The sequence below is a fragment of the Nuphar pumila genome, chromosome 4 (assembly GCF_984573655.1).
Source record: "Nuphar pumila chromosome 4, dmNupPumi1.hap1.1, whole genome shotgun sequence".
Taxonomy (NCBI): domain Eukaryota; kingdom Viridiplantae; phylum Streptophyta; class Magnoliopsida; order Nymphaeales; family Nymphaeaceae; genus Nuphar; species Nuphar pumila.
The window spans coordinates 23,428,257-23,500,345 of NC_143252.1; the positions used below are offsets into that span (position 1 = coordinate 23,428,257).

At 36.7% G+C, this 72,089-nt stretch overlaps 2 protein-coding genes and 1 pseudogene across 2 annotated transcripts; all 3 read right to left on the reverse strand.

The window, feature by feature from the left end:
* Positions 1-16,552: 16,552 nt before the first annotated feature.
* Positions 16,553-25,240, reverse strand: CARB (carbamoyl phosphate synthetase B). Its single transcript, XM_090002707.1, has 3 exons — positions 23,528-25,240; positions 18,982-19,674; positions 16,553-18,332 (listed from the first exon to the last, which is right to left on the reverse strand). Exons 1-3 carry the CDS (start codon positions 24,863-24,865, stop codon positions 16,779-16,781), a joined length of 3,585 nt encoding a protein of 1,194 aa, XP_089858833.1. The 5' UTR covers positions 24,866-25,240; the 3' UTR covers positions 16,553-16,778.
* A 20,296-nt stretch (positions 25,241-45,536) lies between these two features.
* LOC149839648 (shikimate O-hydroxycinnamoyltransferase-like) lies at positions 45,537-47,627 on the reverse strand. Its single transcript, XM_090004190.1, has 2 exons — positions 47,187-47,627; positions 45,537-46,656 (listed from the first exon to the last, which is right to left on the reverse strand). The coding sequence occupies exons 1-2, from the start codon at positions 47,601-47,603 to the stop codon at positions 45,781-45,783; spliced, it is 1,293 nt and encodes a 430-aa protein (XP_089860316.1). The 5' UTR covers positions 47,604-47,627; the 3' UTR covers positions 45,537-45,780.
* Positions 47,628-59,522: 11,895 nt separating this feature from the next.
* On the reverse strand, positions 59,523-62,757 carry LOC149839649 (thioredoxin-like protein YLS8 pseudogene; annotated as a pseudogene).
* Between the last annotated feature and the right edge of the window lie 9,332 nt (positions 62,758-72,089).

Sequence of the window (72,089 nt, forward strand, 5' to 3'; positions counted from 1 at the left end):
CATCTTAGTCGATACCAATCCCCTCAGACTACGATCTTTTACAAAAATCATGTAATGAAATTTCGCGGATGAAATTCTTTTAACGGAGGTAGGATGTGAAACCCCTTAAAAAAATATGGTAGGCACGTGTCAAACATGTGTCACGGTTGGACTGTCGTGTCGGGCCCGAATCTGAGCCCAACCCGAATTTGAGCCAGACCTCGGACCTGGTCTCTCGAATGTTCGAGAGACTGCATCTTTAAAAAGATGCAGGCTCAGTTGAGCGAGGGGTAAAACCCCTCGCCACTCTCTCTCCTCTCTGCCTCTCTCGTGGTGGCAGGACGCCAACAACCAGAGTCGTTGGCGACCTCCGAGCTCACTAACATCGAACATCTGTGATTCATCTAACATCTGAGATTCGATTTCACTTCTTAGATTCTAATTCTGATCCAATATCCAATTCTATTCTCTGAGTTGGATCCAAGATCCAAATCCAAATCTCAATCCCAATTTTCATTATGAAATTGGGGATTTTCATTATCAATTCTTCAAAAAACCATATTCAGGGTACGATTCTCATTTTGAACCAATTTCTTTCAAATCGAGATCCAAATCCAATCTTTTTCAAAACCTTGAAATCCAGATCCTTTTTAAAATTCAATTTTTACCCTAAATTTTAAAATCAATCTTTGGATTTCAAATTCAAATTCATTATTTTGTAAAAATCTTTTGAAAAATACCCTGGATCCAAATCATAATTCTATCTGGATTTTAAAATATCAAAATGGATCCATATCCAATTTCAAAATCCAATTTTTATTCAAAATCAATTCTTGGGTTTCAAATTCAAAATCAAGAACCAATTTTTATCCCCAAATTCAAAAATAATCTTTGAATTTTAAATCCAAATTCAATATTTTTGCAAAAAAAAATCTCAAAATTCAATCTGGATCCATTTTTTACCCAATTTAGATTTTGTAAATCAAAATTGGATTCTTGAATCCAATTATTTCTAAATTTTCCTTTTAATTTCTCATATTTTATTTCACTTTTATATTGATTTTTAAAATAAAAAATTAAAAACGCATTTTCAAAGAAGGGGCGCCACTTGGTACTTTCAAAAATCAAAATCAAAATTGTTTTGAATATACCTTTAAAAACCCTTTTTCTTTTTAAAACACATATGAGCATCACTTGCAAGGTGATGTCATGTGTCAAAATTTCAATAAAATATCCTATTTGCCCATCTACAAAACTAAAAAATGACACACATGGGCACCCTCTTGCAAAAAGGTGCCATGTGTCAAGATTTTTGACAAAGGGCATTTTTGCCCATTTAATAAACCAAGAACTTCCACATGGGGTTGGCGCCAACCCCCCCCCCCCCCCCAATGTGAGCCTTGCCACCTCAGCCCTAAGGCCTACAAAAATATCTAAAATATTATACCCATAATGCCCCTACTTGGTATTATAAATACCCCCTTAAGGGGCAAGTTTTTTAAGAAGAAAAAGGGCTCTATCTCTCAAGCATTCCTCCTCCTCTTTGGCTCTTTTGGTGGCTGAAGTAAGCAAGAAGAAAGAAGCCTCTTCGGCCCTCACGGTAGGCCACTCTCTCTCCTTTCTTCTAATTTTTCTTTTATTTTCTTGCAAATTTTCTAAAAATCCCCCCTCCCCCCTTCTTCTCTTTTTTCTTGCAATTTCCTTTCAATGTCATGAAGCAACAATGTAGATTTATAATATTTCTATATTGATCTTGCTTTTATGCATTTTGATCAATTTAAATTGCTATTTACTTTATGCATTTTCATTCTAGCCATTTAGAATTGAGATTTGATCTTCAATAGATCAAATCTCACATTCAATGAGCAAAATCAATTTCAATTTATGCCAAAATGCTTTTAATTTTATTCTTAGATTATTTAATTTTGTTTTTTTTATCATTTTCATCATCTTTCATGATTTGAAATGATAGATCTCATGTTTGATCCTTGGATCAATTCATTAATGAGGTTTTAATCTACTCAATCATGTTTAGATGTTATTTTATATTCTGGTCTATTTTTTATTTCATCAATTCGCATATAATTAGGTCTTATTTTAATCTAATTTTTTACTTTATCTGTCTTTATATTTCTCCAGGATCTCCACCAAAAATCAGATCATTCTGAGTTGGTTTGGTCCCTCAAAAATTCGGGATTCGGACCCTGCCATTTAGCCTCGTCTGAATTTTACCCAAAATTGGACCAACTTATTGGAGTGATTTCTCCCTAACCAAAGATGATCTTTCAAATTTGTAAAAAATGAAGTCTTCAGCATTGAGTCTAGTTTGTTCACGCTGATTTGCATCAATTTTTATGGTGTTTTCATGCCTGATTTTGGTTAAAAACCAAAACCCTATTATACTGTGTCACTTTTATGGTCTAGTTGTTAGCCCATTTGATCAGAGTCATATCTCCCTAATGAGATATCGCTTTTGAGATCTATAAAAGTTTTTTTTTCATCTAAATGCCTAGTTCATATTTATAAATTTTCATCAAATTTTATAGAGGATTTTTATTTCTTTTACATTTTAAATCAAAACCTTATCTGTTTGCAATCCCAAGCATTGCTCAGACCCAAGATGAACTTGTTGCATTCATATCTCCTCAATGAGAGATTATTTTTTAAGTCTGTAAAAATAAGTTTTTTTTTTAGAATATCTAGTTTATGCATACAATTTTTATAAACTTTCATTTCCTTTTCATCTGTCATTCGAATTAAAAACCAGAACCCTATCGATTTTCTTTCACAGGCTTTTCTCAGGTATTAACCCAACTTGTTTGGATTGGATCTTTCCAATGGGAGATCATTTTCTAGATCTGTAAATTAAAAATTTCTTATATGAATGTCTAGTTTATCTCTGTAAATTTTCAGAAATTTCTATAAAATTGTCATATTTGATTCTGATAAAAAATCAGAACCCTATTATTTTGCCTTATTAAGCCTTACTTAAATTTTATCTCAGTTTGTTTGGATGTGTCCTCTCTAATGGAAAATTATTTTCAAAATCTGTAAAAAAGGTTTTTCTCCATTTTGTGTCTAATCTATCCATGTAAAATTTTATAAACTTTTATACTATTTTGATATTCCAAATCTATCAAAAACTAAGACTAGTTACAAAATTTCGATTTTTTTAACAACTTCAATTTCTGAGATAGAACAGTGACTTCCCGAAGTTATCCTTTTTAAACCGAGATTGATTTTGTAATTATGTAAATTTAAGATGTTTCATGGTTGAATTAAGCAACTTATTCCATAAATTTGGAAGCAATTGAGTCGGTTTAGCATCTGAAACATCAAAAATACAGAAACTTGTGTGTTAAAATCCAATTTCCTGATTTCAAAATTTATTCTTTAATGTTTCAATCATATCTCAAGTTTTAAAAATGATTTTCAAGATCTGTAAAAGAAAAATGTTTTCCTAATAAGTTAGGAATCCACGGATTCATTTTCAACTCAATTTGAGTTGTTTTAGGCTTTCATTCATTCGAAATACTCTGACAGGGTCTGTTTGCATATCCTGATTTTGAAAAATCTTGTTTTGATTAGATAAAAAACCCAAATTCAGGTTTTTCTCCAATTTTTTTCCATATTTTTCGATTCTAGAACATTTCTAAGGTTATTGGGAACCTTCGCATCAAATTTTATAAATTTCTAACATATTTTTGGATTTTTCTTATTTTTGGGGACATAAAAAAGCTAAATTTTAGATTTTCTTCATTTTTTTAATAATTAAATAAAATCCATAGATGCCTACATTCTAACGTGTTTTCTCATTTTGCAGAATTTTCTTTTCTCTTTCTTTCTTTTTAATTATTATAATTTATTCAAGGGTTATAATAATTACATTAATGAGAATTTTTATTTTATGCTTAGTTTAGAATGAATAAGCATATAGATTAATTCCATAATTGATTTATTGCATTTTATTTTTCTTTATTTTTAAATACACTATGAAAAACATGAATAACACGTACACCATTTAAAAAAAGATAAATAAAATTAAGAAAAGTTTATATTTACGGCCTTAGTCAGAATACAAGTAATACTTGGAGTTGCTAATCTTTATTAAATAAAAATTTGACCTACACTTTTATGTCATTTTCGAAAATCATCATTTATTTTAAAATTAATTCTCTTTCTTTTCTTTATTTGAATTAAAATGAAAATTAATTAAAAATGTATTTGTGGTCTTAGTCATGAATATATTAAAAATTAATCTTGTTTTAATTCTATAAAGGCACAAAATCTTTTCTTTCTTTTTCATTATTAGAATTTTAAATAAAGATTAATCTAAAGTATAATTGTGGCCCTAGTCATAAATATATAGAAATTAATTTTGTTTCAATTCTATAAAGTATAAAATTTTCCTTAAAATTTAAATATTTTTTTAAAAAAATAGCATATTCATCATTTAAGATAGAATTACAACATTTTTTTTTACTATTCAAGTTATTTTCAAATTCCCAAGTGATTTTTTAAATGATTTTTAAAAACAATTTTCATTTCAAAATTCAAAGTCATTTTCAATTTCTATTCTCAAATTCAAAGTTATTTTTCAAATTCATTTTCGAAATTCAAAACCATTTACAAATTCAAAGTATTTTCAAAAATCATCCTCAAGTTCTAAGTATTTTCAAATATTTTCCAATTTCGTTTCAAAACATTTTCTTGAAATTCTATTTTAATTCCAAATATTAATTTCAATTTCCTATTCAAATTTCAAATTTTGATTTTTCTTTCAAATTTTAAAATATCAATTTTAACTTTCCATTTTTGAATTTCAAATTTAAAATTTCAACTTTGAATTTCATTTCAATTTCAATTTCAATTTCAATTTCAATTTCAATTTTAATTTCAAATATCAATTTCAATTTTTCTATTTCTTCCAAATTGTCAATTTCGAATTTATTTTCATTTTAAATTCAAAATATCAATTCTTAATTTTGAATTTCATTTCAATTCTCGATTTTTTATTCCAAATTAAAATTCAAATTTCATTTCAATTTTCCAATTATAATTTCCAATTTCAATTTTGATTTTTAGTTTTCGAATTTTCAAATTCAATTATATGTTTAATTTCATATTTCAATTCTCGAATTTTTGTTCAAAAGTTCAATTTCAATTCCCAAATTTTGATTTTTCAATTCCAAAATTGATTTCTAAATCCAATTCAAAAGTCAATTCCAATTTTGATTTTCAATTTCAATTAGTTCAGATTTCAAATTTCGAAACTTAATTTTAAATTCAATTTCAAACCTTCAATTTCATTTTTGTCATTTTCTAATTCAAAATTCAATTTCAAAGTCCATTTCAAAATTGAATTCAATTTCTAAACTCAAATTTCACTTTCAACTTCAAGTTTTCAATTCAAACTCAAACTCAATTCAACTTCAAGTTTTCAATTCAAAATCAAATCCAACTTCAAGTTTTCAATTCGAATTCAATTTTAATTTTTTAATTCAAGTTCAAATTCTTTCATTTCCTAAAGGATATTTTCAAATCCATTTCAAAATCACTTGGAAAAAGTAGATTTCTGAAATCTTTCCAAAAGCATACATATTTTTTAAGTTCAAAATCATAGCACAAGTATGATTCTCTGTGCATTTAAGACTTAGACTAATTTCTTAGACAAATTTAGGCAAAGTAAATGCATAACATTCGATCCTTGATTCAATTACCTCTGATAAAGGCACCAGGAATGATTAAACCTCGTACCGACGAACGAGCCTTGTCTCCCCATTTTCTCGCATTTTCTAAAAACGAAGCCGAGTAATATTTCAAAATCTTTTCAAAAGGTCAAGTGGACCTTGCGAGAGTTTTCTCTTTCCCTAATAAAAAAAAATTGCAACGACCACAGATGCTCATGATTGAGCCATTTTTTTCTAAAATTTGTATGTTGAAGGGTTTCAGTAAATATGAATTGCAAAGTATTCATTTACATGCTAAAATGATCCATTTCGTATGAGTATGCATTCTTGCAAATGTTATTTTTGTATGTTATGCATGTTGGATCAAGGCATGAATATTTTGTAAGTATGTTATGAGAGATTTTTGGGCTTTGTGTTTACCAAAAATCGGGTTTTAACATGTTGTTGAGGGTTCTAGAATGCATAGGAGTCTATACTTGCTCAGCAGTAGTCGACCCCACATATATTGATCATTCGGTTTGGGGTTTTGTGAACACAGGAGTTGACCACTGCTCTGCAGGAGTCAAGCCCTGCATGTTCAAGTGTTATAAGGAAGTCCAAGGGTCAACCCTTGGTTTGAAGAGTTGACTCTCAGGGTGTGTGAGAAGAACCTAAGTCAGTAACAGTCGACCCTTGCTGTTTTGTTGAGTTTCTGAGATCATAGAGTCAACCCTTGCTTTGAAGAGTCGACTGTTGTAGTGTATTATATGCAATATTTGTTGTGCAGACCCGCGAGGGTCGACCTTATGCTTCAGGAGTCGACTCTTGCTGAGTTGTGGTGTTGGCTCATACCCACCGAGGGTCGACCCCTGATTGCAGAAGTTGACTATTGTTGAGTCTTGGGTTGATCCTAAAGTGTCTAGGTCGATTTTTGTTGAACAAGAATCAATGTTTGCACTGTGTGAGTAGATTTCAAGCATTTTAAATAGTGTTTCTTCAAATCTTTGACCTAGTTTGGATAAAATTATATTTGGGTTTTTGTTTGTCAATCTATGAGTATGTGATTTTAGGAAGAGAAACCCATACTTCCTTTAAAGTTTTGCCAAAGTTTGTGTTGTGGAAATGATTTCGGTATTTTTGAAAGATTGGATTTCTCAATACTTTGGAAGTAATTTTGTATTCTTGAAGACTCCAGATTTATGTATACTTTTAGAAATTCTTTCTGAAATCCTATAGCCTTATGTATGTATGTGTGTTCTTGAAAATTTTTTCATGATTCAGAATAGCTGCCAAATTAGTGTGTTTTTCAAAGGCTTTTTCTGAATCTGAAAAACTTGCAGATTTATGTATATATTTTGAAATAATTTTTATAATTTTTAATGAATGAAGATGTGTATATGTCTGTTAGAAATTTAGTATTTTTGTACTTTCTGTTTTGGGAAAGTACCCAACACTATGAATCAAAGGAGTCTATTTTTGTTGTCCAGAGTCAACCCCTCTTGGTTCACTAGTGTGGGGCAGACCTGTGGGTCGACTCCTATTCTTAGGAATCGACACTCTAGGTCCAGATGTTAACTCCTAGAGTCGAGCCTTGCTTTTTGAGGGTTGAACCCAATTGTTAACATAGTCGACCCCCGAAAGGTGTGAGTCGCCCCTTTTTAAAAGAGACTATTTTTTGTTTCAGAAAGAGTCAACCCTTGCAAGTTGAGAGTCTACTCTTCTAAACAAAATAGTTTTCTATTAAGAAGAAAGTCGACCCTGGTGCTATGTGAGTCAACTCTTGATGAACATAATAGGTTTATGTTCAGGAAGAGTCGACCTCTGAGTTGACAAAGTCAACTCCTTTGCACCAAATTTCATGTTTTTGGTGTTTTGAATCCGGGTAAAGATTGTTTAGCGTCGGTAATGTATGAATCAACCCTAAAACAAATTAAGGAACTTATGTGTGATGTGATGAAGGGTTTACAGTAGTCCAAGGAGAGACTCGAATCATCTTCGTATGCTAAATGAGATGCTCATGAATAGACGATTCTTAAATTTGTTTAGCATGTCATATGTTCTTTGCATGTTTGAGCTAATATGCAGATGTATTGTGAGCATGTTTCCTATGAAGAAAGTATATATATGTATGTATACATATATGAATAACCATATATGTGATTAAGCTAGGTCATGATGCATACATGCAGTTATTAGGATTAATGATAATATATATAGTATAATGATCTTGTGTTGAATAATGTAATATAGCATTAGATTAGGTAATTAAGTTTATTTTCTAAAATGACTTAAAGATGCATAGGTTTATGGAGACTAAGTATTAATTGTGGGGTTTCATAAAAGGTTATTTTTTGAGTTTACCCTTTATAAATAGATTAGACCTTGGGAGATGAGATTTGCCCAAGTGTGAACTTACTGTGTATCATAGTAAGGTTCAAAATGACATGATGTTATTGGGACACGATGATGACCCCAGGTGTGCAACTAAGTGTTGGCACAAGAATTTAAAAATCTCATAAGTAAAGAACTTAAGGTAACTTGTTGGGCAAGACCCTGTGTACTAAGGGGTATTATGAGAATTAAATTAATAATACATGTTAATTAAAGATAAAACAAGTTACATAGAAATTAAAAGCCATGCTCTAAAAGATGGGGTGACAAAAATGGGCTCAGCTCGTTGAGCAAGTTAGTATCAATCTCGTGGATGTTGAGTTGAAGGCAGTGACGATTTCTGGTAGGGCCCGTCTTGGTCAGTGAGGGTAGACCAGTCTCCAACCATGGTGGCTTAAAGGATGAAGACTACTTTTTGTTGGAGGTTTCAGCTATGTACGCTAGCGGTAGTGTATTATAATTTTTTTAAGGAAAGAAACGCTTTGACGAAGAGTTTTGGATTCTTGGTGCTGATGAATCCAGATACTCTTGAAGGATAATAATAAAATATGTTGAAAACACAAGTGTGTAAAAATACACACCCAAGTAGACCGGTGAGCCTAGAGCAGCCCGGACAGTGGTGCTCCCATGGAGAATAAGATAAGAAAGTGGAACAATAAATTTAATGTATCATGTAGAGATCAAAAGAATAAGATAAATGAAAGATTTATAAAATACTTGCATGCATCTAGGATATGCATGTGTGTAATCAATCTCTTAGTAAGAGGTTGAGTCGAGTTATTCCTGCTGAGAGTCGAAAGAGTGGACTTGTGTTGAGCCACAGACTTAGAGTCTGGTTCGGCTAGTGACCTATTTGTGTTTGTTATTACGGGATGGGTGGTCTTGTTCTTGCTTAGACGTGTGGTTACTCTCACCCTATTTCTTTTCTTTTCTGGTAGTCATGTGAAGGTGTGCATCGAGGATGATGGATGCTAAGGACTCAAACACCCTTAGAGATGATTATGGACTCTTCTATTTTTTGGACCATAGTTGCATTTTATATTATTTTGTGTATTGGGTCGATTGTGTATTGGGACCCTTGTATTCTTTTTATACTATTACCCCATGTTGGGTATATTTTTGTAAACAGTATTGGTTGCTCACCAAGTTTTTGCTTAAGGGAACATTGCATTTAGAAATGATGGATTTTGTAAACAACCTATACTTCATTTAACTTTTGTATGAAACCTTGAATATTCAATGAATGAAATAGTTTTGTATTTTCCGTTGTGCAATACTTCTCTTGTTATGGATGATTTATTTATCATTTAGTTGGTTTCAAAATAAAACTCTTTTGAATAGTATTCCTTTCACTCTATCATAAAATAGACAAATCTTTTTTATATATATAAAAAAGGGCCAAATTTTTTAGAGGTGTTACAAAAATATCGGACACCTAGACTCTTGGCATTGGATATGGCTCATTTTCTATTCACATGTTAAGCAAGCTCTTTTTTGGCTTTTTCTGTTGTGCACTAACAGTAGAAGATGATCCGGGTATGGACCCCTCCGACATAGTGTTCCTAGTTTGCATATTGTATTAAACAAATTAAGAATTTCTTACAATACTAAGACAAAGAATATATGTAAACAGGTGGGCAAAAGAGGCATGATAAAAACCCAAAATGTTAAGGAAACAAAAAAAAAAGTCAAACCTTGTGCCCAACATACTATGTTTATTATATAATATTTACAACATATAAACAACAAAACTAGAGGATGGAGTAGAAGCATATAAATCATCGAAACAAATGAAAAAAATTATGTTTAAAAAAAAAAATAACTGGTTCAGTCATTGAATATATGCTTACCAGAAAAAATCGCTATCGATGATTCCAGAATACTCGAGGATGAAGTCCTGCTGAAATAGTTGCCAAAAGTACTGCCAAAAAAATCACTGTTGAGAAGCAGGTTAAGGATCATTGGTTGGGAACCACAAAGAATCCTAAAAAATTGTGTGAAAAGAGCCCTGGGGAGCAGTATTTCAATTTTTATACTCACGAAGTTCGCACATAATTTTATGCAAACTTCATGACATATGTGTGAACTTCATCAGGTATATACGATGTTCCAAAGTTTGAGAGTAACACGAGGTTCACATAAAACTATGTGTGAACTTTGTGACATACGTGTGACATTTTGAAGTTTGAGATTAACACGAAATTAGCACATAATTTTATGTGACATTCATGATGTCCGCAAGAAAAAACATATGAAAATCTTTTTAAGTGAGTTTGCATTACCCAAGAAGTGGAGTGATATATCGCGTGAACTTTATCAATTTCGCGCACATGCGAAGGTTAAAACGGTCATAACAAAGTTGGGTATCTACGATTTTGGACATGGGGAGAATAGCAAAAAATTTGAAGCATTTCGAAAAATGCATCTTGTTTGTCGTACAGTACGATCATTTTCTGTTTTGGAAACATTGTATTTCCCATTTCAGAAACGGTTTCCCGAGAAACACTATTCCCACCCTCTTATCGCATTTCTGGTAACCCTGCTTCAAAGCATCACGTGATGACTCTGTTTAGCCTACAACCGAAGAATGATTCTCATTGCATGCTGAAAGCCAATAACATCAATCCTAGTCATTCGATCATGCCAAGCTTAAAGTGACGGCACGGTGGCCATGAAAATACTCATGCATTACTGCCTTAAATTTTGTTTGAGAGGAACCAGAAATGCAAAAAAGAGATTATCTTTCTACACGCTCAACAAATTGTTAAGAACAAATTACTTTGATCAAGTATTGGAAGCTGCCAAGAACTGAAAAGTTTCATATGCATTGTCACGGTTTGCAATATGAAAGTGTAAAACCCACGAATTTTAAGGAATTTTTAATGAATAAAAATGAGCATTTATGTGAAATAATATAATTTTTTTTGTAATATTCAATGTGATTTTGATGCTTGAGGGTTAGTAGAGTGAACCCAATAACGAATACTAGAAATGGGACTTTGATCCAGACTTTAGTGAGATCCGACGATCCGACTCGGTTCGCGAGGTCAAGTGGAGGAATTTGATTATTTCAGGATGATAGCATGAGATCCGAAGCGCATTAAATAGAAGTAGCGCGGAGATCAGAATACGAGAGAATAACCCACGTGGAAATGCAAAAATCCACCAACTAGGAAAACATCTCAAGAAGACATATAGAAAATTGCCATGCAAAAAAAAACAAGTGGAGAAGTGAAGTTGTGGTAGGTTGCACGGTTGTGTAGAGCATCAACCCCAGTTCAAAACCCATTGTGTGCCCACGTGTGGTAGAAAGGAAAAATGTTTTCTTTTTACATGGAATCTGAAATGAAACCAAAAAGGGTTAAATACAATAAAATCCACACTTTTCAACAAAAACAAAAATAGCACAAGTGGCGGGGTTTGTTGCCCCTTTGCTGGAATATCACGGTTTGAAACCCCTTGTGCGCGAAACAACTTTTTGCACAAAAAGGCAATGCTTTTTACCTTGGTAAAAGGGTAAAATCATGGAGCTTGTAAATCCCTATTTTATAGCCCATCTCCCACGAAATAAAAGTATACCCACCAAGGATCCTGGGTTATGGAGGAGGTGAGTTTTGAAAATTGAAAATTTCCCTAAGTTGGGGAGTTAAAATAGGGACTCAAAGTGGAAACCGTGCAGACACTATTAACGTCCTCTCTCTCTCTCTCTCTCTCTCTCTCTCTCTCTCTCTCTCTCTCTCTCTCTCTCTTGTTGGACCATGAAAGTCTTCTTCCTCGTGGTGAAGTGTTGCTCCAACGTGAAGAAGAAACCGCCATTGCCGCTGGTTAAAGCTTCGAACAAGGGGTATTTTATTTTATATGTACGTATTAGATGCCCTGCAACACAAATATGTTGCAGTGCCGACGATTTAAGTATGGACAACACCGTCGACACGGGTGGTTGTCAGTGTCAAGAAACATGATTGGGTGTGGGCCGAACCTTCAGTTCATATAAATGACAAACTATGGGAGCACAACCAACAACCATCGTCTTGATGGCCGCAGGGATCATGTGATGTTGTTACAAGTAAGTCGTGATATAGTGCGTCGCTAAAAAAAAAAAACAGAAACCCAATATTAAACTGGGGTACTGAGAAAGTAGACGTTAGGAAATACCAACGTATCTGGGTAGGTATGATTGAGTCCTTGTAAGTGGATTCGGTCATTACATGGGCTGTAATGTCATCTATACATTCACTTTTAGATGCAGACCACATAGGATGTGTAGTAAATAAAAAAAAAATACAGATATCTATCGGATCCAGAGCAACATGATGTTGTTTCATTTTAGCGTCACAAGGGTTGCATTAACAATGTAATGGTCCTTAATTGATCGGGTTAGATGCTGACCCCAAACGGGTTCACGTCATTACTTAAACCTGTTTGATCAGGCTTCAGGATTGCACCGCGAGCCTTAAATGTTACTCTATTGTTGTTGAGGCTTACTTTTTTTTATTCTCTTTCTTATGGATTTAACATCAGCCAATACCTACCAGATGACTTCTAAATAACATGTTAATACATCGATTCATCTCACAGGATTTTTGAAGCCTGTAGCTTTTAGTTTCACCTCACATTTCTTGAAAAAGAAAAAAAAAACTGACCTGTTTTAAAACATCCCACACGGTAAAGAAAAAAATGCTGGGATGTTTTCACTGAAACGTCAAACCTGTTCTGGACGTTATCAGATTGTTAGAAATTTTCTGAAAATGCTAGTAGTAGACAAGTTTGTAAGGAATCTATTTCTGAAAAAAAAAAATGCATGACCAACCTCCAATTTTTTTTTTTTTAGCATATACCTTATGCAATGTATTCAGAAGTCGGTTGTCGATCTGGAAAATACAATGGTATTCTATGTATGACTATGACGTAGTTGAAGTAACGATTGAAAAGATGGGTCTGGATTTCCTGCCCATCATTTCTTTCATTTTTGTTTATTGGGTGCCAATATTCTTATTATTGATCTGGTAATTTTTTTTTAGTAAAAACACCTAGTTGTATACAGAAAAAAAAACATGAGACCCATGTGTTATGTATTGATGTTGTTGTGTGGTTACCGAGATTCATTTTTGTCTCACTTGTTTGTTTTGCTTAAAATTTTACAACACACACCACTCATACACTCACATGATCTGTCAAAAGGAGGAAAACGAAACTGTGTGATTCAGCGTAGTTACCTGACGTGTCTGGGTAATGTATCAATGTTCTATGAGAACGAAAGTGTTGATGGTATAAAAAAAACACGTGACCGTGATGTTGCGATCTACTAACATCAGATTTTTTTTAGAGCAAGTGCATTATTGCTATGTATTTAAAAGTTCGGGTAGCTGATCTGAAAATATATATATATATAGCATGCATAACTACATTACAGTTTGAGATAACGTTTTGAAATCTTAATCTGGACTTGATACACATTTATTTAATTTCAGTTATTTTGATATGACTGTTTCATTATACATGAAAGTTGTGGTGAATGACTCTTTTACATTGTGTATGCACGGATGGGTTACATACATTAAGAAGATCGCAAGTTTTAAATTATTTTTAATTCGTGTAGCCTTGTTAGCCTGCTAACTGCACATAGACAGTTTCACCTATCTTTTTAATCTATGTGGAAGATCTAGGAGGATTGAACTTAAATCGGGATTGACTGGTTTAGTTTGGAATGAACCTCAAACCGATAGAGGTTCTTAGTATTAGGTGTATATCCTGGGTATTAAGGAAATTAGATTTTTATCTACCTTTACATGTGCTGTTAAACATGGATTTGCACATACGTATGTTGTTGAACATGAACCTGCAGATCAAACTGATACGATGCTTGCCTTGTATAGACACATGCTATTAAACGTGAACCTGCATATTAGGGAAGATTTAAAATTTCACTTGCATATAGCTATGCTCTTAGATTTTGTGTCCAAACTTTATATGAATATAAGATCTCTAATCTACCCTCTGTCATGTTGCACTTTGTCATGGCTTGGAACAACATCTGTAGGCTTAAGTATAAAAAAAAATTAATGGGTGATTAGTTTACTCTGATAAGTACCCTCTAGGTTATTAGGCATCACCTGGTTGGATGTTGCAGGTAGGGGTCTATCCAAAAATGGGCGTTGGAGATGGATGTGTGTGCGCTTATGCCATCATCCATGACAGCCGTGAGATATAAAAGAAGAGAAAGGGGTTCATGTATGCATCCGTATTTAAAACCGCTGCATAAAATATTTGAAATATTAAATATGTAAAATGCAACCCAGTCATAATTCTCTATACATTACAGCCATTGGCTTTCAAAAGAGTTGGTGCTTAGGGTGCGCTGTGTCATTTCAAATGTATGTGGTGGCCTGGGTTCGGTCATTCAACAACAACAGCCTATTCCAGGCTAGTAGGGGCTACCTTCATGCAACCTAGTTGGTTGGATCGAGGGGTTTCCTCCCTCTCTAGCCTTGGGATTCAGGGATGTGGTGGCAGTGGCGTTGGTCGCTGCTCATATTGGTCGGCCGGCCATAAAGGCCTACAGTGACCTGCTAGATTTGACTATAGCGATGTACCACTAGCGTGGGTGCAACAGAGAACGGATAACCCCATTCGGGTGCTAGTTGAGCCTTGCACACATAAGTGGCAGGTGGACTCCTCAACAAATGCTAGCATCGGTTAGCATGTCTCGTTGATGGCGTCACTTGGTGGTTGCCACACGGTCATGGCGTGGACGAGCTTAGGACAGCCCGACGCAGTGTGTGAAGTCCATGTGACTTCAATCCGAGTATATATAAAGAAAGAAACGTGTATATACAAGATAAACAAAGCTTGCCACGAATATGGCATTGTTCGTGGGTACGAATGCATACGCCATAGCTCAGAAAATGAATGTTCAAATGTGAGCTCTGAGTCGAGCTGAGTTCTGAGAAATATACATTGTTGGGCAGTGCCTTTGAGATGCCCCAAATGGTAAGATGCATACTATGTGCTTGAACAAAACACGGGTTCGGGATTTTGGAAATCCCTTGTGGTGTGATGGCTCACACAAGAAAATAAATGAACAATAAAAATGTGGTGTGATGACTCGCACAAAAATATAAATGAAAAATATAAATGTATGCATAAATATAAAATTTTTGAGATTTTGAGTATACCTGAAAGACGGTATATGTTACTGGATTCTCTGGGCTCTGGGTACACTTGAAAGACAGCGTATGTTACCAGACTCGTGGTCTACCTTGGAAAGGGTAGGTAATACAAGCTCTGTGGGACAGTTGAATTTTTCATGAAAACTATGCGCCTCACTCGGTCCCCAGTCCACGAAGTTAGGGGGCAGGACTATCAATGCGTCATAGGTGGTAGATTCAAGTCTTCTGCAGAAGTGTTTAGGGTGCATCCTAATTTTTTTTCTAGCCACTAGAGAGCTCTCTCTCGGTCACGGGCCGTCTCTTTTCGATATCTGTATGGCTAGTCATACGGGTTATTAAATAATAGAGCCCTGTATGATCTCGGTATGATACGATGTTGAATGCCTGTGCGTACCCACAGGGTAATTGAAAGATAAACATAAAAAGTTTACATTGTTTTCGTAGTTGTTTGTGAGAAAATGTTATAATCCTTGTATTGAATTTTAGAAAGGATAGAAAACCATAAAGTCTGTAAGAATGAGCACGTATCTGGTACTTTTCTTATTTCATAGTAAAGTAGAAAGCATGTATGTTTCAGTAAAAAATTTCTTAGCAAGTTATATTGCCCAGAACTTTACGATTGTAATATCCGCAAATGTTGCATATATTTGTACACAGGACACTGAGCACAACATATAAATATAATGCTTCTTACGCAGACAAAGAAGTTTGACCCTTTCTGCATTAAAATTTTTCAAGTAGCGAGTAAGTGAAGCAATCGCAGGTGTCACTGCAAAAGTAGCCATGGGATCTTAGCCATGGGATCTTATTCTTCAGTGATCGTGTTTAGAACTCTGATTAGTCTAATTATTGTTGCATTTATGAGTTGTAATAAATAAACAAATTACTTTCTTTAAAGAATGAAAAACTCTTTAGTACTCTTTGTTTTACCCTGTAATTCGCCCGACTATTGAACTGGTCACTTCCGCTATTTCAAAAAAAAAAATTTACCAAAATTTTTTATCCGAATTGTTGGGGCGTTACAGAAAGTCATAGAGGCACGCGTTCTGATCGTCTTCCAAGGATGCCACCAGACTCACATGTAAACTGGTATGTTCCAGATGCAAAAGTGGCAACCAGAACATATTTGGAAGCTCAATCACCAGGGGTTGATGGCCGCATCATTTAGGATCACAATATACCTTTTAACAGCGAAGTCTAGGCTGACAGCCCTATGAACCTCAAAATTTGCTCATACTCAGGTTCGGAACGAGTCTACTCAACCAAATTCAAAGACCCATATATGCAAAATATCTAGACAAGTACATATCCTGGATATTTAATATTTGAGTTGAACCAAATTACGCAAAATGTATCCCCCTTGTCTTATAGCACATTGAGAATAATTTACACCAATAACTTGATACTCGAGGAGATTAAGTAGAAAATAAAGCCCCCGGCTCTAATTAAGGAAAAAGATTTAAAACATATATGCGTTCACAAAACTCTTAATGTAAAAAGGAAAAACCAAATTACTTATTGATATAACATTAAAGAAAAAGTTTAAAAATTTTGCCTTTGCTTTTGTAGATTAATCAAGAGATGATGCAGGCTGCAATTCGTCACCAGAAATCTCAGTTGTCCCCTTGATGTTGAAGAAATCCTGCAAAGCCAGCATACTGACAGGACCCTGCTTCATGCTTCGAATTGCCTCCACAGTCGCCAACGCACCAGCCACAGTTGTAATGATAAGAACTTTATAGGACAATGCCATCCTCCTCAGCTGCCGCCCATCAATCTGATCAAGTGGATCATCAGAGCTAGTGATCACCATCGCTTGAATTTGACCATTTGCCACCATGTCTCCGGCATGTGGCCGCCCCTCGTGCAACTTCAGCACCCGTTCAACAGGGATCCCTTCCAACTCAAGCCTGGTTGCTGTACCAGAAGTAGCAACTATCCTGAATCCCAAGCTGGAAAAACCACGAGCAATTGCTGGCAGATGGGGTTTCGTTAACTCATTCAAGCTAATGAACACAGTGCCAGACAACGGCAACCTCTGACCAGCAGCTATTTGAGCCTTTGCAAAAGCCATCGGGAATTGGAAATCAATCCCCATGACTTCCCCAGTACTACGCATCTCTGGCCCAAGCAATACATCACAACCTTGAAATTTTTCAAATGGCAGTACTGCCTCCTTGACAGAAACATGGCGAGGAATAACCTCTTTCGTGAAACCAAGTTCATGCAGAGATTGGCCAGACATTACAAGAGAAGCATACTTTGCAAGTGGGTGACCAATAGCCTTTGACACAAACGGGACAGTACGGGAAGCACGAGGATTGGCCTCCAAGATGAAAACATCACCCGATGCCGTGATGGCATACTGGCAATTCATCAATCCGCACACATTAAGCCGCTTTGCTAACTTCACTGTCCATGTCCGAATCGTCTCCAAGCAGGCGGCTGGGACGGTTTTAGTTGGTAATGAACATGCTGAATCACCAGAGTGCACTCCAGCTTGCTCTATGTGCTCCATTATACCACCAATAACTACATTCCCCTGAGAGTCAGCAAGGGCATCTACATCTATCTCACATGCATCTGAAAGATACTTATCAATCAAAACAGGCCGTGAAGGATCAACTTCTACTGCATTTTCCATATACTTAACAAGCTTGTCATCACTGTATACAATTTCCATTGCTCGACCACCTAAAACATATGATGGTCGAACAACGACTGGGTAGCCTATCTGCTTGGCAATTGCCAATGCATGTTCTTCACTCTTTGCTATACCCCCTTGAGGTTGCTCAATACCAAGCTCTTTCAGAATTGCATTGAACCTTTCTCTATCTTCAGCAGCATCAATGGAATCAGGAGAAGTACCCCATATGCGCACAGGCCCACTACCACTTGCTGAAATGGGCCTAAATTCATCCAGGTAATGCTGGATGGGAAGGGCTAGCTTTAGTGGTGTTTGCCCACCAAACTGAACAATAATGCCATCTGGCCTCTCCAGGTCAATGACGTTCAAAACATCTTCCTCTGTCAGTGGTTCAAAGTAAAGGCGGTCACTTGTGTCATAGTCTGTAGACACAGTTTCTGGATTTGAGTTCATCATAATAGTTTCGTATCCAGCAGTCTGAAGCAATGGAGAAGCAATGTTTAATACTTTGTTAGCTGAAGTTTATTTGAATATTGGATGAAAACATGTAAAAAATAAAAATAGCATCAATACATAGAAAACAAAAAGTATAGGTAAACATATCTTGGCATGGATAAATCAAAAAGACAAAGCTAGTAGTTTCATACCCAGAAGCCTGAAGCAAGGGATAAACAATGTTTTAATACTTTAGTAGCTAAAAAATTCAGTTTAAATAGGATGACTATATAGAAAACAGAAAGTAAACATATCTTGTCATGGATAAATCAAAAAAGACAAAGCTAGAAGCCCTCCCATCCCATCACCTTTGCTGCCATGACAGTTGAAATTTTCTCTTCTAATGCAATCAAAACAGTGGTAAAGAAAACAAAACCAGATACATAATAAGATACTGTCTGAATTTAGGAACCAACCATTTAGCAGCACAGTTCTGAAGTAGGTAAAGTGGCAAAAAACATGTGCCATGGTAGAAAAACACCTTAACATGCTGAAAAATAGCTCCTAGTACAATAGGGCATCACAATCACCCTTATAGGCATGCCTAAAGACTAGAAACTCCTTGAAGGAAAAGAGTAGCCGTGAAAGAAACAGAACAGATGAAAAATAGTGATAAAACTTGATAACTAACCTGAAGAGCAAATGATGTGTGGCAGCAGCAATAGTCAAACTCGATACCCTGACCAATGCGATTTGGTCCACCACCCAGTATCAACACCTTTTTCCTTTTACTTGGATCTGATTCACATTCGCACTCATATGAAGAGTACATGTATGGAGTGTCAGCCTCAAACTCTGCAGCACAAGTGTCAACCCTTTTGTATGAAGGAGAGACACCCACTGACAGACGTCTGGCACGTACGTCTCTCTCTGTAGATGATGTTGCAAATGCAATCTGCTTGTCACTGAAACCTCTTCTCTTCACTTCATAGAAGTCATGCTTCATGAGTTTTTCTAAGCTTGTAGCCAACAAAAACTGCTCCACATCCACCAGCTCTTTTAGCTGTGCAAGAAACCATTTATCTATGAAACTAATGTCATGAATCTCTTCAATATGCATTCCCTTCTTCATTGCAGCATATAATGCATGGATGCGATCTGGACTAGGAACACGAAGGCTGTATTTCAACTGCTCATAGTCCCAATCCAGTTCCTTGACATGTGAACAGCCCCAACCAGCATGACCAGATTCCAAGGAACGAACTGCTTTCTGGAATGACTCTTGGAAAGTTCGACCCAATGCCATAGTTTCACCAACAGACTTCATTTGTGTTGTCAACACGGGTTGAGAACCAGGAAATTTCTCAAATGCAAATCGTGGTATCTGCAAAATGCAAGTTAAGCATTGCATTGAAGCAATCAGATTAGTATTGGATCATTGGCATCAAATACCAATATACCGTCAAAGTAAAAACAACAGCACCCTAAGAAGGACAAAATAACTAACATAACTATGCACATGCATGCATCAATGCACAGAATATACGCAAGGATGACTCAATACATTTAACCTGTTGATGAAAAGTACCTTATTCTTTTGTCTATGTAGAAGCACACATTTTTCAATTCCCAATTAGGAAAATGCAATCAGACAATACATAACCAAATAAGACTCAAACAATCAAACGGATGCTTGTTATGAGTTCAACAATTAAATGGATCATCAATAAATAAATTGTATTAAGCCTAGTTAAGAAATGGAACGTTGAGCTTTCGTAATTCATAGTGAGGTTATCATTGCAAATATTATGCATCAACTTTTATGCTGTTTGAATGACAATTACTCAGAAGGGTTTGAATAGCCAAACAAAAAGAATAAACAAATGTAGCCAACTTGAAGTTTACCATGATCACCAGGGCTGTGGATTAAGAATCGCAACGTCTAGGTAGCTCAATATTCTGAGATAAACTTAGCATGACTACTAAATAATTTACCATATTTCATCCTTTATAAATGTTTTTTACTGCATCATGCCTCAAACACATGTAAGAACTCCGGAAATCCAAAAACTCTAAAAGATTGTTCAACCAGTTTTTAAGAAAAACATACAGTATGATGATAGAAAGCCTTTTTCACAAAGTATATCCATCTAAGTAGAAAATCAAACCAAAAGTTGCAATACCCTATAATCTAGAGAAACTCAATAAAGGCTATTGACCAACAAAAAAGAGGAAAAAGGTAACAAATGATGAAACTCAATTATAAAGGTTTCCTTTATGTTCTCCTGTTGATTAAATATAACAATAATGGAACTGAGTATTGATAGGGGTTAAAGTCAACTGCTGTAGTTCTATTTAGGATGTTCCTCAAGGACACATCAAATAACTCAATTCTCCGTGAAACCTTGCTATGAGAGCAAGTATGATACATCCACCTTGCACACTAAAAAAATGTAAAAAAAGAAATATGCAATGGTGATTTCTCCATCAAGCTCAGGGATCCGTATAATTAACTTACGAAAATAGATCATAGATCAACTAGAGGAAGATAAATATAAGATACTCTTGTAATTTTGGTGCAACATGATAACATCCATCTGCCAACCAATTTTGATAAACCACATCCATTATTAAGAGTTATGGCCTCCATTTTCTACGATGAGGAAGTCAACTCTGTTCCTCTAAGCTATGAAAATGGGAAAGTATAAGAGAATCCCATTCTCAACAATAATTAACAAGCTTCATGCTATCATAAATTTGGAAAATAATCAGGCACTAGCAACGTGATGTAAAGATTGGTTTTTATAAGGGTTGATAGATAAGTCAACATCATTCTAGATGACTGTTCATGAGATTTTCGAATTTAAATCGATTTTTATTTTTTATAGATTTGATTAATCAAATTAAAATGAAATCAAGAAGGGCAGTTGGCCCAAATGGTATACCTATCGAGGCTTGGAAATGCTTGGGTGAGAAAGGTTTAGAATGGTTGACAAATCTTTTTAACAAGATTTGGCAGACAAATAAGATGCCTAATGAGTGGAGGAAGAGTACTTTGGTGTCTCTATATAAGAATAAGGGTGATATACAAGATTGCACAAACTATCGTGGTATAAAACTCATGAGTCATACTATGAAACTTTGGGAGAGGGTGATTGAGTATAGGTTGAGGAAGGTTGTCATGATATCGGAGAATCAATTTGGTTTTAAGCATGAAAGATCAACTACGGAAGCTATACATCTTCTTAGACAACTTATTGAGAGATATAGAGAGAGGAACAAAGATTTGCATATGGTTTTTATTGATTTGGAGAAGGCATACGATATATTACCCAGGGATGTTCTCTGGTGGACAATGATGAAGAAAGGTGTTTCTCTCAAGTACATTAGTATAATTAAAGATATGTACGAAGGAGTAGTAACCAATGTCCGCGCTTGTGGAGGGGTGACAATCAATTTTCCTATAACGGTTGGGTTACATCAAGGATTTGCATTAAGCCCTTTCCTATTTGCTATAGTGATGGATGAGCTTACGAGATCAATTCAAAAAAATGTGTCGTGGTGTATGTTGTTTACTGATGATATTGTTTTGATCGATGAGTCTAGAGCTGGGGTTAATGCCAAGTTAGAATTATGGAGACAAACATTGGAAGCAAGAGGTTTTAAGTTGAGTAAGAGTAAGACAAAATATATGGAATGTCGGTTTAGTAAGCAACGAAGTAGTGACGGGAGTGTAGTGAAGCTTGGTGAGCAAGAAATATCAGTGGATGATTGTTTCAAATATTTGGGATTTATCATTCAAAAGTATGGAGAAATTGATAGAGATGTAAATCATAGGATAAAGGTTGGGTGGATGAAATGGAAAAGTGCAACTGGAGTGTGGTGCGATCGTAGAATGCCATTGCGGTTGAAGGAAAAGTTTTATAGGACGACAATTAGGTCTGCTTTACTATATGGTACGGAATGTTGGGCTGCCAAGAGACATCATATTCAAAAAATGAGTGTAGCTGAGATGCGTATGCTTAGATGGATGTGTGAAAATACAATAAAAGATAAGATTCGAAACGAGGAGATACGTAAGAAGGTAGGCATTGCATCAATTGAAAATAAGATGAGAGAGAATCGTTTACGGTGGTTTGGACATATTCGGCGAAGGCCTAATGATGCTCCAGTTAGAAGGATGGAGAAATGGGAAAATATATTAGTTAAAAGAGGTCGAGGTAGGCCTAAGAAGACTTGGATGGAGATGATAGGAAAGGATATGAATGCTTTGAACCTCACCGAGGAGATGACATTGGATAGAAATGATTGGAGGAGAAGGATTCATATGGAAGACCCAGAATGATTTTCTTTTTTGGTTCATATCGCCAACCCCAATTGTTTTGGGATGAAGGCGTAGTGGTTGTTGTTGTAAACTGGACTTTCAGAAAGCAAACAAAACACAAAATTATATTTAAAGAAGAAAAAACATATATGTATGAAAATAAAGAAAATTTTAACAAGGATAAAAAAGCACCATCATTTTGTGGAAGAATTGTCTATGAAGCACATCCTACAACAATCATCAATCCAATAATTACATATTTTATATTAATGTCACTATTGAATTAAAGCTATCATCAAGTTATCACATATAAATTACAAACTGCAAACATTGAACTATTAATAAACAAGTGAATAGATAGAAACTCACATTCACGAGCACTTCTTAAAAATCTGTATGCAAAATAATCATGAAAAATGATGTCAAATCGAAGAAGAATGAAGCACAAAGAAAAGGAAGAGGTTTCAGTTTAGAATCATACCAAAACTAATGCAAAATGAAACTGTACCAACAAATGGATCAGCTAGTTGCTTTATCATCTCAATTGCATGATGCTTTGCAAATATAGACTTTAGCAATATAGCATGTTTTAACGTATATGAAGCATATTGTACATGTTGCAAATAACAAAGGAACCTGATACATCTTGCAAAGCGCAGCATGTACTGCCAGATATTATTAAAATGGACATTTTGATGCCTCAAACATAACCAAAAACAGAGGGGGAAAAGGATGAAGAGATACAAGAAACAAATTATGCACCACATCGTATTCAAGATAACTCAGAATCAGGTTAAAGTATAAGATGAAGAATTGACACTAAGACAAACAAAGATATCAGATAAAATGTAAGGAAGAACTCAACCAAGAAGAGATGAACACATTATGAAGGGAAAACATGAACAAAACTTGCCTTCGTCACAACATAATCAATGGATGGCTCAAAACTAGCAGGAGTTTTCTTGGTAATGTCGTTCGCAATCTGGTCCAGAGTGTAACCGATGGACAACTTTGCGGCCATCTTGGCTATGGGAAAGCCAGTGGCCTTGGAAGCCAATGCCGAGGACCTAGACACTCTGGGGTTCATCTCAATCACCATGACTTCGCCATCTTTGGGATTAACAGCAAACTGAACGTTCGACCCGCCACACTCAACACCAATTTCCCGAATTATTGCAACTGAATAATCTCTCAACCGTTGGTACTCCTTGTCAGTAAGCGTCTGAGCCGGGGCAACCGTGATCGAATCCCCGGTATGAACACCCATGGGATCAATATTCTCAATTGAGCATATGATCACCACATTATCAGCCAAGTCTCTCATTACCTCGAGCTCATATTCCTTCCATCCCAACAATGATTTTTCCACAAGTACCTGAGATGTCAAGCTCGCTGCAAGACCTGCCTTACATATCGATTCGAACTCTTCTCTGTTATATGCAATCCCGCCTCCGGTACCTCCCAGAGTAAACGCAGGTCGAATTATAACCGGAAACTCTCCAATCCAATTAACTATCTCCAGACACTCTTCTAGAGTTGTTCCAACCCCTGAAGGCGGCGTTTTGATCCCAATATTCTCCATGGCTTGTTTGAACAAGTCCCTGTCTTCTGCCTTCTTGATCGCATCGAGCTTTGCCCCAATCAACTTAACGCCATATTTCTCCAAAACCCCACTCTCTGCTAAAGCCACCGCTAAATTCAAAGCAGTCTGCCCGCCCATCGTGGGCAGGATTGCGTCTGGCCGCTCCTTCTCGAGGACCTGCTCAACCAACTCCGGCGTCATCGGAGTAATGTATGTCCTGTCGGCCACCTCCGGATCAGTCATGATCGTCGCTGGGTTTGAATTGATCAGGACAACCTCATACCCTTCTTCTTTCAGAGCCTTGCAAGCCTGGGTTCCCGAATAATCAAACTCGCAAGCTTGCCCGATAACAATCGGCCCTGCGCCCAGAATCAAAATCTTCTTGATGTCGCTCCTCCTCCCCCTCGGAGCTCCATCGCCTGCGAATCCGAAACTCCTGAACGACGGAGTGTCACTCGTGGGCAGATTGAATCCCGCCTCATTTTCCCCCGAGTTTGCCTTCTTCGCGCCACTCACCGAGCAAACTGGCGAGGCAAGGTGAAGCGATTTCTTTGAAGAAAGGAAAGAGGAGCCCTTCTTGGAGTAGAATAAGGTGCAGACCCTGTCGGATTTGAGGAAATTGGTCGTGGGCACTGCCACAATGGACGACGGAGTACATATGCTACCCATGGTGGCTTCTCCTCTCCTCTCCTTGAACAAAAACCGGATGAAAAGAGAGAAACCCAGAAACTTTTCTAGGGTTTTGGGATTAGGGTTTGAGATGAGATGATGAAAGGATACAGAAGTGGAACTTGGGAGTTTTCTGCCTGAAAATGGGATACCAGAAAAGGATTTTTAAAGGTTATACTGAATACCCAGATGACTGGAGACAGTGAGAAAGAGGAGTGGCTGAACGTTGGATTGGCTTTTTGAATTTTAGGGTTTGTGTGGGAGAGGGAGGAAGGGGAACAGGACTGTGGAGGAAGTTGAGGACATCACCTGTGAGTAGCTGCCGCAGCCGCTGCAAGGGAAGAGAGAGAGAGAGAGATTCAACATATTCGACCCATGAAAAAGTAGGGATCTATCCGAAAATGACTAAAAACCCCATCGATGTTGAGCGTTTGACTGCGTTGAGTTTATTCAGATGAAGAGCTATTAATAATATTATAATTAAAAATAAAATGAACTTTGTTGAGGGCCTTCCCTCTTCTAAGCTGAAAGAGGTGATTTTGTCACGAGTAGACCGATTTTCGAAGCATGCTCACTTCACCGCACCGCTCTGAGAATACTCTACAGAACTGGTGGCTAAAGCAATTTGTAAGCCACATCGTCAAGCTTCAGGGTATGTCTTAAAGTATCATGAGTTACTGAAGCTCTATCTTTCTGAGTTAGTTTTGGATCACGTATTTTGTATTGAGTTGTATCAAACTGAACTATAACATGGTTAATCATTCACAGACAGATGGTTAAATGGAGATCATTAATAAGTGTTACAGTTTGAAATCAGCCTTTATTTATTTTGATGTTCTTTGATTTTAGTAGGATTTGATGTGTTGATTTTTTGTTTCAATGGAGCTGAGTGTAACGTGACATTGGGTTTTGATATTAGTTTTTTTATCCATTTATCTACAGAGCAAAGGGTTGGGTCTATAAAGAATTGTTCTTTATTCAGCTTATATTATAAAAGATGTCCTAGGATCTGTGTTCCAAATCCAAGATGCCACCTCATACTCTTGAGAAAAAAAATTTAAGTTTTGTGAGGTCTAATATACTATTGTGGAAGCCTATATGGCTAATGATATGGTCAAGAGTCAAAGAACACGTATCTTCTAATTATTCAAGCAAGGATAAAATATATGAATCTTAAAAAAAGAATGCATGGCACTTAAAGAGAGTTCCCTACAAGGGGAAAAACCTTTCTTACACAAGACATTTGGCATATCAAGATAGGAGAAAAAAAATAGAAGTAATGTGGCTAAATTAAAGGAGCCAAAAAATGTCTATTCCTTTCTCTTCTACTACCTATTTTCTATTTTGTCACATGGATCCAGCAAAATATGTTTTTATTTTATTTTAATTATGCTTTTAATAACTTTGTTAGGATAACTAGACTCTGGTTATAGAAGGACGTAGTCAGACTAACTGACCCCTCTCTAGTCTAGTTTTAACTATTAGTTAGGATTTTTTTGGCACTTAAAAGATATATGAGATTTGTGGATTAGTATTTCATTTTGGATTGGGGCTGAACCCAAACCCAGGTCACACACTATGTATGTAATGCCTCAATTTTTTAAACTAAAATTTTAGGATTTTTTTTTAAACCCCTTTACACAATTTTCAAGAACACAGTAAAAACTATTTTTAAATATGGTTTAATCTTTGGGTGGGTTAGAGATGCAACATATACATGTAAGACTAGAATAAATAAATTAAAACAAAGTTTGCACTAAAATGAATCAAACACTAGTCTCAACCATTATCAGAGTCTACAGAACTTAATCAAATAACCAAATAGCAAAAATATCAAGTCATCTCAATAGCCTGAAGAACTATGACCCTCATAGCGCCACCCTTAGTCTACTGTCATCACCCTCAAACCTACTCATTATTTAAAATATTATAAATAGAGGAACTAGACGGTCTCAGTAGGTAATCACCAAAATACATGAACACAAATATTTCAATCACAGAAATAAGCATTGATACTCTTTCATATAACATCTAAATCATGCAATATAATATATCAGAACTAAGCATAATTTACATCTACATAAAAAATCATGCTTGTATTCATATTTCCATAATAAACATGTTATAATGCATTATGCCAATAAAATAATAATTTATGCATAAACCGAAACATTTTAATGATTTTATTCTGATTTCTTTTATTTCACTTTTTCTCCCTCCCGAAGGTACACTTTTGGGTTTCTAACTTCGATTCAACCAATTCAATGAAGGGTTTATTATGCCATGTATTTGATTAACCTTATTGAAATAAAGAATCTGCAACTTCCCACGAAGGTTCCACTCGAGCAGTCCATGATCAAGAGAAGCTCTTAGTGGTCCAGCACGAAATTGATTTCTACTCTACAAAGATTTTGGACATACCACCTAGGATACCTGATAGTTCAGGCCCCCTACAATCGGAGACTGGGGACCAAGGAAGACGTCATTGCCTTCTAAAAACCAAACAACGGTCAATCGGTCGTGTGTACCCCTACTTTCTCTAAAGTGGTATCTGGTTCAATGGACCTAGTTTGAATGAGTCATGGGTATTATTTAATTATTAGGCTCATCAATTAAATATCATGTGCTCACAATACATGCACTCAGTCTCACAACCCCAATTGCATTCCATAAACAAGTCTGTTTTGACTCATTCAAATACTCACAGTTAATACCATGAGCCCAACCTCCACGAGGCAATTATGTGATTATGTGTATGAATATCTTTTATTTTCTTTATGCACTACAAGCACCTATAAGTTCTGTTGAACCCAGGCTCACACCCAAGCTACATGCATGCTCATATCACACATCATTTTTACTATATCATATGCCCACATGCATACATAAATGTTGCACACACATGCAATCATGATCATGCTTCAACATGCAAATAATATGTGTAATAATTTACTTTACACTAATCATGCCTTATGATGCACAATGTTCATTAACATGTCTGCTATATGAATGATTATAAATCAAGAATAATATAGAATACATTTAGTTTGCATGCATATCAGATCAAATTTCAATATAAACATCCATAATCATGCTGCATAAAGTAAAATACAATTAGGCATCCATATATGTCATATTGTGCAGTTCAAATCCCTATTAACCTGATTTTGAAAAACCCACCAAAAATCATAGGAACCGAATTTCACTCTCCCAATGTTACTAAGACTGACCCCATATCTTAGGAACACAGTCCAAGAAACAGAATTGTAAAATTCATAGTAATAAAATCAAGAAAATTTTGCAACTAAACCTTATTAAGAAAAAATATAAGACAGATCTTGTCGACTATAAAAATTTATCTCTGTTTGAGAAATTTCTCTAGACTTACAGAAAAATCTTTTGACAAAAACCTTTTTACATGATTTTCTTGTACATGTTAGATTTCACCCAAATTTTTTAAAATTTGTTTTGATCAGTTTTGATTGGGTTTTTAGAACTATCAAAATTGTTGGTCAAAACAGTCTTACTAACAGAGCAGAAAACCTATGCTCTATTGCAATAGATGTTTTGACCTCAAAACTGATTCAAACGGAACAAAACAAGATTCTAAATTCAAGCCCTAGATGTGTAGAACACTGCATATTGACTTAGTTTTCACAGTGATATCAATTTTTTCTGAAATAGGTCAGGATAAAAAATGAGGACAAAATAGTCAAGATTCAAACTCATGCAAGATACATTAAGCAAGAATAAGATTCAAAGTAAAATCCATACAATTATGATTTTTTATGCTCTAAACATATTTACATCACCATACAATACATATTTGATCATATTCATGCTAATTTTGCTAAAACATTAACATACATTATCCAAGAATCATGAAACCTTAATAGAATATCTCAAATATAATTTTATCTATGTAAGAATTGTAAGAAACCTTAAACAGCATGAAATCATGGTTTCTTTATGCAATAGCATATTGTTTAATCATGATAAACATGAAAATGGTAAGGTAAAGACGGATGCTTTGATCGACTCTTGTGATCGTTTATATAAGAAGAGGAGGAAGAATCGAGAAGGAAAAAGATCGAATGGAGGTTAAAAATGGATGGGAGAGGAAGCTCTTGTGGCTAACAGAAATCCGTTGAGAACATTTCAAAAAAGATCCTTTTAGTTTTAAAAAAATTTCAAAAAGATTGTTTATTTATAAAAAAAAGGGGTAAGAAAATGGTTTTTTAGCTAAAGAGAGGTTTTAAAAACTGTCTTTTTCCGAGTTTTTGAAAGAAAGACTCCGAAAGCGTAAGGAAAACATGAGAATTTTTAAAAGATGAGGTATTTGAAGTATTTTTGCAAAAACTTTTATTTTGAGATATAAGAATTTTCAAAATGAGGTTTTTGAGAAAAGAATTTCAGAAATGGCTCTGGGTCCCAAAATTTTGATAAAATATTGGAATTCAGATCTTGAATTGAGATCGGACCTTGTATTGAGAAAAACCTCTGAGAAAATACAAAGAAATTGATTTTTTTTTCTTTTTTGATTTTTTGAAAAATAAGAGATTCAGTTTCAGAATTGGATCTAGATATCAGATCTGGATCCAGGATCGGGTCAGATACAAAAATTGAGTTCGAATTCCAGTGAATCTGAGAAATGAATGGAAATTTGACCAGAAATTGACTTAGTTATTCAAAAGATGGGCCCAAGGGCAAAAAAAGGGAAATTTTAGATTTTTTGGAAAATTTGGGGTGTTCACAGATGCCCCTCTTTGTTGCTAAGCCGGTTGTAAGCCGGACTTAGCGGCAAAGAAAACACACCAAATTTTCTTCTAAAAAAAATGCCCCAGTCAGGAGGTCTGAACTGGGTGTGAAAGAATTGTTTTTGTAAAACATTATCCTCAGGTTTAATATCTTATCCTAAAAGGTTTTGGGAAGAAACGAAATCCTCGAGAATGAAAATAATTTGGATAGAAAAAAAATGAGAAAATCGTGATGGGACTTTTGGGATGAATATCCTGAAATGGTAAAAGGAGAGATTTTGAAGAAGCCTCGTGGCCGAGACAAAAATAAGAGTTTTTGAAAAGACTCAGGTTTAGCCCTTAACCTGGATGGGACGAAGATTTTTGAAAAAAACACGATGGGACATTTTAAAAAAAAAACCTTGTGAGACGAGATTCAGGTATAATCCTTATTTGAATGGATATACAAAGCATGAATTCCTTGATGGGGAAAACCATGATGGGACTAGGAGAAATACCCCACCAGAATCAGACAATTCTCTTTGAAAAATATACACAACGCTAGGTTGTATCAAAATAGATATTGAGCATTTATTTCATTTTGAATAACCAAAAAATTTGCCAATAAGATGAAATTGTAGTTGATTCAAATGCTTGAAGGTGTGCACGTATGTGCAAAAGATATTCTCTCTTTTACCTAGAGTATTTCCTCCAACGAGGTTAACTCCCCAGATTCCAAAGTCAGATTCAAATTTTAAAGTTGTTGAGTTTCTTCAAGGAAGTTATCAATTTCCCTGATATGAATAGAGAAGAAATAGTCTTAATTTCATAAAAGCAAGCAGCGAAAAGATATTGATGAAATGATTTTGCATGAGAAAAGATGATTCCTGACAATCTTACCAGTTTGATATCCTGGGACTTTTCTCATAATGATCTTTCTGGCACTCTTTTTGAGACATTGAGCTTTCTTGAGTTTCGGGAGAAGTTTATTACATCATCCTTCATTTTGGATATGTCCTGGTTTTTCTTTTTTTCTTCGGGAAAGGGTACGTCACAAACTCCTTCATCTTGGAGATGCTCCGATCCTTCTTTTTCTCAGAAATTATATTGACTCATTGGTTGGAAATCTCTTGATGATAGCCGCAATCAAATATCTTTTAGGGTTTGTCGAGAGGTTCAACGCAGTCGCCTTCATCTTGACGGTGATCTAAACGTTCCCTGGAAGGATCCGTCACAAACTCCTTCATCTCGAAGATTATCCAAATCTTCTTTGGCCCCGGGGGTCTAGCTCGCATATTCGCCTTCAACTTGACGACAATTAAGAGATCCCCTTTGTGGATATTTGATTGTAGCTTAAATGAATGAGGAGATATGGATTGAGTGGATTCTTTTTATCGCTCAGGATATTTTCCACTACCTGGTTGCCAACAAATCGTCTTTAAACATGTGTCATAGCTATGATCAATATCAATTCACTTCTAGCTTTTCAACATCATTGAATATTTCTTTCGCTAATCATACCAAGGATATTTCTTACATCCTTTTGAATTTTACTCTTTTTCGCAAAAAACTTCACCCTTTTGAAAAGAATACTAGAGGTAATCTTAGGTAATTCTTTTGTGCGGTAAAATATTGGAATCAACACATTTTTAGCAGATTGGCAAAGTTTTCAAGAATCCTTTGTGAAATAATCACTCAATATAGATTTTGATAGGACCTTTAGCTGAAATTTGGGAGAAATAATGTAAGGCTTTTAGACTTTGAAAAACTTGACCAACAAAAACTGGATTTGACAGGACCAACTAAATGGATTTGGGTAAAGGGATTTTGGTAAAGGATTTTTGGTAAAAAAAAAAGATTTTGGTAAAGGACCAGTGTTAAACTAGAGTTTGAAGGACCAATTTGTGAAAATCGGGATTTTGAGGGACCAAATATAAATATTTAGAATTTTGAAGGACTAGGATAAAACTGAATTTTGAAGGATCAATTTTGAGAAAATTGGAATCTTGAAGAACCAATATACATATTGGAATTTTGAAGGACTGAAATTTGAAGAATCATTTTTAAGAAAATTGGAATTTTGAAGGACCAATGTATACATTGGAATTTTTGAAGGATTGAAACTTGAAGAATCAATTTTAAGAAAATTGGAATTTTGATGGACCAATGTATACATTGGAATTTTGAAGGACCAGCGTAACAGCTGGAATTTTGAAGGACCAATTTGAGAAATTGGAATTTGAAAGGACCAATGTAAATATTGGAATTTGAAGGACCAGTGTAAAACTGGAATTTTGAAGGACCAATTTGGGAAAATTGGAATTTTCAAAGAACCAATGTAAACATTGGAATTTTGAAGGACCAACTTGAGAAAATTGGAATTTTGAAGGACCAATGCAAACAATGGAATTTTGAAGGACCAACGTAAAACTGGAATTTTGAAGGACTAATGTAAACATTGGAATTTTGAAAGACCAGTGTAAAGACTGGAATTTTGAAGAGCCAATTGGGATTTTGAAGGACCAATGTAAAACTAGAATTTTGAAGGACCAATTTAAGAAAATTGGGATTCGGTGAAGGACCAATGTGAGAATTGGATTTGATGAAGGACCAATGTTAGGCTGGATTTGGAAGGATTAACATGAGAATTGGTTTTGATGAAGGACCAGTGTTAGACTGGATTTGGAAGGATTAACATGAAAATTTGTTTTGATGAAGGACCAGTGTTAGACTGGATTTTGAAAGACCAACATGAGAATTGGATTTGATGAAGGACCAACGTTGGACTGGATTTGGAAGGACCAATGTGAGAATTGGATTCGATGAAAGACCAATGTTAAACTGGATTTGGAAGGACCAATGTGAGAATTGGATTTGGTGAAGGACAAATGTGAGAATTGAATTTGATGAAGGACCAACGTTGGACTGGATTTGGAAGGACCAATGTGAGAATTGGATTTGATGAAGGACCAATATGAGAATTGGATTTGATGAAGGACCAACGTTGGACTGGATTTGGAAGGACCAATGTTAAACTGGATTTGGAAGGACCAATGTGAGAATTGAATTTGGTGAAGGACCAACGTTGGACTGGATTTGGAAGGACCAATATGAGAATTGGATTTGGTGAAGGACGAGTGTTAGACTGGATTTGGAAGGACCAATGTGAGAATTGGATTTGAAGGACCAATGTTAGACTGGATTTGGAAGGACCAACGTGAGAATTGGATTTGATGAATGACCAGTGTTAGACTGAATTTGGAAGGACCATTATAGAAGGCTACACTGCTTCTATGAATGGTTTTAGGATTATCCCTTATTCTGAACGGGAAACTCAGGTTTATCGCTTAACCTGAAGGAGAAAGAAGAAATTTTGAAGAGAATAAACCTGAAACTGAAATTTTGGAAGGGATCAGCCGGGAGGCTGGATTTTGGAAGAAGGTCCAACCTGGCAGTTGGGTTTTTTTGAAAAAGTCTGAGTCGGAACTCGGATATTTAAAAGAAAGGCGAACCAACCTAAGAGTTGGGTTTTTGAAAAGGAAAAGAGTCTTAGTCGAAACTCGGATATTTAAAAAGAAAGATGAACCAACCTAAGAGTTGGGTTTTTGAAAAGGAAAAGGGTTCGAGTCAGAACTCGGATATTTAAAAAAGAAGATGGACCAACCTGAGGGTTGGGTTTTTGAAAAAGAGAAGGAATTTCGAGCCAGAACTTGGGTTTTTAAAAGAAAGCTTTAATTAGAAGATTGAATTTTGAAAATTTGCCAGTGCAAGGACCGGATTTAGGATTGAGAATGACCAGTTCGAAGACTGAATTTTTTAACCTGCAATGAAAAGGACCATCATAGTTAATTGTATGTGGTCTGATTTTCAGGATTAATCCCTTATCCTGAACGGGGAGAAGATAATATTGAGGAAACAAAGAGATAGAAATTGATGGAAGAAAAATTGAGGAAACTGATAAAAATTGTTTTGTAAGAGAATCCTCACAGGTAGCATTATTGCTCCCATAAGGGGTCTGAGGATTATCCCTTATCCTGAATGGGAAAGAAGAAATGAAATAGAATTGACAAATTTGACAAATTTGATAAAAGGTTGATAAAGAATCAAAAGAATTGAAAAAAAATGATAAAGAATCAATAAAATTGATAAAGAATAAAAATTAATAAAGAATTGACAAAGATTGACAAAGATCTGGTAAAAATTGGTAAAATTTGGTGGAAAAATTGAGGATACTTGGAAGATGATGAAAGACTTCAGGATTATCCCTTATCCTAAAGGAAGAAGGAGCTCGCGAGACAATGTTCAGGTTTATCCCTTAACCTGAGAGGAAAATTCAGGTTTATCCCTTAACCTGAGTGAGAAATTCAGGTTTATCCCTTAACCTGAGTGGAAAATTAAGAATAAAGGAATACCTCATGGGAAAAAGGTATCAAGTTTATCCCTTAACCTGAAAGGGTAACTGAAAATAAGAATTGACAAGAAGAATTAATAAAAATGGATAAAAAATCAATAAAATTGATAAAATTGATAAAGATGAATAAAACTGATAAGACTAATAAAGATTGATAAACGAAAAATTGATAAAAATTGAAAAAAAGAGTTTGTTTGATCCTGCCTGCACGTGAGATTTTTAAAGTGAGAGGAAAATGTTCATGAGAAAATCATTTTTAGAAAGAGGATCAACCGTGAGGTTGATTTTGAAGAATGATCAACACGAGATTTGATCTTTGAAGAAAAATCAACACGTGGGTTGATTTTGAAGAAAGATCAACATGAGGGTTGATTCTTTGAAAACAATGGTTTGAAACCGATTTTGAAAAGGAGGATCAACACGCTGGTTGTTTTTTTTTTAAAAGATTAGATCAAAATTTTGAACTTTTGGTGATCATGACGAAGATTTTGCAGAATTTTTTTAGATTTTTACGATTTTGAAAAACCCTCATAGATAATATCATTTCTCTCATGGATGATGTTGGGATTGTCCCTCACCCTGAAAAAAAATAAGAATTTGATGGCAAAGAAATTTTTTTGAAGTGTAAATGTAATTTAAAAAAAAAAAAAGATGCCTCAATATGGCAAAAGAAATAAGAATCAAACTCCAAAGATATGAAGAAAATTGACATTTTATTGATGAGCAAAGACTGAAAACAAAACTTGAATATTTATAAGTATGCGATAAAAAGATCACAAAAGACTAGGGCTTACTTGCCCCTACAAGATGACTACTAAGAGAAAAGGAGAAAAACAGAGAAACTTTGGCATCATTGGTTCTTGGAGTGGTTCGGGAAAGGCTTGGTCAGGACAGCGGGCTGCTCTTCATCTTCGTCCTCTATCAGAAGGTTTTTATCGATGCAGTCTTGGATGGTGTTTTTGAGCACAAAGCAGTGTTCGGTATCGTGCCCCAAAGCTCGGTGGAATTTGCAGAATTTGTCTTTTCATTTTCCCATGGTGACCGGGGGATCAACAATTCTCAAAAGTTTGACCATCTCTTTGCTCAACATGTATTCGAGGACCTGCTCGAGGGATTGTTTCAGAGCAGTGAATTGGTGATCATAACCCCAACAGTCACATTTTATCTTCTCCTTCTGTTTGGCTAGAACCGGCTTGTCATTCTGCTTGAAGGGTTCCTCTCGCTGACCTATCTGTTTGTTCTTGCCATCTTTGTTGCTACTGCCGCTAGAGTTGGCCAAGAAGGTATAATTCGCCTTCTTTTTGAAATCTTGATTGCTCTTGATGAGGGTGATGCCCTCATATATCCCATTGTCCATCCCCATCTCGAGCCATTCAACTCGTTCAATAAGTTTGATGAATGATTTTGATGGGTAGGTAGAAATAAGGCTCCTGTAAGGCTGAGAAAAGTTGTTCAAGATAACTTGGAGTGCGTGCTCCTATGAGATGGGGGTTCTCATTTTATTGCATGTGTTTTTCTACCTCCGAATGAAGTCTATGGCCTTTTCTTTGTCCTCTTGCTTCAAATTATATAAATGATTGAGGGTTGGCAGTGCCTCAGTGTTGAACATGAATCTTTCCACAAACAGATTAACGACCTTGTCAAAATCTCGTAGCTCAACAGGGTTGATGTGTTCTGCGTACCACTTAGCCGCTATGCCTTCGAGACTGCGTGGGAAGCACAAGAAAAGAGCACGGTTGTCTTCACTGAATCTGGCATACTCTGCGAAAAACATTGCAAGATGGGCCTTTGGGTTGTCAGATCTATCAAATTTAATGAATTTTCTGGGGAGGTCTTCCACGCTGCTGTCCTCATCAAAACCGAGGTAGAAGCCTTGCCTGGTATATACTTTCTTTCCCTTATCTCGAATTTGCAGATCCTTGACCATCTTAGTCAGTGTTTGAATTGAATCTTCTGCCGGGACCCCGTCTCTATGCTTGTTCATTGATTCAGGCTCTTCTACCATCTTCTTGGGTTGTCGCAGATGTCTTGGGATGAACACGAACTATTCTTCCTCGAAATCCTCTTTTGTCGATTCTGTACCCTCAGAGGTGTTGTCCTGCTAAACTTTCTTCTTGTTGATCCTGACATGTTTATTTAATGACTTTCTCTTGATTTTGTTCTTAGAGGATGTTTTCTTTGAACCTGACCCAGCTTGTTCGGACATCATTTTTGCCATCATCTTTTGGAATATCTTGTACATTGCTGGGTCAACATCATCCTCTTCTGAATCATGTCTTCGGGACAATCTGGGAGAGTTCACTTCCTCCACTTTACTGTCATTGCCTTGCTGAGCTGCTCTCCTTTCTGCTCTCGTTTGGACCATGATGGAAAGCCTGATGTTTTGTTGTAGAATAAAGGAAGGGTTCAGACATAAGGAGATTTTTGGAAAAAAGAGAGATGATAAAAGAGATTTTTAAAAGTTTTGAGAAGAGATCTCTTGATAAAAGAGATCTTGGATGAGAAAATAGAATTTTGAAGACATATTTGATGATGGATGACAATACCTGAATATTTTGAAAAATTGTAGGCAGGATCAAAAGAATTAAATAAATCAGAAGAAAGGAAGAAAAAATATGTGTGGACTTTTGAAAGATAGAGGAAAAACTTAAAAGAATGTCCAAGGTTTTAAAAATTTATGAAAGAATAAAGAATGAGAAATATACAACCCTGGATTTTGAAAAATAGAGGAAATTTTGAAACAAATATCCAGGGTTTTTGAAAAAGATGAAATAAAATAGGATTTTACAAGATAATATCTACAAAAGAATCAAATTATACAAGCAATGATGCACAAAATAACACTCCCTAGAAGCCCTTTCTAAAATGGTGCCACCTTGTTTTTACAAATTCTATCGTAACTAGGTAGTGTTTTGGAATTTCTAAAGAATTTTTATAGTTAATTTGTTATTTTATTAAGTGGCTATAAATAACCACAAGGGGGGGGGGGGGGGGGGGTGAAAGGGGTCTTCACCCCATTTCACGCCCAAGCCTTCTCTTCTTTCCATGCAAATCTTCTTCTCATCTTCTCAAAACTTCTTATTCTTCTTATTTCTTTTCTCCTTTCTCTTCTATTTTCACCGTAGATCTAAGCATGGAGATCTGATCCGAAGGCATTGTTGCACATCAAAAGAGGTGAAGATCACTCTCTTCTCAACCAAAGCCGTCGAAATTGCCGAATCACCAATCCTATGAGTCCTTCTTCCTCCTCTCTATTGCATGTATTTGCGTGTTCTTTTGTTTCTTTTTTTGTTTGCTTGTTTTGATTGATTCAATCTTTTTAATTTTTGTTTGTGTTCAATTCTTATTCAGTTCTCCTAATCGAAAATCATAAAAATATCTAATTCAAGAAGCTTGATCAGCGATTTTGGAATTGGTGCAAGTTCAATTTCGATCGGCCGATTGGATCTTCTACTTAGATCTATTCTCTAGTTTCAATTTCAGTATTGTTTTCATTTTCTTTTTCTTTTAGATCAGATTAGATCGGATCAAATAAATTGATCCATATTTGATCGAATTTTTCTTTTCAATTTTAGCAAAAACACAAAAAGAGAATAATGATCCATGCTTAATTGGTGTAAATCCAATTGTATATGTGATCATTTCATTCAACAAAGGTTAGATCTAATTTCTGTAGTTTAATTCTTGTTTCATTGTTTGAATTCTATGATTAGTTAGATTAGATTTTAGATTTCCTTCCTTGAATTTTGATTTATTCATTCTTTGATCCAATCAAATGAATCAAAGTGTGAAAATTGATAATTCTGGAATTTTGTTTTGTTGATTTTATATCTAAATTTGATTTTAGTATAGATTGAGTTTCTGGAATCCAAATCAAGTTCAATAAATTGGATCTGATTCTTGCATAAATCTAGTTTCTCTTTGCAAAAATTCAGCAAGATTGGATTCAGTTTCATGGACTGTCCTGAAATTTTTCGTTGGCCTGTCTAGAAAATTTTGTTTCTGTTGTTCTATCTCGTTTTAGAATTTTGCTGCATTTTGCTTTATGATTTCTGATGCCTCTGAACTCTAAATTCAAATCTGTGAAGTGGATTGGATTTCTAGATGAGTTTAGTTTCAATTTGGAAATTTTCATCCATTTCCAATTCATTTTGCTTTGCTGACACAGCCGGATACGAGAAGCTATTAGAAAATTTGATAGGAGATTTCTGATTTTCATAGTTTCTAATAACAGTAGCATAGCCAAAGTTTCGCTTAGAATTTTTCAATTTCGTCAATTGGATACGGTTCATATATATGTTAGAAAGTCTCTGCAAAATTTCAGCAAGAATCGAATCTGATTCATATATTGTTCTGCTAAATTACATAAACTTGTTTTGACAGGAAATTCTTTAATTGAGTAGGACAAAATTGTAATTTCGTGCGCTAACTCTTTAGTATAGAATTTTACATTTTCGTGTATTTGTTTTTGCTTTTTGCAGGATTAACGCCATATATGGGGTGCAACGCATTGAAGTGGATTTGGAACTCTCGTGAAGGAACACAAGCAAAAGCGAAAGCTCCATTTTATATTTTCTTTTATTTTCTTTTAATTCATAGTTAAGTAAGGCCTAAGGCCACATTTAAGACTTGTAATTAATTTTCATTCAACTCTTGGGTTGTAATAAGTCTTTAATTGCATTTTAATTTTTACATTCCTAGTTAAATACAATTTTTCTTTAAGGCAATAAAGCACTCATTTGTTTGGAATACAAAGTTTCTCAAAACCATTCCTTGAGTTCGGCCCGGTTCTCACACTAGTGAGGGTTGGTTTTTAAAATTTTGGTGGCTGACTTTAACAAATAATTTTCATCAAAATACATCTTTCAAATACATTTCATAAAGAACACACTAAATTTTTTTGCCTACTAGATTATATACATCCAACACATGCTTCAAAGATTCAATAGGGCTAACTTATATGCAAATCTAGCAGAAATAAAAGAGTGTGTAGCACCACTATCAAATAAAACTAAAATTGTTTGACCAACTACCAGAAGAGTATCTTGGACCAGTTTAACATCCTTTTGGTCACTCTTAGATGCGGTATAAATACGGCCAAGTGCCTTCTTTTGATTTTGTTGTCGTTAAGGCTGCTTCTACTTCTCTCTTTGCTCAACTTGCCTCTTCTGATATGTCTGCCTCTTGAAACAACCGTTGGCATAATGTTTGAGTTTGTTACAGTAATGGCAGTCATCAAATATCTTCGGGCATGGCTTGCCTGGATGGAAACGAGAACATCTGCATCGCTCATCTTGAGTCTACTGCTATTGTGGCTTGCCTTTCGTCTGATAGTTGTTCTGCCACTTGGCGGGCAAGGTGAAATTCTTCTTCCCCTGAAACTTTCTCTTTTGTTGGCCCCTCCTGAATGTTGGCCAGATGACTTTCATTGCTTCTTTGGAGCAGAAGCCCAATCTTCCTTAAGCAAGGTGGCCACCTCCATGGCCTTAACAAGGGTCTTGGGACCTCAAGTAAAGACTTTTGTCTGAAGTGCAGGCTTCAGACCTTGGACGAACTTCATGGCATGCTCCTCCTCGGGCATATACATATTTGGGCAAAATCTTTCCAGCACATAAAACTTGAAAATGTAATATGGTAGGGTCATGCTCCCCTATTGAAGATCTAAAAACTCTTGCATCTTCTTCGACCTCTCATGCTTGGGAAAATATGCTTCGAAGAAGACGTCGATGAACTGAGCCCATGTGACAGGCTGGTTTTGGAACTTCACTTGGTGGACAGTTTCCCACCAACGCTTAACATGATTTTTCAACCGATACGTATCAAAATCCACCTTGTGATCTTCTAGGATCTAGAATACCTGAAAAATGCGCTCTATCTCTCGAACTTGATCTTTTGTTTTCATTGGATCTATTTTCCCTTGAATACGAAAGGGTCCATGTCCATGAACCTCTTATAACTCCTCCCCCCAACATTCTGTCATCACTGGGCCACGTTCTGCATATTGGCCCCCATGGCCTCCATCGTGGTGACCTGCTGGTGGATCACACCTACCAAATTGGTCAGGGTGGCCATAAGGTTGACCCTTTCTGCCCATGCCATCTAGCCAAGAAAAGGTCACAACAAAACAAATATGAGTGAGTTCTAGGCATATTTCTAGGTTTCTATCAAACATCATACATGTTTAAATATTCAATATCAATGGGACAAATATCTTATTAGAGAAGGCGATCTCACTAGCATCTTGTGGTCACTATTACCCTGGCACTGATACCAAAACCTTTAATGCCCCCAAAAATCTAACCTTTAAAACTTTTCCATCTTTAAGAATTTTAAGAATTTTTTTTATTAGTCAACGAAATTATCAACGACTATATTCCAACTATACCAAATGCTAGAGGCATCGTATGAGTGCAAGCGTGGACGTATTATTATACTACTAACATCAGGTGCAGTATGAAACCACCCATAGACAAAACCCAATTGGATTTTATTACATAAGGGAAGTAATAATGTAACATCCTTAAAAAATTCAACATTTTAAAAACTTTCTCAAACCCAAAATTTTGAGAAACATTTAAAACTTTTTATTCGTTACAAAGTTTCGTATGATTCTCAAGAGTAATATGTCAATGAATTTATCTATGGTCATATTTTAAATGTTTCAAATACTGGACAGCCCGTCAGAGCACAAATGTGAGCGTATATTAGCCTCCCAGTATTAGATCCAATACATAATCATCCATAAATATAATTCGATTGAGGTTATTACTCTAAGAATCTTCACACATAGGAAAATGTAGAAGACAAAATTCATTTAAGGTTTAAAACAATTAAAGAGTTAGGTAAAGATTTATATTTTAAAATCATACGCACAACCATTGCATAAATGAAAAGAGAGAATTCACAAGTATTCTCATTCCAAAATATTACAGGTCTTTAAACGTAAAGATCTAAAAATAACAAGGTTAAATCGTTACAAGTTTATAATCATCCAAACTATCTGGATCTCTCAAGGATCATAATAGGTAAGAGTGGAGTCTTCAGCCGTGCAACAACCCGCACTTCGTCTCTATCCTCCAGGAGGTTATCTCTAATGTTACAGGGCATCAACTACTTGCCTGTAGAAAACTCAAAATTAAACTTAAAGAATGCATATTAAGTTTGTAATGGTACAATCCAACTGTGACTCTCATCATTTATAAAATGAGGGTCAAAGAGAATCCATATTCAAAAATTTGCATAACATTCATTCACATTTATAATCATTTATTTCATGGCATTTATAATTGCGTAAGTTGCATCTATAATATCCAAAATTGCATTCATTCTCATTCATGACATTAAATACTACATTCATTTATATCCATGTCAAGTATTCATATAAATGAATAACAATACATAATTTATACATATTTGCATAAACATAATTAGGCCAAATCCCATTTGACTGTGTCCAGCATGAAACCCATGCAGATGCTTCTCAAAAAATCGAGGACATCAATGTAATGACTCATTTTTTTAAATCGAAATTTTAGGATTTTTTTTTTTAAAACCCCTTTACACGATTTTGAAGAACATAGTGAAAACTCTTTTTTAAATATGATTCAAGCCTTGGGCAGGTTACAGATACAATAACTCAATCAAACCCTAGTTTGCATTAAAATGAATCAAATACTAGTCTCAACAATTATCAGAGTTTATAGGACTTAATAAAATAATCAAATAACAAAAATGTCAAGTCCTCTCAATAACCTAAAGAACTGTGACCCTCTTAGCACCACCCCGAGCCTACTCTCATCACTTTTCAGCCTACTCATTACCTAAAATATTATAAATAGAGGCATTAGACTACAACCTCAGTAGGTAATCACCAAAATACGTGAACACAAATATTCCAATCACAAAAATAAGCATTAACACTTTTTCAGATATCATCTAAATCATGCATTATAACAAATCAAAATTGAGTACAATTTACATCTACATAATTAATCATGCTTACATTCATATTTCAGAATAAATATGGTACAATGCATCATGCCAATGAAATAATAATTTATGCACAAACTGAAATATTGCAACGAGTTCATTCTTAATTATTTTGTTCCACTTTTCCTCTAACCCGAAGGTACACTCTTAGGTTTCTAACTTTGATTCAACTAATCCATTGAGGGGTTTATTATGCCATGCATTTTATTAGCCTCATTGAATTGAAGAACTTGAAACCTCACATCGAGGTTCCACTTGAGCGGTTTGTGACAGAGAGAAACTCCTAGTGGTGCAACACGAAATTAATTCCTACTTAGCAGAGATTTTGGATATACCACTTAGGACACTTGGTAGTCCGAGCTCCCTACGACTGGAGATTGGGGATCAGGGAGACACTATTGCCCTCCAAAAACCAAACAACAATCAATTGGTCGTGTTTACCCTCACTCTATAAAGTGGTCTTCGATCTAATAAACCTGGTCTAAATGGGTCATGAGTGTTATTTAAATATTAGGCTCATCAATTAAATTACATGTGCTCACAACACATAGACTCGGGCTCATAAGCCCAATCTCTCCACCAGAGATTGCATAATGCAAGTCTGTTTTGACCCATTCAAATACTCATAGTTTACACCATGAGCCCAGCCTCCACGAGGCAATTATGTGCAAGAATATCTTAAAGAAAAATGGTTTCAAAACAAGATGATTTTCGGGCTTCCAATGTGAAAAACGATTTAGAATTTTTTTTTTTGTTATTTGTTAGATCTTATTTTTTTAGCATGTTTAAGATGATAATATTATATTATATTGATGAAATATAAGTTCTAAAAATTTGACATATACTTGAATCCATGTTCTTGTATGCAAAAATAATTTTTGAAGAAGGTTTTGGCAAAAATGTTTTAGGATTTTGATGTTTTATGATAAAAAAAGTTGATCTGAGTATATATGGTATATTAGTTCATGTTTAGCATGATTAAATAACATGTTATTGCATAAAGAAACCAAGATTTCATGTTGTTTAGGGGTTTTTGTGATTCTTGCATAGATGAAGTTATATTTGAGATATTCCATGAAGGTTTTGTGATTCTTGGATGATATATGTTAATGTTTTAGCAAGATCAACATAAATATGATCAAAGATGTGTTATGTGATGGTGTAAATATGTTTAGAGCATAAAAAATCGTAATTGTATGGATTTTTAACTTGAATCTTGTTCTTACTTAATCTATCTTACTTGAGTTTGAATATTGAATATTTTGTCTTCATTTTTTATCCTGATATGTTTCAGAAAAAATGATATCTCTATGAAAAAGAAGTCAATAAATAAAAATAAAAATATTGGAGTGTTTTCACATCCAGGGCTTGAATTTAGAATCTTGTTTTGTTTTGTTTGGATTAGTTTTGAGGTTGAAATGTCTATTGCAATAGAGCATAGGTTTTTTGTCCTGTCAGCAAAAGTGTTTCGACCAGAGATTTTGATAGTTTTAAAAACTCAATCAAAACTAATCAAAATAAATTGAGAAAAATCTAAGTGAAAGGTAAGATATATAAGATCTTGTAAAAGGTTTTTTGTCAAAAACATTTTCTGTAAGTTTGGATAAATTTCCCAAAATGGAATGAATCTCTATAGTTGACAAGATTGGTCTTATATTTTTGCTGAGTAGGGTTTAGTCCCAAATTTTTTCTGATTTTATTATGATGATTTTTTGCAGTTCTATTTTTTTTACTGTGTTTCTGAGATATGGGGCAGTCCTAGTAAAAGTGGGAGAGTGAAATTCAGTTCCTATGATTTTTTGTGGGTTTTTCAAAATTAAGTTAATAGGGATTCAAACTATACAGCATGACTTGTATGAATGCCTAATTGTATTTTACTTTATGTAGCATGGTTATGGATGTTTATATTAAAATTTGATCTGATATGCATGCAAACTGAATGTATTTTATGTTATTCTTGATTTATAACCATTCATATGATATGCATGTTAATGAACATTGTATATCATAAGGTATGATCAATGTAAATTAATTTGTTATACTTATTGAAGCATGATCATAATTGCATGGGATTGCAACTTTTATATATGCATGTAGGCATATGATATGGTGATAATGATTTGTGATATAAGTATGTATGTGGCTCGGGTGTGAGCCTGGGTTCGGTGAAACCTATGGGAGATTGTAGTGCACTAAGGAAAGAAGAGATATTTGTGCACATAATCACATAATTGCCTCATAGAGGCTGGGTTCATAGTATAAACTGTGAGTGTTTGAATGTGTCAAAACAAACTTGCATATGAAATCTCTAGTGGAGAGATTGGGCTTGTGATCCCGGGTGTATGTGCTATGAGTACATATAATTTAATTGATAAGTCTAATAATTAAATGACACCCATGACCCATTCAGACCAGGGACCACTTTGGAGAGAGTGGAGGTATACATGACCAGTTGATTATTGTTTGGTTTTGGAGGGCAATGACGTCTCACTAATTCTCAGTCTCCGGTCACAGAGGGCCCGGATTACCAAGTATCCTAGGTGGTATATCCAAATTTTTTGCAAAGTAGGAATCAATTTTGTGCTGGACCACTAGGACTTTCTCTCGATCATAGACAACTTCAGTAGAACCTTGGTGTGAGGTTGTAGATTCTTCAATTCAATGAGGTTAATAAAATACATGACATAATAAACTCTGTATTGGATTGGTTGAATCGATGTTAGGAACCTCGAAGTGTACCTTCGAGAGGGAGGAAAAGAGAAACAAAAAAATAGAATTATTGCAATGTTTCAGTTTATGCATAAATTGTTATTTCATTGACCCTTATTTTTGTAATTGAAATATTTGTGTTCATGTGTTTTGGTGATTACCTACCGAGGTTGTGGTCTAAAGCTTTTACTCAGGTAATGAGTAAGCTGAAGGACGATGATAGGAGGCTCAGGGTGACGCTAAGAGGGTCACACTCCTTTATGTTGTGGATAGACTAGATTATTTTTATTTACTTTATTATTTCATTTAGTCCTGTAAACTCTGATATTTGAAAGACTAGTATTTGATTATTCTAAATGTAAATAATGATTTGATTTAATTATTCTAGTCTTACACGTGTGAGTTGTAAATTGTAACCCGCCCAAGGCTTAAATTGTACTTAAAAGAGTTTCTGTTTTTTTTTTTAATCATGAAAAGAGATTTAAAAAGAAAAAAATCTAAATTTTTTGGTTTAAAAAATTAGGGCATTACATGTATTGAATCATAACCCCATAGAGCTCTTCTTGTAATCTTGAAAGTGGTTGGAACGAGACATGTCCATTTAGATAAGTGTGGCTTCAACCCCCGGGTCACATCCCTTGAATTAGACACTGCAGCCATACTTTGTATGTATGTTATCTTATGTCTATGTTAATTTAACTGTCACATGTATTAAGTGGCCTAGACATTGAGAGGATGCAACCTTTGGGGGCCTCCGAACGGCTGTCTTATAGCCATATCCTTACAAATTTCAAATGCATTTTGGAGGGAAAATAAACTGCCACCAAACTTTATAAAACACACATGCGACAAGCGACAATCCACTGCATCCAATACCATACTTTTCCAATGGACATGTCATGTAACAGTAGACACAGCAATATTAAACATCACCAATCTGATCAGAGTGCGTATGGCACTGAACATCCAGTGATCAACCTTAATGGAGCCTTACAATAGGAGGTGATGCAGAAACATTAGGACAACCAAAAGCATATAGGCACTCGGCCGACAGCAAACCATGGACTGACTTATATATCATGTACCAATTTCTCAAAGCAAAGCATGTGATCAGGCTCCAGGCCAATGGCTAATGAAATGGCACCATCATTGGAAAAGATAGGCAGCATGTAAGCCAAACCCTCACAAGGTATCGCACCAGGGCCCATAAAGATTGGTCTGCCCCACCCAAAATCAACATCATGGCCGGGCAGCCTTGTCCAACTAGTGATCCCCAGGTTCGGGTTTCGAAACCTCTGGGCCCCACGAGTGAGCGCACCCAGGACGGGCTGCAGCTCTAAGTAGTCGAGTGCTGACCTCAAGTACTTGTTGTCCATCCTCAACAATGCATCGTGGATCTTACTTGACGCATAGCACGCAGGCCTCGATATGAGCTCGCCGGAGGTCGATATTGGCATTGCAGTAAAGACCACATTACCGAAGTAGCCCAGTGGTAGCACCGGCTTGAGCCGTGACCGGCCGTCTACGGCAATGTACAACTTGGTTTCTTGGTCATCATCTAGGCCTCTGGCCATGCAAACACATCTCCAGACATGCCCAGCTAGCACCTCATAGGAACTATAGCTGATGGTGCTGTCCCCTTGATCCTTAGCCATGTTCTTGAGCTTGGCTATCTGTTCGCCGGTAAATTTGAAAATTGCCATGTTGAGAGGGGTATCTTGGGGTTTTTGTGGTGGGCGCGGTTGATACTCTGTGTGAGGGAAGGTGGGTCTAGGTGGGTCCCCTGCTCTTAGGATGGTCCGATCTAGGTACGGGGGGAAACTTATATCCTTGCCACGTGCGATGTTTGACCAAGAGCTCATAAAATGAAGGCCCGAGCTCCCATCGACTACGTGATGCGGCGTGCCAACACCGACAGACACGCCTCCGCACTTGAAAAAAGTGACCTGCCAAAAACATAGTTAAGCCGTAAATGATCTAGCAGACCAGCTTCCAATCATAATTGATCCCACGAGCGTGGACCATTAAATATCTGACATGGATCCAGAACCGATCATGGATTACCAGAACCCGCTTAAGAACTGAAGAAGTGAATTACTTCTCCTACCCCTTTTTTACCACATCCAAAAATTCCATTTGATATAGTGTGGACCGTGTCCGTGTCTTGGATGAGATTCTAGATCGAGATGGAAAAATGCAAACCAGATCCATATCCAGGACATGGTCCAAATGGGCTTGGAATCCCCTTACCAACTTGATCATTGCACACTAGCATGATCCACTGGGTAGGTTGTGAGCAAACCCTACTGATCAGACTGGAAAGAGGAACCCAATTATTGGGCCTTGGAATTTGATGCCCTTAATAATTGGATTCTCATCCTTTACCAAGCCCCACATGGGGAGTTGGGGCATCATTGCTTGAGCTACAAAGGCTAAATAGGAGATGAATTTGGTCTTGGGGCATATGACTCCTAACCTGAAGGACCAAGAGAGGGTAGGAAGAGATGTCCTCTGTGCAGTCAACCTGAGGAATGAGCTCCTTGACCTCCATACTGAGACCAAAATCTCCAAGGTCGTCTAACGTCGCCTCTGCAATGGCCTCAACAAAGAGAGCACCACGGCCATTACAGTTGATCTCAATGCGATCGTCTTTGCCGCGCCTGAACCTTCCAGCCATAGGATAGAATGGAACAAGTGCTCTGCTCAATGATTCTTTCATCACCTTGGTGTCAAAGAAGTTGTGGCTGCCATTATACATATAGAAGAGAATACTTGGCGTGAAACGCCTTGGCATCAAAAGATCCAAATTTGAGAGCCATAGCGCATGCTGTGGGGTCTCGTCTGCAGGACAGACCATGGTCGAGTCTTTTATTGTAATTTTCATATCCTGCATAATGTAGAGCACTCTGTTATTCCCTGAGATTTCAATTAGTTATACAACCAAGACGAAGGTACTGCAAAATAACATATATATATATATGTATATATATATACAGAGAGAGAGAGAGAGGTGCCTCTCATATTCATTATCAAATACTTCACTGGCTCCCTCTGTTAATCACACAGGGAGGAGACAAAGTCTGCTTTATCCCCAGGTTTCAAACAGGAGACAAGTTCCACGGGGCCTAGTTTGTCCCTATGCGGAACTTGTCCCATGAAGTTTTCACTTTTCACAGGAGTAAAAGTATAATTAATTAGAGGCACGGTCACTGCCAGACATGCCTCAATCTAATAAAAGCTTTAGATTTTTAAATTTTTTAAACTTTTTTTTTTGTTGTTGATCAGACACTGTAGATATTATCTTTAAGCATTATATAGTAGAAAAACATGTTTGGGATCTATATGTATATAAGTGTAGCTGTACAGCTAAGTGAGCTTGGCCATCCATCACGCCTCAGTGATGGACGGCCAACTCCCAAAAAAAATTACAAATACTCGCATCACCATTAGGGCTCAGGGGACACACGTGCTTTGTAAAAAGATGTTTAGCGATGCTTGGTCCCAATGAAACAGGGACCTTTAGCGGCGGTGCACCACTAAAGGCTCTAAAACGCACAAACAAGTTTTGGTATTTTTTTTAGCTTTTTCGGACAGTGGTCGTCGTTAAGAGCAGCTCTTTCAGCCCTCTAGTTTGAGATACTCCCTCTTTTTCTCTTCGGGTTCTATTGTCGGTGGTCAATAAATGCCTGAACCATCCCAAAAAATAATGTCAAGAAGAGAATTTCACTCGTTGCAATACGTTCTAAGAGAGACGCGAATGCACACGAGAGAGGTTAAATTGTAACTAACAATGTCAAGCATAGAAGAGAACCGAACATAATCAGAAAAACAAGGTATTAAATTAAATACCTTTAGCGAAGCTCTTGCCAAAGAGCTCAAAATAAGAAAGTGGATTCTTCTCTTTCCTTTTCTTTCCTTCAAAAAAAAACTGACTAAAGATCTGCCGCCGGTGTGGAGATAAGAAAAAGGAGAGAGAGAGAGAGAAGCCTTAGTGGGAAGATGGTTAGCCTGCCTTCTTGGCCACACCTCTATTTAAAAATATTAAGTTTTCTGAACAATGTACAAAAATGCTCCTAATGTTTGGCCTATTTACAAAGACAGACTAACTTTTAAAATATTACGTTTAACTGTTGAATATTTTAAGTAAAAAAAAAAACAGCCAATTTTTGTAAGCTATATCTCAGACTCAATAATGTTGTCGGTGTCAATTTCACACCTTTGAATCGATCAGAGGACCGCCGATTCAGACAGGAACCGAATCAATCTGAATAAGCTGTTTCGATTTTTTTATATAAAATTTCTTAAAATTATTATAAAAAATATTAAATTATTAAAATATTTAAAAAAATATAAACACATTAAATATTAATACATTTTAAAAACATTAAAATATTAAAAAACAGCTAAGGGACCTTCACCAACTGCTGCTACCACTAGGAAAGAAGGGACCCCGTTGGTAGGTGCTTCTCATATTCATTATCAAATGCTTTACCATTCCCGCTGGCCCCTCTTATTATCACATAGGGTGGGGACAAAGTCTGCATTATGTCCATGTTTCAAACCAGAGACAAGTCCCACGCAGGACATTTCTTCCGTATGCAAAACGTGTCCCATGAATCAAACATGTGTTGGCATCACTTAGCATTGGAATATGGTGCGGTTGCAAAGACTTAACTACCCTTTCCTGTTATTCTCACCCTGAAAGACTGTTCAAAAAAATTACAAAAATATCTTTTATTCAAAAAAAAAAGGAAAACGACAGTTAAAAAAATTACAAAAATTTTCTTCATTCACAAAAAAGGGAAAACGACAGTTCAAGAAAAGGACAAGTTTTGTGTCCTGCTATTCTCTCTCTTTATATATATATATATATATATATATATATATATATATATATATATATATATATATATATATATATATATATATATATATATATATATATAGTGTTAAAGTTGACTACTCCATCAGCCACTTTCCAACCATCCTCGTCCTTACCAAATTTGAAAAGTAAATATTTCACCATCTTACAAATTAAATCTTGTCACTATAAAATTGTTTGACTGCCTTAGAACACATATATGCATACTTGAATCACTATGAAAGTTTTTTAACAACATTAGAACATATATATGCATAATTGAATCACTATGAGAATTTTTTGACAACATTAGAACACATATAAGCATAATTGTGATACAGAAGACATTTATTTGACAGCCTTATAACATATATATGCATGCTTGAATCACTATGATATTTTTTTGACAACCTTATAACACATCTGCATGATTGAATCACTATGAATTTTTTTTTGTCAGCCTTAGAACACATATCTGAATTCTGTTAATGTCCTTCACTTTATTGCTAGCTAATTTATATGTAATTCATTCATATTACTTTGATTGCCTTATATTAGGTGCATTGCATATAATTTATTTTATTATATTTTGTTTATCAATACTAACATTTCTTTTCTCTTGTAGGATGCTGGAGATAATCAGCGTAGAGAAGCTGATGGGGGCATGAATGATGGTGCAAATCGAGACAATGAAGAAGAAGATGCTTAAAATCTTAGCGATGATTAGATTCATGTGTTGAATTTGTTGTACTTTCTTGTTATTTCAAAAGAAAATTTTTGTAAATGTTCACTTGTAAATAATTAGAACTTGGCAAGGATTGTAGTGGATCAATAAATTTTTTCACCTTGTATTTTGTGCTAAATTTGTTTCAGCTGCTTTGTATATGTATTTTTTATGTGTACTTTGTTTTTTATACATAGGATATATAATTTGTATAACGAGAAAAATTTTCTCGATATTTGTATTTCAAATTTTTTTTTTGTGACGGATTAGCGATGGATATTATTCGTCGCTAATTAGTATTGGCCTCCAATTTAGCGGCTGATTAGGGATGACTATTTATCTGTCGAAAAACTGAATCGGTCAATGTTTTGCGATGGATTATAATTCATCGCTAATTCTGTCGCTAATGTAGCGATGAAATTAGCGACGAATGTGTATCTGTCGCAAAAATTTAATTTCTGCAGATTAACGACGGCCTTACGATGAATCATGGCATTCACTAATTCGTTGCAAATTAGCAATGAAAGTAGCGACATATATTTTTTGTTGCTAATTAACGACTAGAAAATTGCAATGAGAGTTATCCGTCGCTAATCTGTTGCTAACCCGTCGCTAAACTGTTCAGCGACAGATTTGTGACGGATTACGATCGTCGTTAATCCATAGATTTCTTGTAGTGTATATATATATATATATAAGAAGAAAAAAGAGAACCTCATCCTCAGTGCTCATATCGTCACATCAGCCTTGCATCGCCTCGATGACGGCCTCGCATTGTCTCACCGGCCTCGCGTCACCTCTGACCCCTGGCCCCAAAGGAGAGAGAGATAGAGAGAAAGAGTCAGAGGACCCTTTTCCAGACTTTTTTTTAACATGTTCCTCGCGTCCTATTTTTTTTTTTTTGTAATAGGGGGAAGGGTGTTACAAAAATAACACTTTTTTAAGGATGTGATGGACGCCATTCTAAGTGTCCACCACATCCAACGTTTGTTGAAATCATCATCCTTTGCGTTCATTTCATCCCATTTCGGATAGGCGACGGTGATTCAAACATACCCATAGGGTTTGATCAACAAAAAAAGTTTAAGAAATCTAAAAATCTAAAGCTTTTATTAGGTGGGAGTAGGTACTCCGGTAGCACCTTATCATTACCAATATATATAACATTTTTTTCATAGCTACAAGGAACAATGTAGCTCGTCCATCATTGCCTGTGATGGAGTGCCAGCACGTGAAAACAACACAAAAAACTTAAAAAACACATTTTTTGAGTTATTTTGAGTTTTAGTGGCAATTATGGAGCACCGGAGCGGTGTTCAAGACTGTCGCTAACACCCCCTAGGGGATGCACCCAGCATTACAAAATGTGTTTTTAGTGGCAGTTTTCGTCTGTCGCGAAATCCTTTTTTGTGCAATTTTGAGGTCGTTTCAATGTTTTTATGAGAAAAAACATTGAACGTTCTTCACACTGGTGATGGACGCTCATAAAGGCTCTGTGCTCCTATGGGATTGTGCAGCTACACATCACTATAAAAATATACATATATAGAGAGAGTGAGAGAGAGAGAGAGAAAGAGAGAGATGTATATACAATCACCACATGCAACATGCTATAGACATGAAAGGTGCGGGTGTCAACAGGTCGGACCTGGTTCCGACCTAAGTGGATTTGAACCTGGTCTGACTTTTAAGTGCTAGCACTTGGTGCCAAAGGCGTAGCTTGGGGGGGACTCCCGAAACAGTTAATTTTTTTTTTTTAAAGCCCAGTCCTGATTCCATATGAAATAGCTTTTTATCCATTTTTTTAGCCCAGCCCTGACTGCAGCAAATAGTTTGATTTGTCCATATAAAATAAATTTTTATTAATAATTGTAGTCATTTTTTATTTTATCTCAATTTTTTTTTCGGAGGCACTGGCCCCCAACCCTCGACTAGCGCACCAATTTTTTTTTTTTGCTACACCCCTGTTTCCCCCCCCCCCCCCACATGAATCCTAGCCACGCCACTGCTTCGTGCAGACTGGGTTTGACTGGACCAACTATAAGAAAGACCAGACCTGATCATATAAGAATTGCATGAACCAGACCTAGTTGCACACTCGATAAAATAATATTTTTTTTTACTTTTTTACATTATAAATTTACAATCCTAATTGAAGCTTGAGTCGAACCTGAATGTGGTATGAAATTTCACAAACCATACCTAACTCCATATAAGAATCAGACTCTTTGGGTCCAACCTGGATTCTAATCTCTCCTTTGTCACCAAACTCCGACCTTACAGGTAGATCTGTTAAATAAACTGAGTTCGACTCGGTTCAGCTGGTCGGTGAGTGGTCTGTAATGGGGTAGTATAGATGGTGTGCTGAGCCACAAGCTGCTCACAAAGTCTAAACGGGTCGAGCCCCAACAATGGGTGTTCGGTTTAGTTCCTCTAGTGTAACTACAATATGTGGTAGACATGAACCACCCATTAAATGTAGACTTACCATTGATCATTTAGTACTGGTCACTGACATCCTAATTAAGTTGGAATCGGACAGGTTGCTGCATGTGTTGTCTGGTAGTGACTGCATGTGTTGTCTGGTAGTGACCGTGACTCCAATTAATTATACTTCTACTCATGTGAAAAGTGAAAACCTTTTATTACCAATAACACATTTGATTCATGGGACAAGTTCGGCATAGGGACAAACTAGCCCGCTTGGAACTTGTTTCCTGTTTGAAACGTGGGGATCAAGCGGACTTTGTCCCCTCCTTGTGATTAACAGAGGGGCCAGTGAAGTATTTGATAATGAATATGAGAGGCACCTCTCTCTCTCTCTCTCTCTCTCTCTATATATATATATATATATATATATATATATATATATATATAAAGTGGAATATGTTTACCAACCATGTTTTCTGGTGTGAATGGAGATTTTCATATTTTTTTCAAATCTAACCTTACATGTGCATTCGGTGTAATTCATTTGTTAGGAATCAACCATTAGATCATTGTAATCTGATCAAGAAATGTGATTTTTTATGCTTGAATATTTATGAAAATTCTAAGCCATTGATTTTCAAGCCTTAAAAGATCCTTCCTATACATATACACAGTAATTGGATGATTCAAGAGTTTGTTTCTATAAAACCAATCTCATCCTTAAGGTGAAATTTTTGAAAAAAAAATGTCAAAACCTATGAAAATCTTGGTTGATACCAGGAAACATGGTTGGTTGGTAAAACACAGTCCAATCTCTCTCTCTCTCTCTCTCTCTCTCTCTCTCTCTCTATATATATATATATATATATATATATATATATATATATATATATATATATATATATAGCTGTGCAGCTAAGTGGAGCGAGCTTGGTCATCCATCATGCCCCGTGATGGATGGCAAACGCCCAAAAAAAGTAAAAAAAATTGCAGAAACATTGTTTTTGTCTTTAGCGATGCTTTAAAGCATTGCCATTAGGGCTCGAGGGACCCACACATCTTTTGTAAAAGGATGTTTATGGATGCTTTTAGCAGATTTTGTAAAAGGATGTAGGTAAGCTCAGAAACAAGGATTACCTCTCCTCTCGTGTGGTAAGTGATCTTTTACAGTTTTACTCGTTCAAAGATTAGCATTGCATAAGAAGCCTACTCAAAGTCAAAGAAACTATTGGATGGGCCACTGTCTTTATCTGAAAATTGCTTATCTTGCGCACAATTTGCATTCGATGTGAAAAATGCTTATCTTACACACAATTTGCATTGTTGGATTGAAGCTGTCCCCACAACAACATTAATGAAATTTACAGTAGGGAGGAGGAAGTGTTTTGATAAACATCTCTCTTTAATTAGACAGCCCACGTTATATTTTCAGTTCAATTTTTCCCCGCATGTCATGGTCATAACCTACCAGCTATATACAAAATCAATGGTATATTCCGGGTGGAAGAAACAGAAAAAGCCAAATGGAAAAGGTGGTAGGGATCGAAATTGTAAAAGATGACTTTCATGGTGGGTATGTTGTTGTATTTACTACAAGCAAAGCAGCGTCACCCTTAAAAATTTTAATACAACAGGATGCTCTCTCTCTCTCTCTCTCTCTCTCTCTCTCTCTCTACAGAGTCCTTACTGTGCATATATAGAAGACAAATTATTGTGAAACAAAAAACTCTAATAAAAAATCTACCTTTCAACAAAATCAAGAAAAAGTGCAAAAAAAAATATAATGAAATATTCACTTACGCCAGAAACAAAAAAAAAATCCAGGTAGACCTTTCAACATTAGATGGACATTTCAAAATCTGCCGAAAAAAATGAAGGTCCCAATAAAACTGGGACCTTTAGCGGTGCTTTAAAGCACCACTAAAGGCTCTAAAACACACAAACAAGTTTTAGCATTTTTTTTTAGCTTTTTTGGAGAGTGGTCGTTGTTAAGAGCAGCTTTCAGCCCTCTAGTTTGAGATACTCCCTCTTTCTCTCTTCAGGCTCTATTGTTGGTGGTCAATAAACTTCTAAACCATCCCCAAAAATAATGTCAAGAAGAGAATTCTACTCGTCGCAATACATTTTAAGAGAGACGTGAATGCATACGAGAGAGGTTAAATTGTAACCAACCATGTTAAGCATAGAAGAGAACTGAACTTAATCAGAAAAACAAGGTATTAAATTAAATAACTTTAGCAAAGATCTTGCCAAAGAGCTAAAAATAAGAAAGTGGATTCTTTTTGCAATACATGCGAATTTAATTTATTTTTATTTTTAAATTTGAGCAAAATTTAAGTTAAAATTAGCTTAAATTCAGGTAAATTCGAGAGTTTAAGTTGAACTAAGACTCTAGTTAGGTCCGTTAGTAGCTGTAGATATTGTAGGAGATCAAATTTAATGATTTTGGCCTATTGGCTGCTCTCACTAATTTTCTCTTTTTATTTTTTTGGTCTTTCAATCTTGTATCCTTTTGTTTTTTATGTCATACCATTTTATTTTAGTTTTATGACTTAGATGATTAGTATTGGTCCTTTGTGATTAAGTTTTCTTAACATCAAGAAACTTGTGATATATTTAATTCATCTTAGCAAATCTGATACTTGATTGATATAGGATTATTAAGAAAAGAGTTATTGTTGTAACAGAAGAGAATAATGAAGAAGTTGTCACAGATAAAGTTGCCCAACACGATGGTGATAGCATTGCCAAACATAGAGATATGCACAAATGTAGGATCAATAATTCTAGTGATAAATATGTTAACTACTCAAATGTAAACAATATCTACAACTCTGAGAAGGATCAAAAAGAGAAACAATGTAATATAAAAGAGAATCAAGAGAACCACTCATCTTGTGAAAAAACTGAAGTGAGATAGAGAGATCCTTTGTGTCGTGGACGTAGACTCATCATAGTCGAACTATGTATATCAACTTTACATATTCTTGTGTGTGTTTTCCTAAACTCTACATTTTTTATGGTATGAGAGCCCTAGGTTTCAGTGTGCAACATATCATGAAGTCAGATAGAGAACATGACAAACAATGACCAAAGCAGTATTGGTTCAGGTAATACCTCAGGAAATGCACAAGGCGTCAACAACAATGGTGCTAACGGGCCTCAAATGCAATCAGGTCAGAGTATCCATGTTCTTCCATCACCTACCAATCTATAGTATTTTTTGTCTATCAAGCTTGGAACTGAGAACTTCCTCCTGTGAGAATCTTAGTTCATGCCACTGTTGAAAAGCTATAATTTATTGGGTTCTGTTGATGGATCGAATCCATGTCCAAGTGAGTGTATAACATCTGAATCTAGTCGTATTATAACTGGAAATCCCAAGTTCGATGAGTGGCAAAGGATGGATTAACTTTTACTAAGTTGGATCTTATCGTCATTAACTAACTCGGTGCATAGCCAAGTCGTGGGCTTCACAACATCTCATGGCGTATGGACTGCACTTAAAAGAATGTATGTTGCACGGTCTCGTGCCAGAATTCAGCAGTTAAAGAGCCAACTGCAAAACCTATTGAAAGGAACAAAATCTATTTTTGAATATTTTTGTAAAGCTAAGAATTTGTCCATTCAATTGGCCTTGGCATCCAAGCCAATTGAAGATGAAGATCTTATTTCATATATTCTGTCTGGACTCCCTCACTGTGAATATGGTTCATTAAGAACTGCTCTTAATACCCAAACTGAATCTCTTTCTCTATAGGATTTGTTGAGCATTTTATTAGTGCATGAGGCTCAAATGCAAGAAGTTGAAAATATAGGAGTAGAGAGTTCTGGACCTGAACTGAATTTAACTCTCAATCACCAACATCAAAATCAAGAGTATCGTGGGAGATCATATAAAAACAATAAAGGAAAATTTAAAGGATGATTTCAAGAGAGAACTATGGGTTCTAAAACTCAGTTTTCCAGTGGCATTATCTGTCATGCATGTGGAAATCTTGGACATATAGCAGCCAATTGTAGAACAACATGCCAAGCTTGTCGGCAACAAGGTCATGGTGCCTTAAAATGTAGAAGTTATTGATTTCAAAACGGTGATCGTTCTCCTGACGTCAATGCATCCAGTGTTCTTTCATCATCCAGCGAGGAGGATGGTACCCTGATTCTGGGGCAACTCATCACGTCACAGCTGACTTCAATAACCTATCAATTCATAACAACTATTTGGGAGATGACCAAGTCAAAATTGGCAATGGGACTGGTCTGCCTATAGAGCACATTGGTAACTCTACTTTTGCCTCTTCTCATGCTAGATTTGCTATGAATGATATATTACACGTACCGGCTATTACCAAAAATCTTGTGTCTGTCCATAGATTTACAAATGATAATCAATTTTTTATTGAATTTCATCCTAATTGTGGATATGTGAAGGGCATCAAGACAGAGTGAGTTATTCTAACAGACGCAACTGAACCTGGCCTATATAAGGTGAATCTTGAGAGAACTCCACATAAACTTGCAGCTTTTATTGGTGAAAAAGCCACGGTTCATGAATGGCATGCAAGAATGGGACATCCATCTTTGAAAGTGGTTCAACATGTTATTAATAAATTCAGCCTACCTTTCTTTTATGAAAATGCAAATAAAGTTTGTGAAGCATGCCAAATGGGAAAGAGTCGTGCTACCTTTCTCATCTTCATCTCACAAAGTCAAAGGACCTCTAGATTTAATTTTCTTAGATGTTTGGGGACCTGCGCTTATCCCAACTATGCATGAACATTTTTATTATGTTAATTTTGTTGATGGATATTCGAGATTCACATGGTTGTTTGTTATTCAGCACAAATCTGAAGTGTTGGGTGTCTTTCAAAATTTTCAAAAATTAGTTGAAAAACAACTTGGCAGACAAATTAAGGCATTTCAAAGTGACTGGGGTGGAGAGTATAGACCCCTTTCAAATTATTTAAAGGCGCGTAGTATTGAGCATCGGATCACTTGCCCTCACACTCACCAACAAAATGAAAGTGTTAAGCGCAAGCACCGTCACATAGTTGAAACTGGACTTACTTTACTTGTTCATGCTCACCTTTCTTATAAATTTTGGGATCATGCTTTTCTTACTGCTACATATTTGATAAATCCTCTCCCTTCTCCTGTCATCAAGATGAAGACCCCTTATCAAATGTTATTTCATAACTCTTCACATTACACATTTCTCAAGACTTTTGGATGTGCCTGTTACCCTCACTTAAGGTCGTACCATACTCATAAGCTCCAATTTTGTAGTAGGAAATGCATTTTCTTGGGCTATAGTGGGCAACATAAAGGGTATTTTTGTTTTAACAATCTTACCAAGAGAACTTTTGTTTCCAGAAATGTTGTGTTTGATGAACAAGAGTTTCCTTATCAGTCATTAAATAACAACTTTAAACCAACTTCCATATCCAAGACCACTCTCTAGTCGTCCCTTTTCCTTCTCCTATACTTGAATCTTCACATTCTTACCCTGATCTCTCCACTGATATAAACACTGATTCTAGTTCCTCTCCCCTTGCTACAACCCTCCCAGAGTCACCTCCTTCTTCCCTTGAACCTATTATGCCACCTATTATAAAAACTCACCCTATGGTTACTAGGCTTCAAGCCGGCTCTCTTAAACCCCAGACCTTTTATACCAATTGATATCCACTACCCACAGCTCTACTCATTACACTTCCTACTGTATCTGAACCTACCTCCTTTTCTCAAGCCTCAAAAATTGTTCATTGGAGACAAGCTATGGCTGATGAGTTTCATGCCCTTATGCAAAACCAAACTTGGCGTCTTGTGCCCCCATCACCTCAGTACAATGTTATTGGCAGTAAATGGGTTTTTAAAATTAAGCGCAAATCAGATGGCAGTCTTGAGAGATACAAAGCTCGGCTTGTTGCGAAAGGATATACTCAAGAAGAAGGCATTGATTATTTTGACACCTTCAGTCCCGTGGTAAAGCCTACTATGGTTCGTATCATCCTTACTATTGCTATTTCTCGACAATGGACCATTCGGCAGTTGGATGTTCATAACATCTTTTTACATGGGGTCTTGTCTGAAGAAGTTTATATGCAACAACCACCGAGATTTGTTAATCCCCATTACCCTGATCATGTTTGCAAATTACAACGTGATTTATATGAACTCAAACAGGCTCCTCAAGCCTGGTTTAACCGTCTCAGCTCCTTCTTGAATACTCTTAGTTTCGTGGCATCTAAGATTGATACCTCTTTGTTCATTAGATTTTTTGATTACCATGAGGTGTTCATTCTTATTTATGTGGATGACATTATTATTACTGGCAACTCCCTTCCATTAGTAAGCTCTATAATTTCACAATTGGGACAAGAATTTTCTATCAAAGATCTGGGTCCTTTACATTATTTTTTAGGCATTAAAGCTCATTGTACTGCTCGTGGCTTATTTCTTACCCAGCACAAATATATGGTGGATCTCTTGACTGATTCTGGCATGCTTGATGCTAAGCCGATTTCCACACCTCTAGCCCCTGGGTCTCCTTTGTCTCGCTATGACGGGGAACCATTGACTGATCCTTCTGCCTATCGTCATCTGGTTGGCTCACTTCAATACCTTACTCTTACAAGACCCGATCTCGCTTATGCAGTGAATAAAGTGTCTTAATTCATGCAAGATCCTACCACGACTCATTGGAATGCTCTCAAGCGTATTCTACGCTATGTGAAACATATTGTGCAACAAGGACTTCTCTTAAGGTCTACTTCTAATTGGACTCTCACTGCCTATTCAGATGCAGATTGGGCTGATGATCGCAAGTCTATTGGTGGATTTACAGTCTTCCTTGGTGTCTCTCTGATTTCCTGGTCAGTTAAAAAGCAGAATACTGTTGCTAGGTTCAACACAGAGGCTGAGTATTGTGCTCTAGCCTCACTCATTTCCTTGCTGAGTTGCGTATTCAGGTTGCCTCTCCTCCATGCATTTTATGTGACAATATTGGAGCAGCCTATATTACCGCCAATCCCATTCAACATCAGCGCACTAAACACATTGAGATTAACATTCACTTTGTTCAGGATGATGTTTCAAAAGGTTATCTACTGATTCGCTATGTGCTCTCTCAAGATTAACTCGCTGATATTATGACCAAACCTCTTGCTCGAATACGGTTTGGAACAATACGAATCAATCTCAACACCCTTTCTCCATTGTTGAGCTTGAGGGGGGCTATTGAGGAAAGAGTTATTGCTGTAATAGAAGAGGATAATGAAGGGGTTGTCACAGATAAAGTTGCCCAACATGATGGTGATAGCATTTCCAAACATAGAGATATGCATAAATGTAGGATCGATAATTCTGGTGATAAATATGTTAACTACTCAAATGTAAAGAATATTTACGACTTTGAAAAGGATCAAAAAGAGAAACAATGTAATATAAAAGAGAATCAAGAGAACCTCTCATATTGTGAAAAAACTGAAGAGAGATAGAGAGAGATCCTTTATGCCGTGGACGTAGACTCATCAGAGCGTGGAACCACGTATATCAACTTCTACATATTCTTGTGTGTGTTTTCTTGAACTCTGAGTTTTTTAGGCATATGATGTCCATCAATGTCTCTCGGGGTCCCAGCAAATCTGGCACATTAAGTGATTCTGATTTCCTTGTCTAAAGACTAAAAACTATTGACTAGGAGGCATAAAATATGGGAATTGGTTCATGAGTTAAAATTTGAAGAAAATTTCTGCTTTTAGTCATTTTTGTTTTCTTTTCATGTCCGTTGGCCGACACGTTTTGGAGATCAAGTTATCTTTAACCATTTACCTATAAACATATCCATCTTCAAATCATCCACCGTGAGATATTGAAATTCAGTTTCTTTGTTTTGGAAACTTGACTGAAAAATGGCTGAATGGACTAGGTTAGATTCTTGAAGAGCATATTACTTTCAAAATAATTTTTGATGGCATTGATAGTCAAGGATGAAAACAGTTTCTTTCACACAGAAAAATAATAAGTTAGAAAGTTGTGGGTTTTTGCATGTTGATAACATGCTCTAGTAGAGACTACAAAGTCCTCATGTTTTAACTTTCAATAATCAATTCTTATAGTCCAAGAATCCAAACTATTGCAGGTCCTTAACAGGCTCAGAATATCTCTATCATGTTTCAACTTTCAATATTCAATTCATGTCAATTCTTTTGTTTCTTGTATATATCTATAATTTTGTCTGCTATCATTTTAAAAATTTGATATGTTTTGAAAAGACAAAGTGATGGATCATGGAGGTTTTCTGGAGGTGGCATTCAGATTCCAGTTTGAGAATATTTTGTGCACTGTTTTAGGGGTATCTTGATATCTATCCGATGAAAGCAGTTCATCTCTGAACTCCCTTGTCAAGCATTTTACTCTGTTAGCAATCTGCGAGGGAAGGGATGGTGTCCGCTAAGAGGATCGCCTGTGACAGAAATGCGTTTGCAAGTTGGGACCTCTGGCCATGCCTCAGTTGAACTTGTTTAGATCTCTAAGAGGGTTCATGCAATTGCTGGACTAAGATGTTCTCATCCTCGTGTTCTGATCAATGATCGAATGTAGTTTATGCATTTTGAGGTGATTCCTGAAGTTCCGGGCCGGCTGTTTATGTGCATGCAGATTGTGATGCGTTGAGCTTACTCTATGTCAAATATTATCTCAGAAGACTGATTGGTTCAATGTTTGAGTTGCGACTTGTATGTTCATTTATTTTCATTCTTTTGAGAATAACTGGAAATGTATCATTCCACCATTAAACGCTTATGTTTTTAACGTTTTTGGCACGGTTGTACGTGTTATTGTGGTCCAAGTTAGGTGTGTAATAGATCCGCGCCCCACAAACGAAGACCTTATTTATATAAATTTAAGCAAAACTGAATGTAAACCCGCTTCCTGTTATCTTGTTTACAAACTTCACCTTGCGTATAATAGAGTGAGTTTTCGACTTTGCTAAAGCCATTGACTGTTCTAGATAACATCATATACAATGCAGCACAAAAATTTCTGATTGCATTATGTGGTGGCATAGAAATAGAATGTTGTTGTTTCATGTACATATGATTTAGTAGAGGTACTTTGGAGTAATCCTTGGGTGCGATCACCAGACCCCGGCCCTTCCTGGCTCCACAGTACACTGTCTCAATGATGTGGATGAACTCTTGCTTGTCCTTTAGAGCCCAATTGATCTTGTTGTTGTTACCGGTACCCAAGTCGATCGTGATGTGCTTGTTCCTAAAGAACATCACCGTGGAAGGATCATACAACTCATACATGGTGTTGAAGTTAGGCACCTCTGTGATGTCAACCAGATAAATGACTGCAAAGTTCTTTATAGTTTCAACAACTGAAGCAAGCACCTCGTCCATCTGCCGGAATCCATGCCACAATGAGGAAAGGAAAGCAAAGCAAACAGAGCGGTATCACTTCCAATTTGATTACCAACTTAGGGTTTTACAAGCACCAGTTTTGCTCTCTCTCTCTCTCTCTCTCTCTCTCTCTCTCTCTCTCTCTCTCTGCAACAGTCTGATGCTTCAATTCAATCCCCAAATGTTTTCTAGGAAGTAAACAACAAAACTGAGGTGTAAAGTCACAATTTAACTGAAACGGGAAATATCCAACCATATAACTAGAGACAAATATGTTGAACAAACACAAATAAAGACATAAAAAACCCAACAGAAAAGTTACAAGATCGATGAAAACTATGGAAGACACACCCAAGTAAGACCACATCAAGCCATCCACACAGTTCCTGTAAAGCTCTGATACAAATAAACCAAGTCGTTCATAAACTACTACTACTATTTCACTGACAAGGAATAAATTGATCTAGGGAAACCATTTCAAAAAAGAAATACGATAGCCAAATTTACCTGCATGCCGGTATCATCCCAATCATGTCCAAAACGAATGATGAGTACCCCTCTCTTGCTCAGCTAGTATGGCCTAATCGACAACCCATCCAGAATGAAGATGAGGAAGCAGGTTTATGATAAATATCCAGAATTCAGAGATTGGAATCAATATCCAGAATTCAGAGATTGGAATCACTAAGGCTATCCTAGAGAGCAAAAACCTATACAATATGAACGACTCTTTTTAACTCCTTCCATTATTATTTGATCGATACAGATTAAAAATAGCAGATGTCACAAATTTTAACTCAAAAACTGCCAATATGATCATACCGTAACATAATAAACCAAAAAAACAAACAAAATGATTTAATATACACACTCATTCTTGCATGTACCTACTTGACTATCTATGACCGACAAATTAAAGTCGGCATCTTGCATGAAAAAATCGCCTTGCTAAGAAACGCAGTCTAAAAGCCCATACTGTTGTAAGGAGGTGAAGACATCAAGACCATTCGAATCTAGTGAGAACAACACCCAGAGCCCCATGCTCAAATTAACCTAACATGTTACAGTTACTAAGCAAATCGCTTTCTTGTTTATGAGGAGCTAATTATGAGAATATACTGGGAGTAAAAAAATTTACTTTGCTTGTGTGTGATTAACAAATTAACTACAAGAACGTATCCAGAAAAAATAAAATTCCTAAAAATATCAGAATAGAAAAGTATGCAGGATATAACCAAAAGAAAGCACAAAAGAAAATTGAAGGTGTAACGTTTTAAAACATAAAATCAAGCCAAATAATGTTCAAGATATATAAAAATCAACTATGAAAAACCCGAAGTATCAAACACCACATATATTAACAACGTTTTTGCCTCTAGTGCATCTAATTCATAATATTAAGAAACAAATTTTCAATAAAAACTTCCTGAAGACATTCAAGAGGTCTAACACTTGAACAGGCTAAAAGTTGGATCCATCTTGGGATCCAACTTTGGACATGCAACAAGACCCAGATTAAGGGAATTGCAAGTCAAAGCCAATGTCTGCATATCTAAAGAATGGTATCTAGGACACCATAACGCAGGAACAAACTAAGAATTTGTTCCTGCTCAGAAGTCAGTCAGGGATAGCGTTTAGGCCCACAGCAAAGACGGATTTGGATTGAACTCAAGAAACCGAAGATTTTTAGCCACAACCTTCTCGCTTCCCTTCCAAATTGGCATTTAATTGAATAGCAACATGACAATAACAAAAAACGAAATGTAAATTAAGAATACTCCAAGCAGAAAAGCAGAGGGATTCTTCAAACTTTAAAAGAGTGCAGAGAGTGCTTGTCGCACAAAGGGAATGAAAAGAGTGAAATATACCAACAAGGAGACATAACATCAAAAGATTCTAACCTTGCAATCATATGGTGCTTTTTTTGTTCATTCTGTGGCTAAATAATCACTGTGAGGGAGAGGGAGACAGAAAAGAGGGCAGGGCACTTTTTTTTAGTTTTTAAATAGTTTTAATATTGACCGTCCGATCAAGAACATAGTAAGTAGGTTTGGCATATATATATATATATATATAGTCGCTACAAATATGGGCATTTTTACTTTTTTTTGCAAATCCAACCACGCCGATGTGCTTGGCATGGTTAATTTGCTAGGAATCAACCATTGGATGGTATATTTTCGATAAAAATGTGATTTTTGGATGCTTGAGTGTTTATGAAGATTACGAGCCATTGCTTTTAAAGCCTTAAAAAATCTCTTTATGCATCAAAATAAGATGATTCAAGAGCGGGTTATTATAAAACCAAGCATGTAGATCACATTCGCACGGTTAGACTCAAGAGGAAAGGACAAAAAATCAATAAAAATCACGTTCACACATCAGTTCTCATGTTTTCACTCCTCATATTCAAGTGACTCTATTTATATATTATCACAAAAATATGAGAACTAGAAATATGGCTATTTTCAACACTTTTTTTGCAAATCCAACCATGTGGATGTGTTTGGCATGGTGAATTTACTAGGAATCAACCATTGGATCATGTATTTTTGATAAAAAATGTGATTTTTGAATACTTGAATATTTATGAAGATTATGAGCCATTGATTTTAAAGCCTTAAACATATCTGGTTTATGCATCAAAATTGGATGATTCAAGAGCAGGTTCTTATAAAACCAAGCATATAGATAACATATGTACGGTTAGATTAAAGAGAAGAAGAAAAAACCATGAAAATCGTGGTTCACACATTAGTTATCATATTATAGTGACTATATATATAGAATTTGTAAATGTAAACTAGTATGAATCAAGATTTTCATAAGTCTTTTTTGCAAATCTAATCCCGTATATGCATTTGGTGTGGTCCATTTGTTTGGAATTGACTATTGGATCATCGTAATCAGATAAAGAAATGTGATTTTGTATGCTTTAATATATATAAAAAATTTGAGTCGTTGATTTTCAAGCTTTAAAATACCCTCTTATACATCTTAATCAGACGATCTAAGAGTTTGTTTCTATAAAACCATCTAGATCGCATCCATATGGTGAAATTTTAGAAAAAAAAACTATAAAAATCTTGATGCATACTAGAGTTACCCTATATATATATATATATATATATATATATATATATATATATATATATATATATATATATATATATATATATATATATATATCGTGTTTTCCATCCCGTTCACCTTGATGTAAATTCATCAAGCTTCACCCAATGTGTAATAAAGTAGGCAACACACCTTTCTAAATAGGGATGGCAGTGGACCGAGGAGAAATGGGGCCCTGCCCCCATCCCGCCTCGCCTTGTTTGGACCGGGGATGGAAGGCATGAAACAAGGATGGAGGCAAAAATTAAAATTCATGCAGGGATGGAGGCGGCAATGGACTTACGCTTTCCCCCACCGCGCCCCGATCCCCGACTTGCCCTGCCCCGCCCTGTCCTCAATCCTTCTTTAGGGATGGCAATGGACAGAGAAGAAACGGGCCCCACCCCACCTTGCCCCGTTTGGACCGGGGATGGAGGTTAAAATCAAAACCCGTGTAGAGATGGAGGTGGGGATGGAGGGGCAGGATTTTGAAACGCAGGGGTGAAGACCTTATCCCTCGCCCCTGCCATCCTATTTCCAAACCAAAAGTTGAAAATGATACCCTATATGAATCTTAACCATGAAATTAACGTTAGGTCTATATAAGAACTTTGGTGAAAAGTTAGGTTTCAATGTAACATTTTCAAGCAAAAGAGAGTATCCAAATGAAATTGTTTGTTAATTAAAATAGTTGCATCTAACAATGAGTAAATAGGGGTGGGCATCAGGCCAGGCGGGCCCGCTAATGGACCAGGCTGTTTAACGGGCCGAGTTTTGCGTGGTTCTTAACAGACTCGGGTTTGAAGAGAAGCTCATGGTCCAGACCATTGGCCCAACGGGGCAATGTGAAGCGGGCAGGGGTCCGGCCCAATCTTAAAATAACTAAATGCTTGACTGAAATTATGGGCTAATGAGAGAATAACAAGTTTCCATGCAACTAATTAGGTAAATATTAATAATTAACAAATAAAAAGTTCTCATGCAACTAATTAGGTAAATAATAATAATTATCCAAGTTGTTATGTAATAATTAATTTTTATAAATTTTTTATTATTAAAAAAATAATAAATAACTCGAGCCCATGGGGCCAACATAAGCCTGGCCTACTTATATAATGGGCTGGGTTTCACCTTGGAACCTAATGGGCCCAGCCCTAAAATCATGTCCTAAATCCTGCTCATGGCAAGCCAAGTCTGCTTGGCCCATCGGGCTGCCGAGCTGGTTGCCCACCCCTACTGAGAAATGGGCAGCCACTTGTTCAGCCTGTGTTCAACACATAAAGAGCTCATTCGAACTTGTTAAATACGTTCGGCTCATTGAACATCAACTGGGCGGTTGGCACCTATAGGCTTATTAAATACTAACAAGTATAGCTTAAATGTATTTTATATCACATAATATAAATATTCAGAGTATTTGATTTGCAAGTGATAAGTTTGAAATGGTTCAAATCCTATTACTTGCAAGGGACCTTTCGCCTAGGAATAGCAAATGGTTCTTGGTTGGTTGCTCACAACAAGGTGGGTGGTTTGGAGGGACTGGAACTGGATAACATTCGGGGCCTGATCTAGACCTCCATCTGTACCGTTTGCTTCTATCACATGGTCAACCTCAACCTCAAGTGGCCGACACTGGATTTGGGTTGGATACCAGCTATCTTTACCAGCTGCCCTGATCTACTTATTTAATAAAATTGAGTTTACTTTCTCTCAGAAAAAAGAAAACCTGTTACATCGAGCATTGAAATAATGTATTCTTTCTGTCAGCTTGAACTTTGCTCACTAAATCCTTGTTACTTCCTGCTCTGAAACAAAACAATGTATATTTTTATTTATTTTTTTGTAAAGGCACCAAGTTGAGCTCAGCTCATTTACCTGGAGCTCTTGTCATGAACTACAGTTCATCTTGGTTTTACCAAAAAAAAAAAGAAAAGCGAGTCGAAGTTGAACACCTCAACTAGGGCTCTTTTACCAGCCCTAGTTGCATCATTCTCTACTGCTTCTTGTTACTGCTGTTGTTACCACTGCTCCATGAAACTGATATTCACAATCCCCAACATAATGATGTGAAAACAAAAAATGGGGGGGCATCTTTTATTCTCTGCATAGTAGAGTGGTTTGTGTCTTACATCTGCTTCACAGCAGAAACAAAAGGATAAAAACAAACTGTTCAAAAGGAGTCGACAACATGGATTTTATGCTGGCCATCAAGTGAATCTGGAGCAATTTCTTGGTTTTCTTAGTACCATTAATTACCCTTATGTCCTCTGAGTTTAGTGAGCCGTTCTTGGCTCTTGAGGGTTTGTTTCTTACTTTGCATGATGTAGGAGACCAACGGAGCTCCGCTTGTTTGGTAGGAGCTGTTGGTGCACATCACCTTGTGTTGGGACGTTGTAAGTTCAAAACCCAATGGTACGGTGGCAGTCCGCCTAACCCCATCTTGCTTATAAAAAAAAAAAAGAAAAAGTCTGTGGGAGGGAGTTGCCTCCAGATCGGTGTCTTTCAGGGGATGCTATGTTGATAGGTCTTTCAGGGGATCCTATGTTGATAGGGATGTCAATGAATTGGATTTTATCCCATGTCAGACCAAATTTGATTCCGTTTAGCAGCATTTTGTTAAGCCAAATTAACCATACGTTGACATGGTTTTAAATTTTGTGATGGAATGGGACAAATATCCAAATTTGATGGATATTGGAATATGTTTAGATGTAAAAAAAAAGGGATCTGGTATGAGCTTTTCACCATCCGAATCTAAATCTGAATTTGAAACCGTTTAGCAAACATCCCCAATCCAAATCATTTACTATACGAGGAGAATTGTATTGTTAGTTGTTTTTTTAGGGTTTTCCCCAACTACAGTGAACCTAAAAAAATAAAAATAAAAATAGAGAGAAAGAAAAGGGGTGAAAAAAATTGTACAGATGATAGACAAGAGTAGAGATTTGAGGGTCACATTTTTTACCATTAAAAAATTTACTTGGTTTCCTTGATCACATTGGGGGCATTTGACCGTGCATCATGCAGGACATGTGTGCAGTCAAACACAGGAAGCACAGATGTGCTGTTTTGCCAAGTCCATTTTCTACCATTATTTTTGTTTGATCCCCTGTTACAAAAAGAACAGGGATGGGGCGAACGGTGTAATAAAAAAATAAGAGCAGGCGGTGGGGGTATCTAGACGCCCTCTTATTTTGCCCCCCTCCCATATCTCTCTCTCTCTCTCTCTCTCTTTCTCTCTGATGAACTGCCACAGGAAGAGCTTCCTCCATCTTCATCTCCCTCTCACCCATCACCATTTTCAGGTCTCTCTCTGATCCTCTCACCCACCACCATTTTCAGGTCTCTCTCTCTTTATCTCTCTCTCTCTCTCCTCCATGAATCCCGTCCCCATTTCCCTGTGTCGTACCTTCGCCATGGGGTCAACCTCTCGCTGGACTAATTCTTGTGTGTGTTCTTCTCTTTCGTTCATTCCCGCTCTTCCTCTATCATGTTTTTCGGCTCTCCCTTCATTTTTTTCCTTTGATCTCTCTCCATCTTTCCCTCTCTCTCTCTCTCCCTCCCTTCTTCCTCCTATCATTTCTCCTCTCCTACCTCGGCAGCATCTCTTGTTTCCCTCTATCCTATTTCTTCTTTTGGTATGCGCCCCCCAGCGGCCCGTTTCTAGGGCCTCACTCCAGATCGCTCGTTGGGCTCGAACTAGCGAGCCCTTCATTTCATCCAGGTTGTTATCAATGACTGGGGGGCTGCCTTTGCTCTCCGCCGACGGGGTATTGACGTTGTCCTCCCTTTCAGGCTCAAATATAGATTTTTCTCTTTGCTTTTGGCGTTGTTGTGCTCCTGCCTTGTCATGGGCTCGCTTCTCATCTCGGATGTTCAGCATTTCCTGCATGGGGTAAAGCTGGAGCCTCTCGTCGCGTGCTCTGCTCAGGCAATGTTGGTTTCACCATTCTTCTTCTGTGTGTTATCAGTTCGGGCGGCGGATAAGTCGTGGCAGCAGGTTCTCTCTTCCTGGTAGCGTTCCTTCCATGCCCTTCGCTCTAGATCTCAGTTAAGCCTTACCAAGCCGGGGGATTGGTGGTGTGCTGCTTGTTTTTTTCTGAATTTTCATAAGCACCTTCACTGCTACAAGTGCAATTTCTTCTTTTTCTCTCGGTGTCACCCGGTCTGGATGCGCAGGCGTTCTGCCTTCTCTCCTCCACTCTCGGTGGGGTCGTCTCTTCCATCCCAAGTCCCTGCTAGGTTGGGGCGTTATCATGCTCGCCAGAGTAATCCTCAACCAATCAGACATCTATCTTTCTCGTCGTGGGTGCAAATCGGTGATCTTCAGCAGCCGACAGATTCCTTCCTCACAGTCAAGATTGGGTTTATTAGGGTCCTGGTATGGACACCTCCCATTGCTAAGATTTCTCAGTCCTCGTCTTCGGCTTCCCCTGTCTCTTCTCCAGTAAAAGATATCCTCATTGTGGCTTGGCTCCTCGATGCGTGTGTCTCCCAGCCGTTGGCTATTTCGCATGGGTCTGGTTTTCTGACGCTCTTTCCTGAGTCTTTTTGGTGGCTTCTCCAGGTATGCTTGAATGCAGTGGGGAATCATACCTTCATCATTAAGCGTCGTCGCTCGTGCTGCCTAGTATGGGCTAACATGCCTATGCCCAGGCCTACATTGATTTCTCTAATACAGCTCAAACGGTCAATTTGTCTCCTTCTTGGGACCTAGCACCTTTTTCATCCCTCTCTAGAATGTCGGTTGTTCCACATGGAGAAGGCCCCATGCAGTCTATCCCTTTCAATGTTTTCTCTTCTCGGGACCTGACACTTTTTTTTCCTCCTAAGAGGGGCCCTCAGTCTACTTTTTCTTGCACGCCTTCTCAAGTCTCATTGGTGACACCTTCAGGTTTTCTTACTCGAGGTGGGCTTGTGGTGCTTCCGTCTTCTTCTTCGCAGCTCGTGCCGCCAGGTTTGGGCTCGTAGTCCCACGCCAAGGCATGCTCTCATTTCCATTCTCCAGTTCAATCGGTCATTTCTTTGCATCCTTGGGACTCGACATTTTCTTTGACCTTCTCCCTTTCCAACTGCTGCTCGGTGGCGTGGGTGGACAGTTTTGCTCATGGTGGTCTTAGTTCAATCTCTTTCCATCCTGGAGTTCTGCTTACCCTGTTATCCATATTATGGTGATTCATGCTTTCTCTAAGCAGGCCAATAACTGCATAGTGATTGGCTTCTCGATTCCTCATCCTCTCCCATTTTTCCCTCGTGCTCCGAAGGTTATCTCATATTCCTCGCATCCAATTTTTTCTCCTTTCATTGCCCCTGACGGCGGTCTGTTGGGGTGTGTGTCGACCCACTTGCCTTCCTCTCAACTCCATCTACATCCCAGTCCGCACCTTCTGGGTATGGAGATCGACGACGCTGCTCGGCTGTTGGATATCTCTCTCTGCATCTCAGCTGCTAGCTCTATCAGCTGTCATGGATTTGACTATTTCTGATCTCCATTCTATTTTCAGAGATATCCTTTGCCCCCTCCCCTTCTGTCTCGTTTGGTTCTTTGCAAGATGACTCTCCCACCAGGAATGTTCAGCGTTCCTCCATTGGTAACCGTAGATGGAAGAGGGTTGTCTTTTCTGCCTCGGTTTCTCTTGGTTGGTCTTCTCGTAGATCACCTAGGTCATGGCAGCCACGGGTCTTTTCATATTTTGTGTCATGAAGCTCGTTTGTTGGAATATTAGAGGCCTCAATTCTGCCCCCAAGCGCTTATTTTTGACGAGTTGAATTAGACAGGCTAATTCTGACCTGTTTGCTATTTGTGAAACTAAAATGACCGGCATCCCACTTGCGGTCGCTTCTTCCATTTGGCAGGGTGTGGATTTTTTCTTTAAGCCCGCGGTCAACCATGTCGGTGGTATTCTCCTCTTCGGTAAGAAGTCTTTAAATTTATCGCAGTTGAACGTGGGTCTCTACTGTTTGTCTGTTGCCTTCAGCTTACAGTCGGTTAGTCAGAGAGCAATGGTGTTCGTGGTTTATGGACTCAACCTCGCTGCCAGGAGGCCCGCGTTTTGGGATGACCTTGACAGAGTGATTACTTCTAATGATCAATGTCACCTTATTATGAGCGATTTCAATTGTTTGCTTTCTCCTTATGATTCCAATTCTATCGTCCTTCCTAATCCCTCTATTCGGAGCTTCCAAGACTTTGTTCACCAGCATCTCCTTTATTATCTTCCTCGTACCGATGCGCGCTTCTCTTGGTCGAATAGGCGGTTGTGCCCGTGCTGTCGGGTTCTTGACAGGGTATTTGTCACACCTTCTTTGTTGGACCTCATTCCTGACATTAAATGTGTCTTACTTGCGCCCTCTATCTCTGACCATGGTCAGCTCATCACACTTTGGGGGAGATGGCTTCTCCTTCACCAGACACTTTATTTTTTTTTGTAATGGTGGCTTCAGGAGCCGGATTTCAATTTGGTTATTTCTACCTCTTGGTCTAAACCTTCTACCGAGCACTGGGCTGCTCTTTGGCTTATCAACAAGCTTTTGCGTCTTGCTAAGGATATTAAGGCTTGGATCCATAATTGCAACGTTGTCAAATTTTAGCATTTGGATGCCTAGGAGCGTGAGCTTTCTGAATTGTACCAGTCTATGTCTTCCCCTGATGCTTTTTCTGAACCTCAAATTTTGAGTTTTCAGGCCAGGTCCATTGAGCTATCCATGTTGTTGAATAACTGGAGAGTCGGGGATGAAATCCATTGGAAGCAGCAATCCAGAGTGAATTGGCTCAAAGCTGGTGATGGCAACACTAAATTTTTTCACTCCTATGCATCTCATCATTATCGAAGGAAGGCCATC

Bases quoted from the DNA above. Each gene is read 5' to 3' on its own strand.
- CARB (XM_090002707.1), bottom strand. From the start codon at position 24,865: ATGGGTAGCATATGTACTCCGTCGTCCATTGTGGCAGTGCCCACGACC. The intron at 19,675-23,527 runs GCAAGTTTTGTT...TGCATTTTGCAG, and splicing joins TTGATTATGTTGTGACGAAG to ATACCACGATTTGCATTTGA. The intron at 18,333-18,981 runs GTTAGTTATCAA...CCATTGCTTCAG, and splicing joins ACACATCATTTGCTCTTCAG to ACTGCTGGATACGAAACTAT.
- LOC149839648 (XM_090004190.1), bottom strand. From the start codon at position 47,603: ATGCAGGATATGAAAATTACAATAAAAGACTCGACCATGGTCTGTCCT. The intron at 46,657-47,186 runs GTTAGGAGTCAT...TGTTTTTGGCAG, and splicing joins ACCCTCTCTTGGTCCTTCAG to GTCACTTTTTTCAAGTGCGG.